Source organism: Cornus florida, unplaced genomic scaffold (genome assembly GCF_030987335.1).
Source record: "Cornus florida cultivar Cherokee Brave unplaced genomic scaffold, ASM3098733v1 CherokeeBrave_3.0.0_Hap2_Chr08, whole genome shotgun sequence".
Classification (NCBI taxonomy): domain Eukaryota; kingdom Viridiplantae; phylum Streptophyta; class Magnoliopsida; order Cornales; family Cornaceae; genus Cornus; species Cornus florida.
In genome coordinates this window covers 13594342-13666430 of record NW_026775578.1, presented here as the reverse complement: position 1 = coordinate 13666430, position 72089 = coordinate 13594342, and the positions used below count along the sequence as shown (strand labels likewise).

The following is a 72089-nucleotide window of genomic DNA, read 5'->3' as shown; positions in this document are numbered from 1 at the left end:
TAAATGGACAGCTGTCATGGAGTCTTTTTCGGATTTCATTGATGGGGCGGGGTTATTTGATTTACCTTTAGTGGGTGGTCCATTTACTTGGTCTAATGAGCGTACTCCTCTTACCTTCTCTCGTCTTGACAGGTTCCTTGTGTCAAGTAATTGGGAGGAGAAGTTTTCCGATGTTGTTCAGGATACGTTGGCTCGTCCTATTTCTGATCATGTCCCTTTCGTTTTGGATTGTGGTGGGTTGCGTAGCAGAAGATCCCCTTTCGGATTTGAGAATATGTGGCTTCAGGCTGTAGGCTTTCTGGAGCGTGTTCAATCCTGGTGGGTGGGGTATGGTGTGGTTGGCACCCCAAGTCATTCTCTTGCGTGTAAGTTTTGCCTTTTGAATAATGATTTAAAAGTATGGAACAACGAGGATTTCGATTATTTGGTGTGGAGGAAAAATCATGTTTTTTCTGAGATTGCTGAGATTGATCGGATGGAGGGCCAGGGTAGTTTAGCGGAATCCCTGAAACTTAGGAGGGTAGAGTGTCAGGCGAAGTTTGCTGAAATTGCTGTCATGGAGAAGATTTCGTGGAGACAAAAGTCTCGAGCCTTGTGGCTTAAGGAGGGCAACAATAACACTAAGTTTTTTCATCATCTTGTTAATGCTCATAGAAGGGGCAATCACATTGGGAGGATCCAGGTGGATAGGGTAACATTTTATAAGGAGGAGGAGATTTGTAAGGGTATTGTTGATTTTTACTCGAGGTTGTTTACAGAATCTGTTGGTTGGAGACCTTTGCTTGCAGGACTTCATTTTGACTCTATTTCGAGTGAGGAGAGCTCTATTTTGGAGGAGCCTTTTCTGAAGATGAAGTTTTGTTTGCGCTAAAGAGCTGTAACGGGGACAAAGCCCTAGGTCCAGATGGTTTTTCCATGCGATTCCTTTTAGAGTGTTAGGAGGTGGTTCGTGAGGAGGTGATGGGTTCTTTTCATGTTTTCCATGCTCAGGGCTCTTTTGAGAAAAACCTAAATGCCACTTTTATTGCCCTCATCCCAAAAAAGGGAGGGGTGCTGGATGTTAGGGATTTTCGACCTATCAGCTTGGTAGGGTGCTTATATAAGTTAGTTGCTAAAGTCTTGGCTTCTAGGTTAAGGAAAGTTCTAGATGGTATCATTTCTGACTCTCAAAATGCCTTTGCAGGGGGTCGTCAAATTTTGGATTCAGTTCTCATTGCTAGTGAATGTGTGGATTCCAGGTTGAGTTGTGGTGATCCGGGTGTTTTGTGCAAGCTGGACATTGAGAAGGCGTATGATCATGTGAGCTGGAGTTTCCTTCTTTACTTGATGGAAAGGATAGGTTTCGGTGAGCGGTGGAGGAGATGGATCCTTTTCTACATTTCTAGTGCTCGCTTCTCTGTCCTTGTGAACGGGGCTCCGACGGGTTTCTTCTCTTGTTCGAGGGGATTGAGACAAGGGGATCCTCTTTCTCCTTTCTTGTTCCTTTTTGTTATGGAGGCTCTTAGCAGATTGATTAAAAAGGCGGTCGAGTTGGGCTTTTTGAGAGGCTTTTGGGTGGGTAGGGATGCTGCTAGTCAGTTGGAGATCTCCCACTTGATGTTCGCTGATGATACTTAGGTGCTTTGTGATGCGAATGCGTCCCAGTTGAGATATTTGCAATGCGTTTTGATTTGGTTCCAAGTGGTTTCTGGGCTTAAGATTAATGTTGAAAAGAGCATTCTTGTGCCGGTTGGGGGGGTCCCTGATATCAAGACGTTTGCTCAGATTCTTGGATGTCGCACTGGCTCTTTTCCCATTTCTTACTTGGGGCTGCCTTTGGGAGTTCCTTCGAGGTGTGTGGGAAGGTGGGATCCGGTTGTGGATAGATTTGAGAAGAGATTGGCAGGTTGGAAGAAGCAGTACCTCTCCAAGGGGGGCAGGGTCACTCTGATTAAAAGTACTCTTTCTTGCCTCCCCACGTATTTCATATCTCTCTTTCAGATTCCCTCTTCTGTAGCTGAGAGAATTGAAAGATTGCAGCTCAATTTTCTTTAAGGGGGGAGAGGCGAAGAGTTCAAGTATCATTTGGTTTGTTGGGATCAAGTTTGTTGTCTGATTCGAAGTGGAGGTTTGGGTATTAGGAGATTGCAGCCTTTCAACAAGGCTCTCCTTGGGAAATGGCTTTGGAGGTTTGGGGTTGAGAGGAGTTGGCTTTAGAGGAAGGTTATTGCGCTCAAATTTGAAGAGAGTTTTGGAGGATGGTGTTCTCTTAAGGTGCGTGGTCCTAGAGGGGTGGGGGTGTGGTCTTTCATCCCGAAGGGGTGGGATGAGTTCAGCAAACATGTTCGTTTTCGAATTCGAGATGGGAGGAGGATCAGATTTTGGGAGCATCTTTGGTGTGGAGAGCGTCCTCTTGCTATTGCTTTCCCTCGGCTCTTCAGGATTGCTTCTTATAGACAGGCCATGGTGGTTGACTGTTATCATCTTGATAACGGGAGACTGACTTGGGATGTTCAGTTTAGGGGCATTTTCAGGATTGGAAGATTGAGAAGGTCACTCGTTTTTTGGATTTGTTATACCGTCAGGTGATTACAGTTGGGAATTCGGATTGTTGGCTTTGGGATCCTAACTCTAAAGTCCTTTTTGAGGTTCGGTCCTTTTTCGGGTGTCTTTCGCTTGGCTTTGGAGGCCCTTTCCATTGGAAGTCTATTTGGCGGTCTAAGGCTCTTCTCAAGGTGGCCTTATTTGCTTGGACCACTGTTAATCAAAATAATTTGAGGAGAAGGAATCAGGTGGTGGTTAATCGATGTTACTTGTGTCGGAGCGATGAAGAGACTATGGATCATCTTCTGTTACATTGCAGCTTGGCTAGGGAGTGTTGGGATTTATTGCTTGGTTTGTTTGGGATCCTTTGGGTCATGCCTCACTCCTCTAGGGGGTTGATTGAGGCTTGGAGAGGTTTCTCAGTGAGGGCTCTCATTCAGGATGCTTGGAGGGCTACTCCTCTTTGTATTTGGTGGTGTATTTGGCTCGAGAGAAATCAGCGCTATTTCGATGGAAATGAGAAGCCTTCTTCTATGCTTAAGTTTTTTATTATTTCCACCCTTTTTTGTTGGGTTTCCGGGAGAGATTATAGATCTATTGAGGAGATTGTTGTTTTTCTGGCCTCTTTGAAGGCTTGAGTCGTTTTTTGGCCTTTTGTTTGTAGTTGGGTTTCGCTCCCCTTCGGAGCGCTTTCTTTATAAAATTTTTACTTATAAAAAAAAAAGCTTAATTGAATAATGGAATACATACTCTACATTTTTACGTAGTCTTTAGTGGCCCTGGTTGAATACTTGTTTGAACAAAATATTTGGTGTGGTTTTTGAAAATCTAATATATTAATCTTACTTTGTATTAAATAGTGCAACACTGCATCCTACTTCTTTCTATTATTGCTGCATTTTTTGCCTTTTATGGCTTCTGAAATCTGGATATTCGACTTGCCAATGCTCAACCAATTGTAAGCTTCCAATGTTCATTTCTCAAAGGTTCAGTTTTTTAAATGCATGGTCCTTGCTTTAAATTTTTTCCTGGAATCATGTTTACTCACTTCCATTACCAGAAAAAGTTTCTACTTCCGATTGTTGGTACACTCGTTCATCTCTCTTGTGCAGAATTGTGCACCACTTTTTTCATATATGCAAACTTATCTTAGCCGTATTTTTACTCTTGTTTTGCCATTGATTCGTCTCAATATTCACTTTTTTCCATTTCTATAATGTTTCTGCTTCTTGATTGGTAGTTGGTCTATGATTACACTGCATAATTTCGCGGAAGAAATCTATGTTGATGCTTAGTCTGAGAGCTCATATTTTTTGAATGATAGGCCAGAAAAAAGGTAGTGTATTATACGCCATTCATGACTTTAACTTTTGTAATATTGTTTATGGAAATTAATATTCTCACTTCATAACCAAATTCCTACATGAAAATTGGGAGTCAATTTTTTGGAATAATATTTTAGAATCTGTACAAGCATATCAACTTGACTTATCGGTTCTTTTGGAGTCAATTTTTTTTTTTTTTTTCTTTTGTAATTTTGTATTGATAGTTTGGATCTGATATCTCAAGTCTGGTTCCCTCTAGAGGAACTTGAGATTCCTGAAAATTGTTACAGACTACGAATCAGTAAATGAGTATATTATAATGTAGGTCTGTTGTTATTTCAGCACATGTAATTGCCTTGTTTGCAGGTTTTATCACGTCATGTCAGATGAGCAAGTCCTTTGGTGGGGAATTAGGTCTGCCGGTTTTGTTAGTCAATAAAATCCAATTTCAGAAACAATTTGGTTGACATTAGACGTGCTAAGTTAGTTAAACTATCTGCAACTAGGCCTAAAATAGGTCTCACCTATCAGCTGATATCTTGTTTGGGTTGCCGAGTTTGGCCCAGGTTAGGTTCAAAGCCAGACCTCCAGGACCCAACTCAACTCTTGTTCAAATCCAGATCTCCAGTACCCAACCCAGCTCTCACTTGACAGCATCTGGGCCTACTATATGCTGAGATATTTTGTTTTAAGGATGGCCGTAGGAATCATACTCTACACTTCTTCATTCTGTATTGTCTTATTCTTTTTCTTCTCGTAGTATAGTGTTGTCTGGTGTAAGTCTCCAAGTGGAAGGTGGGGAGCACAAGCACCAGCAAGCTGTTTCTTGGAGGTATGTTATGATGTTTGATATTATTAATAATGCTAATATATATATATATATACTAGTAAAAGGCACGTGCGATACACGTGATGAATGTTTTGTAACTTATTTTATTATTTGATAAATTATTTTATTAAATTATTAGCTATTTTATTTATTTTTAGTTGTTTTAATAAAGAGATCTTTTATTTTAATTCATTTTATTTATAGAAACTTTTTTATTTTAATTCATTTTATATCAATTAATAAATATTTTTTATATTAATAAATAAATACTGAAATACAAAATAAAATTGCTAATTTGTGGTAGAGTTTTATAGACTATTTTTTATATTAATAATTCTTGTCTAATTATATTTTCTTTTATTAAAAAAATCATAATAAAAGGTAATTTGTGGTAGAGTTTTGGAAAAATTATTTAATTTTTTATATCAATTAATAAATATTTTTAATATTAATAATTCTTATCTAATTAGATTTTCTTTTATTAAAAACTCATAATAAATAGATAAATAAGTAATCTGTTGTAAGTTTTATAGAAATGCTTTTAAAAACTAATTTTTATATCAATTAATAAATATTTTTTTATATTAATATTTCTTGTCTAATTAGATTTTTTTTCTTAAAAAACTCATAATAAATAGATACATATGTAATTTGTGTTAGAGTTTTATAAAAACTCTTTAAACATATCATTGTCTAATGTGATAGAGTTTTATTAAAAATAAAATATGTAATTTGTATTAGAGTTTTATAAAAATTATTTTATTTTCTTTAAATATATCATTATCTAATTAGATTTTTTATTATTATTAAAAAACTCAAAATAAAAGATAATTTGAGGTAGAGTTTTATAAGAGATTTCCATGTAATCTGTTTTACTTAAAACCAATGTGAGACAAGAAAAATGAATTTTATTACGTCATTTGTAATTTGAATTAAACTCTTTAAATTAATTTTTAGGTAATTTTTCTTTTTATAAAAACTCTTTTTTTTATATTAAAAATAAATACTGAAAGCAGAATCTTATGTAGCAGATGACAGCAGCTAAATTGTCCACAGGCTCAAGTTCCATGACTTGTTTGTGCAATCACCCTCAATTACGATCACCCCCAATGCATCAAAATCTTGAAGCTCTCCTTAAGAACAACAGCTTCTGGACCACATCAATTCTGAATCAAAATGGTGACCACCTTGATAGCTCTACCACCATGATCCCTTAGAACCAAGCCACCCCCACAAGATCTGGTATGCTCAGTAAAAGAGGCATCCACATTCATTTTCAAACTTCCCATGTTTGGAGCTGACCAGAAAAACCCATACTCAAAACATTTTATTTTCGAGTACGGGTTTTTGTCGGTAAAAAAAAATCAAATGGATTCAAGTGGAGTTTTATGGAACATATCAATAAGCTAGACCCATGCTGCGAGTTGTTTCATGCCATAAATAAACTCGAACACTCAAGAAATCCGTTGGACAAGCGGATTCACATCTCTTACAACCGACACAGTCTTCTATTCTTGGAGTAGAAGCAATTTGCTTCGCTTTACATCTGTCCCAAGGTACTAGCTATTAGCAGATCAAAGGATTTCCCTAACAATTGAGTAAGATACTAAGAAGCTTGAGGCATATGAGTCAAATACAACAAAGCTGGAAGCAGATTATTCAACATTCTATTCCTGTCTAGACATTCCTTGAATAGCTCTATTAGTCAATGAGTCAGAGACCCCGAGATTCCCTTTCTTTTGACTTGAATGGATCTTGTTGAATGAATTGATCCATTGTTGTATGCCCTACTTCTGAGTTCATTTTTTCCTACTTGGACCCGCCTCCTTTGACTACTCCTAAGATATAGCGGAAACATTTTGTTATGGTGGAGAGTGGGGAGTGAAAACAGCAATACAGCAGAGAACGCCTGCATGAAAAGGAATCCACTTCACTTTTTAAGACAGACGTCCTAGAAAGAAGGGCTCCGCGTTATCCAAATGGTTTATCTTAGCTTAGCGTCTTAGCTTAGCGTGTTAGCCAGCCGCTGCTTCATTTCGTATAGTGATAACGCTTTCTCTTTCTTAGCGCTCCGGGTTCCAAACTTTGGTTGCGCGGCTTTCTCTTATATGGGTCTATTTTCTCTGACTTGACTCAGCTTGACCTACTTGACTCAGCGGTTAGAGTCTCGCTTTCATACGGTGAGAGTCATTGGTTCAAATCCAATAGTAGGTAAAACCGACCGAGAAAGTAGTACTACACTTTATCTTAGCCAAAAGACCAAAAAAGGCTAGCTAAAAGGCTAACCAAAAACAAATTAATACTACACTTGATCTTAGCCAAAAGGCCGAGAAATGTTAGCCAAAAAGCCGAGAAACGTTTGATTATTATTTCTTTAGGTCTATAATTTTATAAGAGACTTCCATGTAATCATTTTTACTTAAAACCAATGTGGGACAAGAAAAATGAATTTTATCAGGTAATTTGTAATTTAAATTAAACTCTTTAAATTAATATAGGTAATTTGTAATTTGAATTAAATTCTTTAAATAATTTTTAAGTAATTTTTTGTTTATAAAAACTCTTTTTTTTATATTAATAAATAAATACTGAAAGCCAAAAGGCCGACAAAGTAGTACTACACTTGATCTTAGTCAAAAGACCAAGAAAGGTTAGCCAAAGGCCGACCCAAAAAAATTAGTACTACACGTGATCTTAGTCAAAAGGCCGAGAAAGGTAAACCAAAAGGCCGAGAAATGTGTGGTTGTAATTTGAATTAAACTCTTTAAATTAATTTTTATAAATTTTATTAGGTAATTTGTAATTTGAATTAAACTCTTTAAATAATTTTTAGGTAATTTTTTGTTTTTATAAACTCTTTTTATATTAATAAATAAATATTGAAAGCCAAAAGGCCGAAAAAGTAGTACTACACTTGATCTTAGTCAAAAGGTTAATATTATTTCTTTAGGTCTATAGTTTTACTTAAAATCAATGTGGGACAAGAAAAATGAGTTTTATTAGGTAATTTGTAATTTGAATTAAACTCATTAAATTAATTTTTATAAATTTTATTAAGTAATTTGTAATTTGAATTAAACTCTTTAAATAATTTTTAGGTAATTTTTTGTTTATAAAAACTCTTTTTTTATATTAATAAATAAATACTGAAAGCCAAAAGACCGAGAAAGTAGTATTACACTTGGTCTTAGCCAAAAGACCAAGAAAGATTAGCTAAAAGGCCGACCCAAAAAAATTTAGTACTACACTTGATCTTAGCCAAAAGGCCGAGAAAGGTTAGCCAAAAGGCCCAGAAATGTGTAATTATTATTTCTTTAGGTCTATAGTTTTATAAAAAGTTTGCATGTAATTTTTTTTTACTTAAAACCAATATGAGACAAGAAAAATGAATTTTATTAGGTAATTTGTAATTTGAATTAACTATTTAAGTAAATTTTAGGTAATTTTTTGTTTATAAAAATCTTTTTTAAATATTAATAAATAAATACTTTTTTATGAGAAAATAGGCTGGGGCTTCCATAAATTTATAGTGTTAAAAATCACCACAATACTAAATCACCACAATACTAAATCACCATCGAAGAGAATCCAAACACCTCCATAGATCAAAAATTCTCTTGGGTGCACTAAAGCATTTTTGTCTGGTACACTTGTTATTTCAACGATTTTGTCTGGGAAGTATAGATAAAGCACCTTATTTCAATATTTGTCTTCTTTCTTTCTTTCTTTTTTAATATTTGGAGGTACGAGCGTGGATCCCAATCTACATTTGGTGAGAGGATTGTTTCATCTCAACTGAAATTAATGGGAATTAAAATCAAAGGCACCCAACAACTATTGCTTGGAAATAGTCCAAAATAAATAAGAATTGTATTTAATGAAACCTCCAAATACACAATAGTTACTATACTTAATCTTAGTTAAAAGGTCGAAAAAGAATGTGATTATTATTTCTTTAGATCTATAATTTTATAAAAGATATCCATATAATTTTTTTTACTTAAAACTAATGTGGGATAAGAAAAATAAATTTTATTGGATAATTTGTAGTTTAAATTAAACTCTTTAAATTAATTTTTATAAATTTTATTAGGTAATTTGTAATTTAAATTAAACTCTTTAAATAATTTTTAGGTAAAAATTTAGTATTATTTCTTTAGAGGCTTCCATATGAATAAGTAATTTGTAATTTGAATTAAACTTTTTAAATAATTTTTAGGTAATTTTTTATTTATAAAAACTCTTTTTTATATTAATAAATAAATACTGAAAGTTAAAAGGCCAAGAAAGTAGTACTACACTTGCTCTTAACCAAAAGACCAAAAAAGGTTAGCTAAAAGGCCGACTCAAAAAAATTTAGTACTACACTTAATCTTAGCTAAAAAGTCGAGAAAGGTTAACCCAAAGGTCAAGAAAAGTGTAATTATTATTTCTTTAGGTCTATAGTTTTATAAGAGACTTCCATATAATCTTTTTTACTTAAAACCAATGTGGGACAAGAAAAATGAATTTTATTAGGTAATTTGTAATTTGAATTAAACTATTTAAATTAATTTTTATGAATTTTATTAGATCATTTGTAATTTGAATTAAATTCTTTAAATAATTTTTAAGTAATTTTTTATTTATAAAAACTCTTTTTTTATATTAAAAAATAAATACTGAAATACTGACACTTTGCACATTTAATAATAGTATTGATATTGATATATATATTTTTCAATATAAATTAATCTCAATATAACTCAACAAAATCATAAAGTCTGCCTTCTTGGGGTTGGCTGGATATACATTTACCTTGTTACATGTCAGCTTGATCTTTGTTTCTTTTTTTTCTTTTTTTTTTTCCCCTAGTCTTAACTATCGTTTAATTTCTAACATGTTTTCTCTCGTCTTTGCGTTGGGCTTGCATTGATTTACTTATTTGAGTCATGTTTATTTGTTTATTACCAGGAAAAAAATTACTTATACTGTTGCTGTACATTACTGTTGTGCTGGATGATACCTTCTTGGACGGAATTTTGCAATCTTGTTTGTAATTTGTGACACCTCTCATTTTTCACTTATGCTTTTGTTAGAATAGTTAATATTGGGATACATATGTAATTGGTTTACCCCACAGGGGTAATTTAGTCTCTCTCTTTATTCTTTTGTATATGTAGAATATGTTAGGGTGAGAGGGGAGTTAAGATTTTCAACTCTCACCAATTCCCCAATTGCGTCTCAACTTTTATTCTTTTTCTTCTTTTGTAACTTAATCTACAAACCCTACAAACTCTACATGGTGTTAGAGCATGAACCTGGGTAGGTCTACTTGCTGAGGTCATTGTTACCGATCGTCATCATCAGCCTCGTCGACCATATCAGTCTCGTCATCATCGATCATTGGTGTCTCCATGGTTTTGTAATCGCACGATGAGTTTTGTACCGTGTTAGTAGTTGTTCATGGCTGCAGCGATTTTGTTGGTTTTCGATTTGGGTTCTGTGTTTTATTCCAGAGTTTGGCGGCTGTGAGTTTCTCAGTAGGGATTCTGTTGAGAGGGATCGCTTCGAGGAAGAAGAAAATGGGTCGACCCAATTGTCCAGTTGTTTGATCCGAGTCCCACATAGTTACCGGATTCAACCCGACCCGAATATCAAGGTTATTTTTCCTGCATTTTTTTTTCTTTCCCTGTTCTCTGTTTCTCTTCCTCTGGTCGATCTCCCTGCAACTTCAGTCTTCTTCTCAGTCTGTTTTACGACTCATGGCAACCAACTCTGATCTTTTTTCTTCCACCTCCTCATTTAATCTTCCAATGACATCTGTTAAGCTCAATGGCAAAAAATACATCTTGTGGACTAAATCAGTAGAGATTCATCTTAAAGGTAAAGGCCTAGGGAGCCATCTCAGTGAGGATAAACCAAAGACAGATGATCCAAAATTCAGTACATGGGAACAACATGAAGCTCAGATAATTTCTCTTCTGTTTACCAGTATTGAATCTGATATTAGTTCCACCTTACTTTATCTGGATGCAGCTAATGACATTTGGGACCGTTTCAAGCAGTTGTATTCTGGGACAGACAATATTACTCGCATCTATTAAGTGTGTAAACAGTTTTTCAGCCTTGAGCAAGGTAATCTGAGTTTAGAGGAATATTATTCTAAAGTAATGGGAATTTGTGAGGAACTGAACTTGTATCAACCCCTTACCTCATGCAGGGTCGGTCCTGAGATTGAAAAAATCTCTTGGAAGGCGTTAGGCGAACTTTAAATGTGAAGTCCTCTGTACATAAGCTTCACATACGCCAAAAAAAAAAAAAAAAAAAAATTATGAAAGTGCAAATTTTCATTAAAAGTGCAAAATTTTTTTCTTTTTTCATACCCATATTCAAATTTTCTTATAGGCATAATTGTCAAAAATCTTGAAATCTTATAAATCTAAATAACAGGAAACACAATCAATATAAAATTAAACTTTATCAAAACTAAACTTAAAAAAAAAAAAAAAAAAAGTTATTTATTTATTTATAATTAAGTGTTTTTCTCTAATTTAAGAGCTGAGTCTATTGAGAACGAGAATGGGGATTGGATTTGCAGGCGAGGTCAAATGATTTGTTGCATTTGCTTTAATTTTTTTTTTTCTTTCTTCAGGCCCCTTAAATGTTTTGCTACATTTGGTTTCAATTTTTTATTTATTTTTTGGTGGCCCATCATTCATGGGCCTATTAATTTTGAGGCCTCTTAATTGATTTGCTGCATTTGGTTACAAATTTTTTTTTTTTTTTTTTTGTAGCCCATCATTCATGGGCCTATAAATTGTGAGCCCCCTTAAACTCTGAGGCCCTAGGCAACCGCCTTCGTCGCCTTGGGTCAGGGCCGGCCCTGCTCTGATGTTCTGCGTATGCAACAACAGCGTGCATATTTTAACATATTTTAACGTTGTTCGCTTCCTCACTGGCTTATCATAGGAATATGAGCCGGTCCGTGCACAGATTTTGGGTAGCCCTAGCCTTCCATCTCTTCCCGTCGTATTTTCTTGACTCCAATGAGCTACTCTTTCTTGTGGCACTTCTGGTGTAAATGTTGAGACTGGTGGTGAACGTTCAGCTTTAATTGTCTTGTCTCCCAGAGTGGAAATTAGAATTCTTGTGGAGGTCGTTCTACCCGTGGCGACTGTGACTTAAGGGGTGACCGTGGTCGAGGAAGAGAATCCAGAAATGTACTCACTGCGGTCTCACAAATCACACTGTGAATTACTGTTGGGATCTCCACGGTAAACCGAAAACATCTGCCTATGCAAATCAGGTGTCCTATAAAAAAGATAATTCTCATTCACCAGCTCCACCCACTGATTCCTATGAGGTTGCCGAGTCTGATATGATCATTATCGCACGTGATGAGTATGCTCAGCTTATGTCTCAGCAACGGGCACCTACCTCATCTTCCATGGCTTCGTTCGCTCAATCAGGCAGTACATCAGCATGTCTCTTGTCTTTCACTCACAGTCCTTGGATTATTGACTCTGGCGCATCCGATCACATGACTGGTAGCTCTCACCTTTAATCTGATTTTCGTTATGCCACTCCTTCTCAAAGTGGTACCCTTGCTAATGGTTCATCAACTAAGGTTTCTGGTTTAAGAACAACTCATCTTTGTTCTTCCATGTATCTCTCTTCTGTCTTATATGTTCCTCAATTCTGTTATAGTTTGATGTCTATTAATAAGATTACTAAAACTCTTCATTGCTCAGTCACATTTTACCCCACATTCTGTTTTTTTCAGGATCTCAAGAGGAAGAAGAAGATTGGTACGGGGCATGAAGTAGATGGCTTGTATTACTTCGATTTTGAGCACTTCAAGTCCCCAGTCTTAGTCATGTTAGGTCTATATCATGTGAAGCATGTGAGCTTAGTAAGCATCATCATGTATCTGTCAAACCTAGAGTTAATCCAGTCTTTTTCAGTTAGTTCATTCAGATTATGGGATCCAATAAAGCATATTTCTATTAATGGATTTCGTTATTTTGTTACCTTTGTGGATGATTACTCACGCATGATTTGGTTGTTTTAATGAAAGATAGCTCTGAGTTATTTTCCATCTTTCAAAATTTTCGTAAAGAAATAAAAAATCAGTTTGGATGTTCCATTAAAGTTTTGCGTTCTTATAATGCTAAAAAATATTCTTCTGATCATTTTCATACTTATTTTCATGCTAAAGGCATTATTCATCAAACCTCTTGTACTTATACCCCTCAGCAAAATGGTATGGCTGAGCGTAAAAATTGTCATCTCTTGGAAGTAACTCGTGCTCTCTTATTCCATATGCATGTTCCCAAAAGATTTTGGAGTGATGTTGTTCTTACTACATGCCATCTGATTAACCGTATTCCATCTGTGTTACATGGGAAGTCTCCCCATTCTGTTCTATTTCCTGATTCAACTTTGTTTACTCTTACTCCTCGAGCCTTTGGATGTGTTTGTTATGTCTATAATCTTGGACCTAGTTTTGACAAACTTGACCCTCGTGCCACTAAATGTGTGTTTCTTGGGTATTCCCGCACTCAAAAAGCTTACCGTTGTTATAGTCTTATACTTCGACGATATTTCATTAGTGTTGATGTGTCTTTTTTTGAGTCTGTCCCATTCTTTTATGATCGTAGTTTTCCTATTGGTATTACTCCGGAGTCATCTTTGCCGCCTCTTCCCTTTTTGTCTCCTAATCTGGATCCTCCCCAATTTGCTGCTCCATTAAAGGTTTACAATCGGAGATTCAAGCTGCCTACTATGCTTACACCGTCTTATTCGGAGTCTTTGGATCCACCACCGCCTGCTGTATCCGACTCTTTACCTATTGCTATACGTAAAGGTACTAGGTCTTGTGTACTCATCATCCCATTACAAACTATGTCTCATATAATACTTTATTGCCTTCTTTCTCATGTTTTTCGTCCCAGTTGTGTGCGACTTTTGTTCCTAAGACTGTTCAAGATGCCCTTTCTCATCTAGGATGGAGGAAAGCAATGGAAGATGCAATGGATGCCCTACATCGCAATGAGTAATGAGATCTCGTTCCTTTGCCTCCTGATATTAAACCTGTTGGTAGTAAGTGGGTTTATACTATCAAATATCTTCCTGATGTTTCTATTGAGCATTTAAAGGCTCGCCTTGTTGATAAGGGGTACACTCAAACTTATGGTATTGATTATGAAGAGAAATTTTCTCCTGTTGCCAAGATTTTATCTATTCGTGTTCTTATATCACTTGGTGCTATAATCTTCATTGGCCCTTGTTTTAGTTAGATGTTAATAATGCCTTTTTACACGGCGACTTAGCTGAACACCCAGGTTTGTTGCTCATGGGGAGTATCGACACTGTGTTTGTTGCTTAAAGAAGGCTCTTTATGGTCTGAAACAATCATCAAGAGCTTGGTTTGGAAAATTTTCAGAGGCAGCATTAGAATTTGGTTTCCACAGATGTCAGACAAATCATTCAGTGTTTCATCAACATACTGGAGCTGGTTTCATTTTTCTTATAGTTTATGTTGATGACATCGTTATAACAAGTGATGACTATGTGGGCATTACTAAGTTGAAAGAGTTTCTATAGCATCGATTCATACTAAAGAGTTGGGAAAACTTAGATATTTCTTGGGAATTGAAGGTGCTAGATCAAAGAAAGGTATCAATTTGTCCCAAAGAAAATATGTGTTGGATTTATTAGAAGAAACAGGGTTTGTTAGGGTGGTCGTCCAGTTAATGTTCCTATGGATCCGAACACAAAACTCTTAGTTGATGAGGGTGATGTGTTTGACGATCCCGGCAGATATCGACGACTGGTTGGGAAGCTGATTTATCTTACTATTACTCGGCCATATATCTTATATGTAGTTAGTGTAGTGAGTCAATTCATAGGAGCTCCTCGGGTGCCACATTTGAATGCTGATGTTCGGATTATCCGATATCTCAAGCGAGCTTCGGGCCTTGGATTGTTGTATATATCCAATGGGCATCTTAAGGTGGAAGGTTTTACAGACGGTGATTGGGCTGGTTCTCCTTCAGATAGAAAATCCACTACAGGATACTGCACCTTCTTAGGAGGTAATCTAGTTACATGGAAGAATAAAAAGCAAACAGTGGTCGCACAATCTAGTGCTAAAGCTGAGTACAGGGCGATGGCTCATACATCTAGTAAGTTGACATGGTTATAACATTTTCGTGAAGAACTTGGTCTATGAGTTTTTTTTTTCTAATTGGTACTCACACACACTGCCTTCACTGAGGTTCGAACCTCTGACCTCCCTTTGGGAAGTAGGAATCTTGTACCGCTAGGCCATAGGACTGTTGGTCTTGGTCTAGGAGTTTAGACCCCTATTTCATTGTTTTGTGATAATATAGCAGCCATCTATATTGCCTCTAATCATGTGTTTCATGAGAGGACTAAGCATATTGAAGTTGACTGTCACTTTACTCGTGACAAAATATTAAGTGGCAACATCTCTACTCCATTTGTGAAGTTTGAAGATCAATTGGCCGATATGTTCACCAAGGCTTAATCGTTTGAAGGCTATTTGTTCCAAACTGGGATTATATGATGTATATTTTCCCGCTTGAGGGGGAGTGTTAGAATAGTTACTATTGGGATACATATGTAATTGGTTTACCCCACATGGGTAATTTAGTCTTTCTTTCTTTATTCTTATATATATATATATATATATATAATATGTTATGGTGAGAGGGGAGTTAAAATTTTCAACTCTCACCAATTTCCCAGTTGCGTCTCAACTTTTATTCTTTTTCTTCTTTTGTAACTTAATCTACAAACCCTACAAACTAAACGACTTTCAATTTCCAACCAAGATTTTCTCTCATTTTCAATTGATTGGTGTTCATCCTCATTTTGGTTTATTCAATTTTTTTTTTTACAGTGTGGCTTCTTGATTGCTCAACTTCCAGGATAATATAGAGTGGCAGACATTTCTAATGATCTGAAATAATTTTCTTTTGCTTAGCTAGTATATTATTACACCACATAATTTCACTAAGGATGTCCATGGTGATGCTTAATACATCCGAGAACCCATCTCTCTTGAATCAATAGCCACCTAGGTAGTACATTATGTCTTTATATCTTAAACTTTCGGATCTTGTTTACGTAAATTAGTTTTCCCACTTTATAACCGAACTTTCTATGTCATAAAAGCAATCACTTTTTTAAGAATAATATTTGTAATACCAATTGCACTTATTAATTATTTTGAATTGTATTCTCTTTGTTTTCTTTGTATTGATAGTTAATTGTTGCATCTGATATGACAATATTAGTCTAGTCGCCTTTGCAGGATCTTGAGCTCTCTGAAGTTGTTACAGTCCACAAACTGGAATTTATAAATCTTGTCATGTAGGTTTGACATTACTGTACTTGTTTTCACACGTTTTTCATATGTATTCGATGAGTGAATTTCTTTTTGGTGAATTTGATATGCTTGTTATTGTACTTGTATTTCATCATGGCATGATAAAGAGAGCTTTTTCTATTCAATGTCTCTCCTGCTGTTAATTTCCATAATCTTGCAAGGCTCTCAAATAGTATAGTTTCTGCCATTTTTGGTTTAACCAAATATTTCCGTACTCTTAGTAGCTACTTGAACGTTTATTTTTATATTTATTTATTTATTTTCCTAAATAATATCTTCTATAATGACTTGGAATTTGAGCAAAACGAGTTTTCCAGGTTTCCTAAAGGTAATTTCAGTCATGGTTTACGTCTCCCTTGATATTGATTATGAGGAAGGACAATGTCATTTAGGGCAAGTTGCATTCTCCTCATTTTGCAAAGCTGTGTTTTTTTTTTTTTTCCCTAGTTGGGACTCACATACACTGTTTCCACTGAGGTTCGAACCCTCGACCTTCCTTTAAGAAATAGGAGCCTTGTACCGCTAGGCCACAGACCCGTTGATCATTTTGCAAAGCTTAATTGAGTAATGGCATACATGGTCTACATTTCTATGCAGTGGTTTAGTGGCCCCGGTTGAATACTTGTCTGAACAAAATCTTTGCCGTATCTAATATGTTAATCTTACTGCGTATTAGATACTGCAACTCTGCATCCTACTTCTTTCCATTGTTTCATTTTTGCTTTTTGTGGCTTTTGGAATCTAGATATGCCACTTGCCAATGCTCAACCAATTGTAAGTTGACAATGTTCATTTCTCAAAGAGTCAAAGGTTTACTTTTGCAAATGCATTGTGTCCTTGTATTAAATTTTTTTACTCGAAACATGTTTTGACCCCTTTATTAGCAGAAAAAAGTTGCTCTCTCTTGTGCAGAATTGTACACCCCTTGAATTTTCATATATGCAAACATTTTTTAACCATATTTTTACTCTCGTTTTGACATTGATTTGTCTCCATTATCTCTTTTTTCCATTTCTATAATGTGTCGCTTCTTGATTGCTGGGCCATATGGAATAGCTGGTCTTTATAGCAATTTTAAAAAATTTCTTTGGCCTGGTAGTTGATCTATGATTACACCGTAAGTAATTTCGCAGAAGAAGTGTATGCTGGAGAGCTCATATCTTTTGAATCATAAGCCAGAAAAAGGTATTATATAATGCCGTATATGACTTTAACTGTTATAATATTGTTTATAGAAATTAGTATTCTCACCAGGGATGGAGGCAAGAATTTCAATTTGGGGGGCTGGATTAGAAGGAAAAAAAAAGAGAGAAAGCCCAATGCACAAGACTTCCGTTATTGCAGAGTTTGGGGTTGAATTAGTGTTGTGTGATTAAAAATTGAAAAATTTATAAATCAATCACAATATAATTTTCTTTATAATATTAGTATATATGTTGAATAAAATACAATCCAAAAAATGAACCTACATAAGTAGTTATGAAAACTGATATGGAAAAGAAAGAAAATAGAGAAGATGTGTAGGTAAAAAAAAAAGTAGTTGTAAAGAAAACACATTGTTCAAGAATTAAAAAAAAAAATTTCCTAGTTGGTACTCACACATACTTGTCTGTTCTGAGATTTGAACCTCTGACCTCCCTTTGGAGGGTAAGAGGTTGATACCGCTAAGCTAGTGGTCCGTTGGTAATTTTTTCAATTTTTGAAAAACAAAATTTTGATTACTTTGATTCCACTTTGAAGAATATGTCATTATTTCATTGATGAAATATTAAGGTAAGCTAGTGGTCCGTTGGTAATTTTTTCAATTTTTGAAAAACAAAATTTTGATTACTTTGATTCCACTTTGAAGAATATGTCATTATTTCATTGATGAAATATTAAGGTAGAAAATGTAAATTTAACTTGAACAAAACATAACACAATTAGCTGGAACAAAATAGAGAAGTGCCATGAAATATTAGCATATATGATAATATTATTGTTGTTGGCATTCTTGTCATCTTAGCCTCACGATATTTTAGTTTTTACTAATTCTCACGAAATTGACTAATAAAGAAGCTCATGTATTTCTATTAAATATATGATTTATTCGCTCTTTTGAATTCATGTAGTAGATCTTATACTTTATAATTTGTAAATGTAAATAAAACAATGATATATTGCAGTAAAATCTGCTAACAATGAACTTATATTTTTATTTTACAAGATTTGAGCTTTATTTTTATTTTACAAGATTTGAGCTTTCAAAAGTAGGCTAAATATATACTTATAAAAAATAAAAAAAATAAAAAGTAGGCTAAATATGTCCAAATTTAAATTTTATATGAGTTTTGAGATGACACAAGTTTATATTTATTTCTAAATTCATAATTATTGGGGCAATAAATTTTATTATTAATTTTTTTGGGGGGATCACAAGTAGGGGTACGTATATTAGATAACAATTTTTGTGGGGGCATAAGAAGAAATTTTGAAAAAAATTGGGGGAACTGCCGCCCTCTAGCTCCGCCCTTGATATGAACCTCATAACCAAATGCTTTATTTGTGGGAGCTTTTTTTTTTTTTTTCTTTCTCTGTATTGATAATTCGTTGTTGCTTCTGATATCTCAAGTCTGGTTCCCTCCGGAGGATCTTGAGCTTCCTGAAACCTGTTACAGACTCCGAATCCGTTAATTGGTTTTATAATGTAGGTCTGTTGTTATTTCAGCACTTTGGTTATATAATTACAATGGCATTTTGGTTATGCAGAAGTATAATTTTCTTTGTACTACCTAATTCAAAAATCAAGCCTTCAATGCATTCTTGTGTTCTGCTTGTGTAATCCACATTTACGATGTTCAGTGGCAATTATTGTATAAAACATTTCAAAAGTTAATTCTTGTACTCTGTTAATGTATGTACACGTCTTTGTTACTGTTTGTGTGTGTCTGCTCGCGTGCACATTCATCGTTGTTGTGGTTGTGTTAAGGCATCATGATATCTCTAGTTGTTGATGCAAGAATCTGTAAGCTCTGGAGTCAGTGGCGATTCCTGCAAGACAAAAAGAGAAGTGATGACCGGCGTGGTATCAGCCGGGAGCACTCCAACGGTCAAGTTAGTCCTTCATGATTCAATATCCGATAAGGATTAAATATCAAATTTATGGCGTACTTTTTTAGGTTGACCGATCACTTTTTTTATAGAAGCATTAGTTGTTGAAGCGAGATTCTCCCCGAATCAAAATGATATCGTTTCCTTCTTATAGGAGATGGTAACTGTCGTTACATATGGAAATCAGAGATTTTTTATAATTCCATAGAGATTTTGGGAAGGATAAATCCCTTACCCTTATCTCATTTCTCATTTGAATTTGAATTGTTCCTTAGCTATACCCTTTGAGTTTCCATGTCACTTGAAATTCTTATCTAGTAGAATATTTCATATCAATAGCCCCCATTCCCGAAATCTTGCTTGTCAAGTGTCAGGAATGCCAAGTCCTTCCAAGCTAAGCATGCTTGATGATTACTTTCTTACCCCTTTTAATAAGGGAGTAGATTTGCTCGAGCTTTATGAGCTCACCCTTTAATAAGGGAGTAGTTAACCCCGCATCTCTTTACTGAGGGAAGAAGATAAAGTTGACCCTTCGTTCCTTTATGCAGGAAAGAGGTATAGTCTTAATGAGGGTGACCCTTTTAATGCGAGAGATAGTTGTCTCGTCTCTCTAGTAAATGAACTTCTCTGTAGAGGGTGTAGTCGGATTCTTGTCCCTTTAATAAGGGAAGAATGTGTTGTTGCCCTTAGTCTCTTTAATGAGGAAACCTTTAATAAGGTAAGTAAATTAAAACGAACTTCACTCAGCTCACCCTCTAATAAGGGAAGTAGATTACTATGAACTTATCTCAACTCATCCATTTAACATGAAGGACTAAGAGAGTTATTCCATATAGAAGTCGTTGATATCATCATCTACGAGTAATCTATCTAAATTTCCTAGACTTTCGTGTCGGCTAGTCTTCCACTTGAGCTAGTCTTCCACTTGAGCTAGTATTCCTTATCAGTTTCTTTCTTTGAGAGTTTTTGGTCTGGCTCTATTGTCTCCATCCTTTAGTAAGGGGAGTAATTGTCTTGAGTCTCACATTTTTTTTTTTTTTTTACTACTGTAGAGGCCCTCTTCATATATACGCAATTTTGCAAAAGATGTCATGCATTCCCTTCTCCTTATTGCTTGTAGCTTCATCAAAGAAAAAACTAGAACTCGTAGTGAAGCTGACCAAACACTACTTTTTTCTTCAATATTGTCAGAAGGAATATGAACAAAATTGTTAAATTTGTTAGCATCACAAGAGATAGAAACAAACTGGCAGTGCTGTTGAGTTGAAATTAAGCTTGTATCTACAAAGATTTGTTTCTTTCTCCTAACCACTTTGTAGGAGTTTTGATTTCAGTAGTTGTTCTCCTGGATACTTTGTTCCATGTTTTTTCTGCATATGAAATAGTATTGGTCCTGGTGTTCCTGAAGATCCTCTATCCTTCTTTCCTTCAGTAATCTTGTTATGATGATGTATAGAAACATCATGACAATTCAAATAGTAAATAATCTAAAAGATCCAAGGCAGTACATAGGACATAGCGCATGAAAATTGAAAAACGTAGAAAAACATTACGGTCAATAGACCTAAATTGGGTTTATGAATTGTGACTGGTAAACTTCTAGTAGAATTCTATTCCATAATCTCTATTAATGATTTAATCATTAAAATAAATAATGGTAACCATTCCTTTATCATCAAAATACTCATTCAAACAACATAGACTTTGATATCAATGGTAGGCAATCCAATAAAATTTATACTCTACTACTAAAAATTTAAGAGTAAACATACCTATTTTATTGACAATAGATACTTCTTTTGAAATTAATTTCTAAAGAGGTGCGAAATTCTTCACTAGAAAATGATAACAAAAAAAAAAGTGCTCCTTTAATTTGTAATAAAGGACTTGAAATGTCACAGCTAGGTGTGTGAAATACAATCACATCACTCACTTGAAACTCATAGAGAATCTTATTTTACAAGAAATTATTGTGAACAAAGGTGGATACCACAACAAAAGTGTTGGAAAGGGCTAACTCAATTTGAGAAATAAATGAATAGTCTAACCAACAAGAAAACAAAGTCCACCCACTAGCGGAAAGAAGTCTTTTTGAAAAGTAATGGTTTTCTATCTCAATTTTTGAAACTTCATTTTGTGAGTGCTAGCCCAAGTACCACTGTGAAATGTTTAAGAAATTTTCATACTATTTTCTATTAATCAACTATGCCTGCTTGATTTAGTAAGTGAATCAACCTAACTCAAATCTTGATTATCCCACAAAGGGGATAATTAGGAGTAATATAAGGCTCATGCCAAAATGTAAAGTTATGAAGGTTTGGATGCTATGCGCATACAACTATTTCATTGTTGCACTATTTATTTTTTCAAACCAAGCAGCTTAGCACTTTAAATATGAATGTCTTTAACATTCAGGTGTAAGAAATAGTAATGGTCCATGTGTATCTCCAAGGCTTTCAATTTAATAAAGTGTAGATATAACACTATTATTTTTTATTTTTAACGATGTAGATAATTGGATCAATAAGCAAACATATAAGCGAATGTTGATATATGTGCATGCACAAGAATTATATATGTGCAATGATACAGAATAAGTAGCAAATGTGCTTGTATATGAATCTGTAGGGATGAAATATATTATAGAAATGGAAATAAAACATATAATAATTGTTGAAACCTGTCACAAACTTAATATCTCTGTTGGTTTGGTCACCCCACCATTTAACAGATTTGTTGGGAGCGTGTCTGCAAGTCTCTTGGCCGTAATTTTAACAAAAAAAAAAAAAATGTCTCCTGGCCGTAAGGCCTATTTTTCTTTTTCAAGTAGGATAGTGACACACAAATAGAATTATTAATTTTGCAGTGTCGATGGAAGGAATGATGAGTATTTCACAATCTAATCCAAATTCATATCTCATTCTCATAAATGAAATATAGTTGTTAAATGATAAGAGCAACTATGAACCAGAATTAAAATTAACTAAATGCACATACTTTACTAAAATTTTAGTGTATTTAGTTCTCATGTACATGCAAATTTTATGTTTTATTCTTGCTGATAAGCAAAATTATTTTCGATAAAATTCCAATTTCAAAAATTGCAAAGAACTCTTTCCATGACTTGTTTTCCAAAATGAGTCTTCTCTGAAAAGAAGAGACTAGTTTGCATCGTTACGTTATAAAAGTATACAATTATAATGATTGGACTTCTACAAGTTTCAACTTCTACATTCAGAATTATGATCATGAGTATTTGAAATATATTAGCAAAGTGCAAAGAATCTGGAAGATAGAAAAACTAATTCTTCACGGAAGGAATCCATATATATATAAATATATATATATATATATTTCAGTATAAAGGAGTCCAATTTTTGCTTTTATGCTAAAGCAATAATTTAAACGAGTTTTATACTAGTATAGTAGTACGATGTTCTTAATGTAAAATTAATTTGGACACTCTTGGAATAATCTAAATATTTTTTATGAATCCAAAATTGGCATGGATTTACAGTAGCATCAATGCCGACTGATAAAAGAAGTCTTGATATATACATCAAGAAGGAAAAGAGTGTCGGTCTCGATTGTTCTACAAGTCCCCTAAAAGGATTGAAATTGTCAGATTCATCGGGAAAGTTTACATCATCGATTCATTAATTTTCTATTTTTGGAGAATCAGAATTGTGGAATCATATATGTTGCTTTCCTAGTGACCATGTGACACATGGAATATTAAATGGGTAATCCGTACTTGGCAGTTTATCATAACTGCTGATACAAAATTGTTTTTGTTTATATATAAAAAGATAAATATTAAGGGGAAGGGGTGGTTTCAAGTGTGCCGTCATTGCTATGCACGTCGACTACTCCATTGTCCTCCATTCTCTAGGTAGACGTATTGTTTAGTACGACTCGATCAAATACGGTTCCATGTTCATATAGTACAACTTTTCTCATGTCATACACAAGCATAAGAATGCCCAGAATTTCAATATACGTGTTTGCGTGAACTATTCAGTTCAGAACTAAGCACTCAGGAAGCAACTTAAAAATGCATACGCAGTTAATCAAAGGTCAAGCCAAAACCTAATAATTCAATATCATGGGTCAGCTAAATTGTTCACAATGCAGTCTAATTTTTTATTATTTTTATTTTTTTAAAGAGGTAAACAGGATTCACAATAAACAAAGCCAGGGAATATTATATACTAAATAATTTACCCAAGAAAAAAATATATGTTCTAAATACTCACAATTTTTAGCTTCCCCACTTCTTTAGTTATCTTGTTGAACTCTGTCCGCAGATTGATCAGCTCAAATTGAGTTTTCGCCATTGTCGGTCGAGAAGAATGACCTCGTTGACTAGATCGACGTTTGCAAATCGGCGGCGTTAGATTCGCGACTAATTTCCGGATTGTGACCCTTCTCTACCCTAAAAAGATTTATGTCCAACATTCTCTCAGGAAGGTCAAGGTGGCTGTTCAAAGCCATTTAGAACAGTCCATTTGGAATTGGATTTGGATATGATCATAGACTTGGACCGGCGTGTAGACAAGGATTTTCATCAAGGTCGTGGTTGCTAATGATTTGGAATAACATAATTTATCTAAGAAACTATTAGGTTACGTTTTCCACAGACGGCGCCAATTGTTGATGCAAGAATCTGTACGTTCCGGAGCCAATGTCGATTCCTACAAGACAAAAGAGAAGTGATGACCAGCGTGGTGCCAACCGGAAGCATTCCGACTGTCAAGTTAGTCCTTCACGATTCAATATCCGATAAGGATTAAATATCAAATTTATGGCGTACCTTTTTAGGATGACCGATCACTTCTTTTATAGAAGCATTAATGGTAGTAGTTGTTGAAACGAAATTTTTCACGATCCAAAATGATATCGTTTCCTTATTATAGGAGATGGTAACTGTGGTAACCACATATTTTTTTATGATTCCATAGAGATTTTGGGAAAGATAAATCCCTTACCCTTATCTCATTTCTCATTTGAAATTCTTATCTAGTAGAATATTTCATATCACTAGTTATGTGTATGTTTTGTCTTTGAGCTGCACTGTCTTCTTCAGTCATGGTAGCTGGCACATATACGACTCACTCTGTATCTATGCCCATGTTTACAAACACCGCATTTGAGGTACAACATCTGGAGTTTCTCGTATTCATTAATTTCCTCACTCCTAGGAGGTTTGCTAGGCCAAATCTTTTTACAACAGCTAATCAAGATGGTCTCTCTCCATGAATGGAAACTTGTATGAATGAAACAGTTTTATGGTGATGAGCCGGAGTTGAAGGTGAGTGGATCAGGTGAGTATTGTAATGTATCCAGCGGTCCACAAATCTTAGGTTAGTGTAATGACGGAATTCAAAACACATCAATTTCATTAATAATTCTTAAAACAACGTACTATAACTTATAACTTAAAACACATGGTTAAGTAAATTACAAACTCCTTCACTTGGACTTTGTACCTGAAAAATGATAGGGTTGAGACAAACTCCCAATAGAAAAAACATACTATGACAAATTTTTTGAGGTTTCATGAATAATAAGTTTCACAAACTATATCTGTCAATATATTAGCAAAATACATCTCTATAGTATGTACTTACAACTCCACAAGGCACAATTGAGTTGAGAGGGTTCGGACAAAAATCGAAATGGGACAGTCGAGGGTTAGAGTTCGGTGTGCCATTTGTTCCAAATTCAAATCAAATATCTCATTATTATTATTATTATTATTATTATTATTTTGTTTTATTTTATTAATTTTAAAAAGAAGTCTCATCATTTTCATTTTTCACTGAAAATAAAACGGAGTGTAATTTTCGTGCCATATCTCACTTGATAGGTGTATCAACAGTCTTGAGTTATTTTTCAAGAATATTTTAAACCCTAAAGCGAAAACATGGTGAATGATCAATTGGTGTCATATCTGTGTGCTCGTCTCACTCATTTGAAAACTAGTTTTGGGCATTGTATGGGCAATACTAATGATTCTGCAAAGGTACTATTTACTTGAATCAAACCCTAGCTTCATTAATTTTTTTAGATATTTTTTTGCTTCATTAAGATGGACAATTTTCCGCCTTCCCAAATTGCAAATCTATCACAATGTAAACATGCAATAAAAGGTGACTGATATTTATTGGGTTCACTTTTTTTCTATTATTTACTAATGAGACAAGGGACAATGATCGATGACAAGCGACACTACAGTCGCTACACTGCTTCGGATTAGGAAAACACACAAAAATGGTCACTTGTTCAAAAGACATCTCTCTGCCCCTGTTAGAAGGAATGGGTGGAAAAAGTGTCACCAGCCAGATAAGGACAATTTAACAATTGAAATATTTAAAACACACTTCATAAAATAAATAAATAAAATGTTTTTGCCCTCACGGGCTGAGTAGGGATGGTCATGGGCAATGCGGGGTGGGGCGGGGATCTCAATTCCCATCCCCATCCCCAGTTAAATTTTTTACCCCTATCACCGCCCCCATACCCGTTTAATTTTCGAGCCCCTCCTTGCCCCGCCCCACCACATTAGCCCCCGTCCGTCCCCGCCCCACCCCGCATAACATTTTTTAAATTTATTCACCTTCGACAAAATCAATACAGCCATAATATTTTTTAACCTAATAATTCAATAAAGCTTCAGCACAATTATAACAATTTAAAACATGATCATTTCAACTTGATCAAACTTCTAGCAAAACCAGATATAACATTTTTTTGGAATAGTCTGAAAATTTTTAACCTGATCAATCAAACCAAATAACATTCTTCTAACCGAAAAAAAATAAATAAATGAAAATAAAATAAAATAAACACAAGTTTCCCACAAACAAAAATACAAGTTCCAAACAAACAACAGTCTTTGATTAATTTAACAAAAGTAGCTAAAGTTGAAAACGTTCCAAAGACATCAAGCCATTCTTTGAAGTCCCTTCAAAGCTTCCATGGCGAAAGTTGTACAGCTGAAAATAACATAAATTGGATGGGTGTAGGTATGCACAATCAGCAACATAACCTGAAATAGAATATTAAAATATATATATATATATATTATATCAACAATTCAAATTAAGACAAAAACTTGCAACTTCAATTAAGAAGTGAATATATTATATGCAAAAGAGCAAAAAACACTCCTAAACCATACCAGTGCTGCATAATGCCCCCGAGTTATTTTTGGAAGCAAGTTTCCCCTTGAATTATACCATTGTTGCAAAATACCCCCCTTAAAGATCACCGGAGACCAAATTCCGGCCAACAGAGGGACACAATTACTAATATACCCTTCCATATTAATTTATTATAAAAAATATAAAATATCTACATAGAAAATTTCAATAATGCCCTTTTAAGATTTTTTACTTCATCTTCCCAACCGAGGCTGAATTTTGGGTCAAACCACCGGTCAATAATGGCCCACTGATTGAAGCAGAAAAATTCTCCGTTAACAAATAACCATCACGGCCGAGCCCTCCATCAGCCGATAAGATGCCTATAACCAAACTTCTACTTTTAGGAATGGCTTACCAGTTACCACCCATCAAACTTTCCTCCAAAGGTGTCAACTCAGTTATGTCATTTGAGCAAGTTAATTCTTGACTATGGTAAAACAGAGCTTGAAGTAAACAATTTATGTTTATTCAGGACTCTCGAGTGGATTCAAACAGATAGAAAATTGTTAGTTGGTGCTTAATCAGAAATTTAGATACCAAAAGTGGACCTTAAATGCTTCTTCCAACAGAGAATGAGGAGCAGAATTGGAAATTATGAATGATATGCACCCATGAAAAATACACTATATCACTTGCCAGCAAATATGAATACATCCAGATTCTACAACTCTTGTCTCAACATCTATTTGATCCAAATATAAAATTCTAATAAGTACCAACAGAGAAGGAGATTACAGTTAATCCTTTAAGAAATCAAGATCATACCATATGTTTAGAATATACAATGTGGTTTTTAGAAATCTCTTGTATGTTTCCGTGCAGTAGGCAAAACAAGTACACAAAATATATGATTTTTGGACATTTCTTGCTATGCAAAGAATTGAAGCAATCTTTGAGGGAGACGAAGAAATTGCACAGGTGCCAGCCACACCAAAAAGTCATTGGCAGCATGGAAGATGAAGAAAAATATATAAAAAATATGAAGGCATTATTGATGTTTTGTACGCATGATATTTTATATTTTTTATAATAAATTTTTAAGGAAAGGGTATATTAATAATTGTGTCCTCTGTTGGCCGGAATTTAGTCTCCGGTGGCCTTTAAAGGGGCATTTTGCAACAATGTTATAGTTCAAGGGAGCAACTTACTTTCAAAAATAGTTCAAGGAGGTATCATGCAACAATGGTATAGCTTAGGGGGCTTTTTTTGCTCTTTTGCCCGTATTATATATATAGTTATGTAATTTAGTAATATTTTATAACATGTAAGGGCAGTTTTGTAAAAATGTACTATAAATGGGCAGGGGGCGGGGTTTCGAATACAATCCCCATCCCTTCGCCATTTATATAAATGGATCCCCAAACCCGCCAAAAATAGGGCGGGGCGGGGACCCGTCGGGTAGGGAAATTTTGTCATCCTACGGCTGAAGGTTTGAAGATCAATGAACCGGAGATTGTAGCTTCTATTGGTTCTTGTTTGTATGAAGCGCCGCCGGAGTTGGTTTGGTTTATATATTGACATTTTATAATTTTCCTTATAAATGTAGAGAAAATAGCGAAATTAATCACTGCACTAAAGCATTACAAGGAAAAAAACATATTTTTTTAAAAAAACATGTTTTGAAATTTAACCGCAAAAAGCAAAAGCAGGGAAGGTTTGATGTGGTTATTAATGAAATTTAAAGAGAAACTATTTTCCTTGATTAATTTTTACTGATACAATTAAAGAAAACTTTCAACTGAGTCTGATCAAAGGAAAGAAGATATTTAAAGAGAAACTAATTTCCATAAACTGTGTTTCCATAAAATTCTATCAAGGTAATAAACCATATCCTTTTTAAAATATAAAAGGAAAAGATAGGAAGAGTGCTGGTAACTCAACAGCTCTGCAAGCTTTATATATATATATATATATATATATATATATATATATATATATATATATATATATATACTGAATCTAATTTATGAAAGGAATCTCAAACCAGAATCACTCGAACTCCAGAATAAATTCCTCATTCCCCTCCATGAGTCCTTCGTCAAATGTGGCACCTTCATCGAAGTACAGCACTGCGCGGGCGAAATGAACACGATCAACCCTCGGGGTTGACTGCAACAATTTGAAATGCAGAGAGCGTGAACTAAGTAAAAAATGCAATCAAACAAAAATCAGAATTAAAAATTATCAGTAACCAACCTTGGACAAAAATGCCAACACAGCCACGGCGAAAGACCAATAGGGCCTAATATTGCTCTCATACTTGATATAGGTCTGAATACCTTTGGAACCAAAAAAAAAAAAAATTAAAGAAGAACATAGTAGCAAACTTTGCAAGAAAAAGAAATAGTGAAAATGGATTTGTACAAACCAAGTATGATGAATGGCATGATTACTGCATTTGTAACGCCAAGAGACTCATCTGGATCCAGATGACTCGGAGGAACATCTTGACAATGATGATCATCTGAGCAGTTGTGACAATAGCAAATAAGAACCAATATGGGTGGGTGGAGAATGTTACAAATAAACTGCAGATCAGCGACGCCATAAATCCGAGTAGGAATCTTGGTAGAGGATCGAAACGATAGCACCGTAGGAATATCTTTCTCAAATATCTGTGCCACGTAAAGAACGGAATGTGGAGAAACAACAACACACACAGAGCTCCTACTTGAAGTCCCTCATTCGGCTTCTCTGCGGGAGGTGGATAGACACATGGTTTGGCCGGTACGAGTTTCAGACTTTCAGAACCATATGCAGAATGCAGAAGTAATATAAAACACGAGAAGAAAGATGCTACCTACATAAACCAAACCCCAAGAGGTCCAAAGAAATTTCTCCATCCTAGAAAGTATTGCCTTTGACGCCATGGTGGTGGTGGGATAGGAGAGGAGAGAGATGGGTTACAGATTAAATGGGAGGAGAGAGATGGGTTACAGATGAAAATAGATGGGAAATAGTGACTGTAGAGTGTGTAGGGTTACTGTAGGTGCGAAAATTCTCTCAACTAATAATAATTAAAAGAAAAAAGACAACCCACCCAAATAATAATAATAAACAAGAACTGAATATAGAGAAGCTCAAATTGCTTGATCCCTCTAGAATCTCTCAAACGGCAGAACGCCTTCTACATATAGAGGAAAGCTGGGTGCCCCAGCGTGAGATTATAGAGATAGTCTTTCTTTCCATATATAAGATATAGAATAGAATGGGTGCCTCTATTTATATACAAAAAAGTGGTCGAATTATGGTGTGACTCGCCTTGCTCATCCTTTAATTCTTTCCATATATAACATAGTTCTTTTGTTTCCCTAATTCTTTCCACATGCGACTTTCCTTGCTCAGACTTGCCTTCTTTGTTGTATACTTTGCTTAACAGGATTGGCCTGGCTTTGAATGTACTTGGGCTGGATGCAACTTATTTTAGATGACTTTATTAATGGGCCGGAGTCTTGACATTGGTGATGTTGGGCTAACTAATGTCTTTATCCGGACTGGACTGAGGTTGGAAGTCCAATATCAATGATACTGGGCTAAAGAGTAATGTAATTTGGGCCTGATCCGAATGGGCCTCTAAAATCTATTAGAGATAGATTTATATTATGATGACGTATACAATTCTTATTAGAGGGGGATTTTTCCCTCCACATTTACAGATCAAAATAGATGGGATAAAGTGCACTAAACCCCTGAACTATGACCCGCGAAAAAACCCCTAAAGTAAAATCATTTTCTACGTGGATCGTAAAGGGTTTAAATTCAATAAAAATCATGTTTTGCACGTAAAAACATTTTCTAATACTCGTTCATGTGTTTAAAGTACGTTAGGGTCAACCTAATTCATTTTATTCCATTTCAGTCCTAGTGCCCACTTAGTGAAGTTAGCTCCTAAGTATGTTGATCAGACTGTCTATTCAAATTGTCTGCTCAAACCTCATTCAGTTTTCAATCTTTAGTCTTCAATGATGTCTTCTAGGAAATCAAGTAAAACAATGAAATACCAATGAAATTTGATTTGGTTATTAATGAAATTTAAAGAGAAACTAATTTCCATCATATCTTGATGAATTTTTTACTGATACAATTAAAGAAAATTTTCACCCACTAGTCAAAAGGTCCACTGTTGACTGAATGATTGTTGGTGTACGTGTAGAGGACCCCTGTTTTGTATATGTGTCTTGTGACATTTCTGTGTGAAAAAAAGAGGATTGAAATGGTAAAAGACAATAAATATAAGCCGTCTGATGTGAAGTTTGTTGAGATGGTCTCTTTATTTTTATTTTTATTTCGATGACATGTGAACCCTCGCAACCATCTGCCCTTTGGACTTGTAGTTACAAGAACTCGTGGCTATCCATCCCGACCCCACAATGCGAATAACAAATAAATTAAAAACTTGCAGTGCCGAAAGAGCATCGAACCCACACCCAAGTACTTAGATTTGTTGGTCTAGCACTTAGAAGTTCCCCTCCCACCAACTCTGCTAGCGCCCATGGGGGCATGGCTTCGCATCTTTGATTGTGGTTTACAGCTGCTTTGCAGAGACTGTACTGTCACAACTCACAGCTGTACGCTTTTTGTTGCCATTGAGAGTGACTCAGTCAAATGTCTTTAATGCTCAAAATTTTCATAAAACGTAGTGTTTGATTGAGCCTAACCTAAGGCATGACTAAGCGAGTTGTTTGAGCGGCGCTAGGGTTTTGTAGCTTTTGCCAAACAAAGCAAAATTGAATATGCAGTGGCTTGGGGCAAAAAATATTAAATGGGTGAAGCTCTTATTTTTAAAACGAGTTATTCATGAACATGTTTACAAATAAACAAATTCACTGTAGAGATGTTTGAGTATGAACATAAGAATCGGCTCATTCAAGCTATGTTGGGAGCAGATTCATTTTATTTTATGATGCCAAATTGCCAATTTCACAATTACGAGCAAATGCTCATTTTCATTGCTTCCCAACAGAATAACTGTCGATTGCAGTTAGGTCTTTGTTCTATATTAGGCTAAAAATAATGATGATTTAGTATGATTCTCTGTAGAAACTTTGTAGTTTTTTTTTTTTTTTTTTTTTTTTTTTGCTTAGTTGAATCTTACAACTTTCATCTTGGATTGATGTTTTTGGGATGATTTTTGTTTTTGTATTAAAAAATACACTCACTGTATTTACAAAATATTTATGATTAAACCCTCATAATTCTTCATTAAAATTTCTATTTAATTAATTTCTCAATGTCCTTCATGCCCCTTTTTGATTAGTCCCATTACTAAGGAAATTAAAGAGTTCTAGTTCTTGGGTATATTTCCAACCATTTTCTGTTTCCCTCTCGACTCAATTGTGCCTTGTGAAGTTTTAAGTGAATATCATAGATATGTATTTTGCTGATATATTGACATATGTATAGTTTGTGAAACTTATTATTCCTGAAACTCCGTCATTTTTAAGGTACAAAACTCCATCATTTTTAAGGTACAAAGGCCCACGTGAAGGAGTTTGTATTTCATTTTTTAGGTACAAAGGTCCAAGTGAAAGAGTCTGTAACTTAACCATGTGTTTCAAGTTGTTTTGTGAGTTAACGTATCAGCGTAATTTAACAATCACACTTGTATCTTTTATCATGATCATTTGGTGTAATTAAGAATTATTAATGATATTGATGTATTTTGAATTCCGTCATTACACTAACCTAAGATTTGTGCCGCTAGATACATTACAACACTCGCCTGATCCACTCACCTTTGACTCCGACTCATCATCATAGAACTGTTTCATTCATACAGGTTTTCCATTCACGGAGAGAGACCCATCTTGATTAGCTGTTGTAAAAAAGATTTGGCCTAGCAAACCTCCTAGGAGTGAGGAAATGAATACGAGAAACTCCAGTTGTACTTCAAATGCTGTGTTTGTAAACATGGGCATAGATACAGAGTGTAGACGGAGTCATACATGTACCAGCTACCATGAATGAAGAAGACAGTGCAGCTCAATAAGCAGTGCATTCTCTGATACAAAGACAAAACATGCATACTCATAACTAGAGATATCATGATGCCTTGACACAACCACAATGATGAATGTGCACGCGAGCACACACACACACAAACAGTAACAAAGACGTGTACATACATTAACAGAGTTCAAGAATCAAGTTTTGAAATGTTTTATACAATAATTGCCACTGAACATTGTAAATGTGGATTACACAAGTATAACACAGGAATGCACTGAAGGCTTGATTTTTGAATTAGGTAGTACAAAGAAAATTATACTTCTGCATAACCATGTATGTATAACCAAAATGCCACTGTAAATATATATATATATATATATATATATATATATTTGGAAATTCACCGTAATTATATTTCTCCCAACTGAAAGGAGACAAGTTCCCACGGAAGAAAGTCAAAGCCGTAAAATGTCTTGCAAAACCACCTAAATGCAAATGGCAGCCAATCTTGAACAAGCAGCAGTCCTGGACTTCCATTAAATATCCTTCACAGCTTCTACCATTAGCTTATAGAGTGCAAATCCTCCTTGGTGGCAGCCAGGCATTTTAGATGTCATGTTCTCCAAATCATTCTGACGCATTGAAAAGAACTGGTAAGCAGTATTATAAAATAACAAACAAATCATCCAAATTATATAAACATCCATATTTTATACAGAGCAAGAGTTGTAAAAATAGCTCCACGGTGACAAACCCTAGCACTCAAATGTGTTCCCAAGTTCCTTAATAATATGAATGAGCATAATAGTAACTTTAATATAAACCTCTATCATTCATTACTGCCTGTCGCTACCACGATAAATAAATAAATATTTTTTTCAAAAAAAATTAATACTAACAATAATTAAATAAATAAATTAGAACGAATGCCACAACAACCAATCCACGACGACCAATGGAACCACACAACTTAATACCTTTGACTCCACTCTAACAATGAATCCACACACACCACATTAACCCTCACCCACCACAAATGGATACACTGCTGTCACCCCATACCACCAACACCACAAACTCATTGCACTATCAGCCAATACCAACCAGTCTTCGGCCATTGCCGTATTGCAATGCACATGTAGAAGTTCTGAGAACTAGTGGGAAAACAGAACAATTAATTTATAGTTCACAACAATTAACTGCATGATGACACCTCAAGGGAAAAAAAGAATAATTAACCAACCATTGAAACAGTAAAAAGCTGTGTTGATTCATATCCATCTTGTGCACTAGAATACAGTTGTTGAATTTCCTTTGACTGAAGACTGCACTTGATGAAGAAAAAAACAGCTGGTCTAACATTCAATACCCTCCGCGATATACCAATAAAGACTGGCTTGCACTACATGAAAATCAAATGATCAACATTACGCATATCATAGAATACATAACAAACAAATGGTCCCAGTATTGAAATTATTATCTTTGTAAAGTAATAAAAAAATAAAAATAAAAATAAGAAACGAGAAAAAACCAAAAAAATAAAAGGTGAATAGGAAGCCATGAAAAACTGACGACTAAAAGAATAAATCATTTCAAGAGGAATTCAGAAAATATTGCCGTAGACTGAACATCATAAATAAAATTCCCCACTGCACCAGCATACTATGGTGGGGGAATTGGAAGTGTCAACAGTCAAGGATCCCTTCAGTCTCCTTATGCACTTATCCAAAATAAAAACAACAAATTTTGGCACCATCAATCTTTACTACTTTGACTTCATCATAATTTTACTAAAATTACATATTCAGGTACTCTACTTTTGTATATCATGATATTCTTGCATTCATTTGTACTTGTTTGCAGGGACGGATCTAGGAATTCATATGAGGGGGACAAATTTATATAGAGGGGTTTTTTCATAATTTCAGTGGGGGCAATTTTAAAATTTTATTGGTATAAATGCAAAAAAAAAATATAAATTTAAGGGTATAAAAAGCAATAATAAAAAATTTCAGTGGGGGCGGATGCCCCCACTGAGCCCTTCACAGATCCATTAGTGCTTGCTTGCTGAGAGGATGATGTGAACAGAAAACCAACCAAGTCAACCGCATAATATCTAAAAGATTCTAACTTTTTCTATGGAAAAAATTGCTGTGAAATATATATTATCGAAAATATTTCAAAGGGAAGGAAAAAAATGATTTTGCAAGTATAATCCATAATATGTTAGAAGCAGCAGAAATAAAGAAAGTTACCAGTCAGAAAATAAGGGAGTAGACAACTTGAGAGGATGATTCCATACATAATTTAGTGATCATAACTTACAAGCGATACTGCAGGTACTCCAATTTCTTCAACTACTTCACGAACAATGCTGTGAAACATCTCTTGCGAAACCTTTCTGTTCACAAGCTCAGAGTTTTGCAAATCTTTGTCATACAAATGGGTCACTATTCCAACTTCTTCGGGCTGACAACCATCAGAGATGTATTATTGAACAACGAAATCCAAATAAACCAGGTCCTTTTATCAGAAATGATAAAACGAGAAACAAACCGTGTTTATAACCGCTAGACAATAAAGAACAGAAAAAAATATTTCTATCAGACTAGAAAAATACAAAAGCATCCAAAACCAACCCCCCAAAAGCAAACTAGTATTGCAGAGTAGACTGCCTAAGCCCAACCAGATATACCAGCAATGACAACCAAACCCTCTTGCACGATTTCTGAAGGGAGAGAATGTGCAAATATTCTAAATTTCTATAAACAAGTAGAAACTTGAAAGACTAACATAATAAAAAGGGACACTACCAACTTTCCTGATAATGCAGGGTACTGGGATAGCCAACTGGGTAGGCTCAATATCCTGGATTTTTTTTGCATACAAAAGCTGCTCTTAAAGCTGAATCCACATTCCCATGCTTCCTTACTCGAGCTTTTAACAATCCGCCAAGCAATGGTTCCTTTTTGAAAGCCTATGCATATCTATCGAATAATATCTTTGTGAGTTATAGATTAGATACCTCTGGATGGCCTCCAGGGAAAACAAAGTGTCCAGGAAATTCCCCAACGTTATTGCTTCTTTGCAGCACGACTATCTTCTTGTCAGATGTCTCTACAACTGCAGCATTACCCAGTGGGCTCGAGGTGTGCTCACACCGTATGCAATCATCTACAAACAAGTACAGGTATGGCATTAAGAATGTATTTTTCATAAATCATATTCAAGGATGCTAGAAAGGTCAAGGCAATCACAATCATCTGTCTTACTTGATTCAAGCTGTCCAACCAAAAAAAAAAAAAGAGTCCAAATTTTTTGAATAAAAAATTGAATTTAACACTTGGTAGTTTATATGCTGATCCAATGTTCTTTGTTAACATGACATTCTTATCCTGCATTTTGTTTTAAAAATCAAGAATTTAGGAATTCAACTAACTGATTTAAGCCTCATTTGCGAAAAGAGCTACCAACCGACAATCCAAGGGTCCTTCGCAAGTGGTATTTTGGATGGTTAGCAGATCATGTAAATATATTGACAATTGACAATGCAATAATTTGGGGGAGATTTATTCCCAATTGGTGCTGTATGGGAAAGAAAAATTAGGGGGAGATTTATTCCAAATTGGTGCTGTATGGGAATGAAAATGGGGGGTCAGTTGACCCAATTTTTTTATTCACTATGACGTGGCCAGGGAGCTGCGGATTCTTACTTTGGCTATGTTTAGGGTCAAGTGGGTAATCCCAGTTTTGGTGATTCAGCTTTTCCAGAATTGGACAGGGAGCTATAATGTTCAAAGGTGAAATAGGATTGGGAATGTGGCTGCTTCATCCATTATGTAGTGTTTCTGGGGAGAATATGCTGACAGAATCAGCATTGCTTCGAGAGGGTCAAAGAGCTAAGTTGAAGAGTCACTTTCTGAGTCCCTTTATAGTAGGCTGACACTAGGATAGAGATGGTCGATCCCTCATAGGACTAATTTTTGGATCTTGTAAATAATATAATTTTTTTTATTAATATACTAAATATAACTAATGTTGTACATGGCATGTCTACTGTCTACATGGGTTGTGTCCGCCTTTTGTACCAGATTATTTTACTTGACAAAAATTATCATACAACATATAATAAATGTATAGCTTTATACACGTAACATATCACTTGCATTTAGTATTATTACATATCTAATAGCAATAAATTCATATTCAACGTTTCAAACTCTATATTGTAAAATCTGTCATGTTACTAATCAGCCAATTTCATATAATTAGTAATCAGCTTAGATCAGATACTGACAGTTACAGGAGGTCCCTAACCAGTAATAATCTAAAGCTAAAGTTTGACAACGACATACAGAATATAACAGACAATTCCTCAACCTGGTTGGGTAAATTGGAAGACAGTCCCTAGTTCCAAAGACCGTGTGACTAATTAGAAACTATGGGAGTCATCGCTTGAAAGTTCGCGTGCAGTACCGATCCAGTAGTAACATCAAGGATGATATGGATCACTTAGAAAGGAGTATTAAATGCTAGAGCAAAAGCGCACCATTGATTGATTAAATGTCCATAACTTTAAAGAGGCAGTAAACACGGCAGATTCATCAGTGATCTAAAAAAATATGGACTATGAAAATTAATACTTTTAAGGACACAATAACCGGTTCTCTTGAGGGTGGGCCGTGGCGCAATGGTAAGGTTGCTCCATTATGACCTGAAGGTCACAGGTTCAAGTTAGGAAACAGCCTCTCTGCATGGGAAGTTATGGCTGCATACATCAAACCCTCCCCAAACCCCGCAGTGGCGGGAGCCTCGCGCACTAGGCTAGCCCCTTTTTAAGGACTGATTCTCTTGAACTTCCTAACAATTTTTTTTAAAAAAAAGTTACTTCCTAACATTTCCTACAGCAATGTGATCTGCAACACACATACAGAAGGCAGTTTATAGAGATCATTCCAAGGCAAAAGCGGGTCCATTGTCCTAAAATTTAGAGATACTTGGAACACCTAAAGTAGGTGTAATGCCCAGGGCTAGCACAAATCTAATTGAGAAGGATATTCCATGCATGTAGTCTTTCTTTTTCTTTTTTTCCTAGTTGGGACTCACACACACTGCCTCCACTGAGGTTTGAACCACTAACCTCCCTTTGGGAAGTAAGAGTCTTGTACCGCTAGGCCACAAGACAGTTGGTTCCATGCATGTAGTCTAGATATACTTCTCAAAGGAAAATGAAAAGGCCCCTAGTTCCAACTATGATAGCTTATATAACTTTACCTGCTGATGAAACAAGAAATTCTTCCCACAAAGGATTTAAGTTTGTCCCCATGAAAGTCCTGATAAAAAAACAAAAAAAAAAAAAAAAAAGGAAAGAGAGAAAAAATTATTGTGGGAGAATAGTGTTGATGGGAAATTAAATAAGTAACAAAGTTGCAAGTAAAAAATGCCATAATGAAATTCATAAATTTAGCCATTATTCAACAAAATAAAAAACCAAGCAGTATTCAGTTATGGGCACAGTCAAACAACAGCAGAATAAAACTATTGCAGGTGCATGTCTTTGTTATATCAAAACTAAAGTTAGAAACAAGAATTGTAGTTTAATCTCATAAATACCAAGTCAAGTCAGGTATTCATGAAACTATGCGGGTGATTTATCAGCGAACTCAAAGATTTTGACTTTAACTGACAAAAATTATGTATCCAAGGGGGATGGCTCTCCCTAGTCCCTACTTGCTCACATTAACCTTGCTCAAAGTTTAGATAGGCGTTTTCCAGGTGTTTGTAAAGGTCCTTTAACAAACTATGTCCAAAATTGGAAAAAAGAAACCGAACAACATAGGAAGATGAAAACTAGGTTAATCTTTATCCAAAAAAAAAAAAAAAAACACTTGGTTAATCTAGAAAATAAACTTAGAATGCTGTTAATAAGCTTAAGAGCATAGGGGAGAAGTGACACAAGTTTGGAAAAAGATGATTGTGGCAAGGTAAGCAGAGTATGAATGTGCCAGGTCCCTAGAGGTTACAGGTCCCAGGTCATATTCTAAATTATTAACGGAATTGAAGTAGTGGTATGCAATTTGGATGATGATTGAGATTTTCCAACACCATTTGACGTGGCTAGGCTTCTTTCCTGACGACATTACTAACTTGCACTGAATAATGCAGATACCAACATTATTTATTAAGATTGGAGAGTGCAGCTACTTGAGTTCCTATGCACTCATTTCACAAAATGTCATGGATCCATCCCATAAACATAAAGCAAAGTGGTTTATTTCCATAAACAGTTCAGGATCTTTATCAATTAAACAATTTTTTTCATATTTGTAGTGGGCAGAGCTGGGAAACCCATAACTTACAATTTTATCTTCGATGTCGCAATTCCATTGCAGCACAAGGAAACCACATTGATAAAAAAAAATGTTGCCAATAATAAGAAATTGACAATAGACCACTGATAAACCCGATGCAGTTTTTGCTTTGTGAATCAGATTTGGAACAGTTATATGTGCCCCCTTTTTTAGCTAGTCCAATTAGGTATTTCATATCTACTAAATTTCATGTCAATCAGCTGGTGCTCCATTTGAGGTTTGCTTAAGCATTGACAAAGAACACTACTTGTTTCGAAGTAAAGCAATTAAATTTTACATTGTCCTACAATTCATTTTGCTTATAAGCTATGTTACCTGGACTCGGGTGGGTGTTTCGGATATTAGTATCATATATCCAAGCGTCGAATGTGTCAAATTCCCAAATAGAAGGACACACGACTCAGCTAAACGTTCATTACTATTTTTTATATATTAGGGTAAAATGATGTCTTTGTATAACATAGTGTTTAATATAGGCATTTCACTTGTTTTTGAAGAGCAATATTATAATATAATATAATTGAATTGTTGAATGTGTTTTTCAGGTGCATATCCAACCAAAAGTGTTGGACACATATCCCATACCCATGTCTGAGTATGTGTCGAACATTGATACTCCAATAACTTTTGAAGAGTCCATGTAACATAGTGTAATGGATGGGCACCTGCCCATTTACCCAAAACTCAAGTCGTTGGATAGTGCTGCATACCCACCCATTTATACACACTTCAACCCCCATTCAAATCCAATGTAGGACAAGTCCCACTTGTAACATTCTCCATTACCCGAACCTGCGCAACGCCCTCGTTGCGGTCGGGCCACCTTGCCTTCTTGAGGTCAGACCTGGATGCCCTCCGGACCAAGCGCTTGGCGTGACACCGGATTAAGGACTGGATCTGACTCTGATACCAACTGTAACGGGTGAGCGCTTACTCATTTACCCAAAAGCTCAAGCTGTTAGGTAGTGCTGCATATCTACCCATTTATACATACTGCAACCCCAATTCAAATCTAATGTGGGACAAGTCCCACTTGTACCACATACCTTATAGGGTAAAGTGCAAAACACCCCTCCTAAACTATTGCCCTTTTACAAACGACCCCCTGAAATAATGATTTGTTGCAATTAAGGACAAACCAAACACAAAAGACTATTTTACCCTTTCTCATTAAATTTTTAATTTCTTATTAAATTATTTTTATTATATTTCTCTTATCTAAATATTAATTATGCCATTTACCTTAATTTTATTATTAGTATCAATTTATCATAAAAATTAAAAATAAATAAATGGAGTTGTAACTACCATTTTCTAACATGATAAACTTATTATTAAAACTTTACTATTAATTTCAAGAATTAAAGATAAGTTTATGCAAATTTAATGGAGAATATGTCATCAAATTAGTATGAATTTTTTTCATAATTTATTTTAATAAAAAAAATGGATTAAGTGTAATTCAATAAGAAAGGACGTTATGGTCATTTAATGAAAATAGCCCAGGCATGGGGGCATTTTGCAACAAAATGTGATAGTTTAGGGGATATTGTGCACAAAATATACTTCAAGGGGTTATTTGAAAATTCAGACCTAGTTCAGGGTTTTTTTTGCACTTTACCCTAGCTTATAATCCAACTTCTCATTATTTTACATTATTCAAGAGTTGAAGACTCTCTTCAATTTTTTATTTTATTTTTTTTTTACTTATCAAAATATATATATATATATATATATATATATATATATATATATATTCAAGAGTTGAAGTTGAATTCTCCTTTTCTTTAGCAGCTAGGCACATTTTAATATTCAAAGTAACAGAAGAACACAAATAAGCATTGTCCAAGAAACTTGCAGAATATAATTCCTTCATTTAATTAGACTATAAACCCAAATTGGTTACTTTATGATCAGAATAACAAATATCCAAATTTAGAAAACAACTGATTAACAAAGATTCTCATCACCCCTTCATTCACCATAACTTCGCTTCAAATACTGATAAATATAATCAGAAATATGCAATTTGAAACTTTTCCGAAACAAAATTTTATAAATGGAAGCAATAAATTATATTTGTAACTTTTCTATTACATGTGAACAGGGAAGGGAGAGAGAGAGAGAACCTATAATCTGTCAAACCAAGGTGGAGGCATACATGGGGCTCTTCATTGGAATCACCCCCACCACGCATGATGTGTCCTCCATACTGTAAAATTATTAATTAACTAATCAATTAATAGAGAAACGATGTCAAAATAATATAAACATAAACTTCCTTTCATTACATATGATGACTTGTAAATGCATCAAAAATTATATGCATTAGGCCTAAATGTTTCAAATCACCAGCCCAATTATGTTAATTTTATTGCATCATTATGCAACACAAACACTTCAAGATGGGATCCTTGCTCGTATCAGAAACATGTTGGACACTGCATGAACACAAACACCTGACATCTCTGAGTTATTAGGCATGCTCTAAAAGTAAAAATTGTCTTGAACCTTATAATAGATACTGTGGTTTTAGATATGTAATATGTTAGATATATCCACTCAAACAGTACACCCTGTGCATCAATATAGGAAAAATATACCCCTTCCTCCCTGAATTAGTGTACATTTACTTTTTCTTGGATTGTTGTCCATTTTGAGAAGTAAATTAGCATTACTAAATTTCCAAACATACTCCTTGTAGTAACTTTTTCACCCTTCATACACATTGACAGGTGAGGGTAAATGTGGAAAACAGAAGTATAGTCAATCATTGTGACACCATTAATTCTTTAAACATGTTTGGACAAAGAAGAAAATTATTTAGCAGAGAAGGGAGTATAGTTCTTCATTATAGTAAAGAAGCAGAATCTAGCTTGTTCTAGGTGGCATGTTTATGCTCTATTTTAGATTTAGTAACTTTCAATGAATTAGAATAATTGATTGCATTTCAGTTTTTGTCTGATAGTCAACATTTCTCATGCTCTATATCTTGATAAATAAAATATGAATCCAAGAAAACAACTATTAGTAAGGAGACAAAGCTTATAGATAAATTAATAAAAAATTATTATTATTATGGTTAACTCGTATTTAATAATTTTATGTATGAGAGATATTTTGTTGATGCATCAATTTTTTTTTTTTTAAACATTTTTCCACATCAATGTTCCTTCATGAATGAACCTTTGTCCACGTTAAATAACTTCATAGGTTCATTAGTCAAATCTCTCATATATATTATTCTAATTCAACTAAAATCAGGATCTCAATTTTCTACTCTGATTACCCAAACAATTATATATCATCAATGTTGATTTTAGTCACCTCTTGTTCCAAAATTCTTTTAACAAGCTTTAGTCACCTCATTATTCATAACCTATTATGCTAATGAATTCTTCACGTGAAAAAGTTAAAAATAAAAATAGCAGCTTAATCAAAATCATTCCGTCAACAAAGATCATCACTTAGATGAAGAAGGAAGCCAAAAGATTAAATAAGACAACCTTGAAGCCATTCCTCCTGTCATCCATAATTTATAGTTTACTTCGTATGAATCCTTTAACTTCACGAACACACTCCATGTTATTCATAGTCAAGCAATGTACCAAAGGTTCATCAGACAAGGGGACATGTACAGAATGTATTATGTCACTCAAGAAAATGATGATTCTAATGATCGGTGAGATGAGATGATGATGGTTAAAGGAGAGACGTTCCTGACAATGGTAGTGTCTCCATGTGCCTTATCAACCAAATCAAACAATAGATGTCGGCTTAAATTGTAAATATTTTATAAATTAGAGATGATCCATATAATATAGCAAATCTTGAATGCAGAAATTCTTAAATACCAAGTAGTAGTCCATACTTCAAAAACTGAGAAAATTCAAACATCATGAATTCTTTGGCATGGTTCAGGAATCCTACAACTGCAACAAAATATCAAACAAAAAATCTTGAACCGCATGACATAATTTACCATTCTTTTTGTACACCAAATACATATAATGAGTAAAATTAACAATTGTATAGTTTGGTAGCCATATCAAAAGAGTATATATGTATTATTTTGATACAAGACAACAAACAATAATTTTCTCCACATGATACAAATCTTCTTTTGCATTTATACAAATAAAACAGTTTCACAGAAAAATAGAAAGGTAGAATGCAAAAGGACTGCCGCTGATTGTAAATATTCTATAAACTAGAAAATAAAAACTTAAATGATATAATGATGCATAACATATATTATAGCCTATACTATGAATAAATTGCAGTTGTATACATTGAGAGTAGTGCAAGGCATGAAATTCTGCGGGTATGGATGATAGTTACTCATGTATTTTATTTTGTCAGTAGCTTGTCTAATGTTTTAATCTTCACTAATTTTCCTTTTTCTCATTTTCTTTGCATTGTTGCAACCAGTGGAAATTCTAGACAGTATGAAGCTGCAAGATAGTAGAAAACAGTGAAGATATATAAAAGGTGCAATGAGGTGTAACATACTCTTTAATCCTATCTGCTCTCAACTTATGAGTGAAAGTCTTGACTTCTAACTTTGATTCCTAGCCTTAATATAAGTAGAATTCAGCCAGAAACCAATATTTAGCCATGTATTCTTTTAATTTAAAGGAGCATAATTTAGGACAATTTCCAGCAGATTCAAATAAGTGGATTGTTAGAAAATGTTTCTTGTTCCTCTCTACCATCACTCCTGATCCTAATCTCACTATTTTCCTTTACTACAAACTCCTAAACCATAATTAGTTACCGTGCGGAAGTTCCAGCAAAGTATTCTCTACAATTGTAGTAACTTACCACATCCAAGCCTATTTTTCAACCCTTTCCCATTTATAACACTCACAACCTTTTCTTTTTCCAACCCTTTAAACCGTAATCCTACAAGGTTTCTGTAAGCATAGATCATTCTAAGTAAAACCAAAAGACACATTATTATGAACTTATTTTTTATGCAATAGAGCCACAAGGCGTCATTCCAATAGCAACAAATTTGAAAAAAAAAAAAAAAAGGTCATGTGGTTTTGAATTATGTACAATAGCAGTAAGTGAAATGAAATTTTATACTTCACTAAGTCAATTAATGTGAATTTCAAACATTGAATGTTAACCATGGTAGACGGTAGAATTTCATTGACTGCTTTAGAGAAAATGATCATATTCATAGATTATTATATTTTAATTCTTTTTAATATTAGACAGATTCTATAGATATTTTTTAAAAAATTAAAAATATAGAAATTTAGGCATATGTAAGAATTCATGACCTATTGCATAAAATGATATAAACATAAGTCAATATATGAGTTTCAAGACATGCATATGCATATAACGGAGGGATAACCACAGAATGAAAACCCAACAGACCGGATCAGCAAAAGCTATGTTTTGTGGGTTGTGGCAGTGTCTAATTTTTCATTGATTATAACAGGGAGATCAGACATATAATGCTCATGATGGTTGTTTGTATGACAAGACTTATTCTGTTGTCTAAAGGAAGCACCAGAATCAGATGAACCTGTGAAAGGTAACATAAAAAATCCACCAAAAGTGAATCAGTGAAAGAAGCTTGAATACCAAATGGAGATTCACATACTCTGAATTTTGTCCCATTGAACAGTGATGAGTTTTGTTTAATCCTCCGCTCCCAAATCTAACAGCACAAAACAAATTAAAACTTTCAGATACATGATTCAGGATGTGTATAGAAGTCCAACAAATAACAATACAATCTATTTTGTTTTGAAAGCATAGATGCCCAAAAGCTGCTTGTGTAATTAGATGCGTAATCCCGATCATGAAATGAAATAGCATTGCTTGTATCAATTAAACCAATGTTAATGTGTTTTACCTACAGGAAAAAAAAAAAAAAAAAAAAAAAAAAAAACAAAAAACAAAAAAAAAGGAAGAAGAATAAGATAGATCAGTGCTATTTTTTAACCACCCCAAAAGAATACCCAAAAAATTGATAAAGAAAGTGGGCCATACTTCACTTTTTAAATCCAGATGATGTGCAACTATTTTCAAGAATGCTGTGGCCACACCAGCTTCATAATTTCCAAATAGACAGATCTTCACATACCATACAACATAGTATCATTTCAATACTGTGCAAAACACAACAGACTCCATCCACCGACTCAATTTCCAATGATTTGCTAAAATTAACATAATGCAAATTGGATAATATGAAGTAAATATATGCATCTAGATTCAGACACACACACAAACACATATGCTAATACATGTCTCACATTCATAAATAGATTCAGTGATCGACTAACACACGTATATGCTAACATTATATTCATATAAACTGACAATATGTAAGAAAATAATTGTAGGCAAAGATAGATAATCCAAGACTCACCTCAGAAACGGAGTTCTCCAAATTAACGTCCGGATGGAGTTTTCTATCGTAAGCTTCATCAAAAACCACCGACACCTTTGTGTATCCAACATTAATAAATTGTTTTAGACAATAGCATAAAGAATAAGAAATAAATAAATAGAACGATATGAAAAGATTTATAAATTTGTGAATTTGCCGATACATAAATGTTTATATATATATATATATATATATATATATATATGATGGCACTAGAAGTGGAACCTGAGATGGAGAGAGACCAGAGGGACACGATAGAAGAAGCTTGAATGGAAGACGATCGAGATCGGCGACCTCAGTACTCGGACCTCCCCCTTTCTTCTCCATTACACCCAGTTCTCGCGCGCGCCTAAAACTGGCTTTAGATCGAAACTTTTACAAGATTTCAGGGAATGGGGAGAAAACGTTTTTCATTTTTTTTCCTTCCTTTTCTTTTCTTAAATAAATGTTGAATTCTCTGTTGACGTAAAATATTTTTATCTAATTTTTTTTTTTTTTTTTAGGTAAAATATATATGTATATATATATATATATTTTTTTTAGTATTTAACAAATGTTTATATGGATATTGAAATCGAGTCCATTACATAATATATGTAAAATAATTTGTCAAAAATTAATAAATAAGTTATTTTTGTTAAATTTTATTTTTTTATTATTTATAAATATGATAATAAAACACCAAAAAACGCATAAATATTTTACACTCAAGCAATAACAACTCATTTAAATTGGGTGCTATTTCACAATAATATGGCACAATTAGCCGTGAGGTGACATCGTTTTGGTATATGTCACATATATTCAACTTAGGAGGCTTGAAAAATAAATTAATGAAAAAGAAAGGCCATGCTTAGAATGGGAGTTTCACAAAACAGAAAACAGGTGTTTCAATCTTCCTCGGGCCTATTTTTTGGAAACAGTTTCTGTAAAACTGAGTTTTGATAGTTTTGGTTTTTAGAAAACAACTTGAGGCTGTTTTCAGAGTTTTTAGTAAAACTGAGTTTTGATAGTTTTGGTTTTTAGAAAACAACTTGAGGCTGTTTTCAGAGTTTTTAGTACTGTTGAGGGACTATAAGGCTTCGTTTAGATACACATGAAAAAAAAAAAAAAAAAAAAAAAAAAAAAAAAAAGGAAAAGAAAAGAAAAAGAAAAAAAGAAAGAAAAAGAAAAGGATTATGAGAGAAAAAAAATGATAGTTATATTCATGTTTGGATAGATAAAAAAAAAAAATGGTAATATTGTTGTTTAGATAACATAAGGGAGTGAAAGAAAGGAAAGGATAATAATGAAATTACTATCTTACCCTTTTTGGTAGAGTTAGTAGGTCAAAATCATTTCAGTCTCCCTAATCGCCTTCATCTCTTTATTCTTGTTCTTACAGATCTCTCTCTCTCTCCAACTGCAAACTACAAAATCTACAAGAATCAAAAGATTGTTCTTTCAAGCTTGACCCCCTCTTTCTCTGTAACTGCTAACTTGTATGTATGTGTTTTATTTTAATTTTTTTTCTAAAATCAACTAATCAAGGTCTGTAATTCTTGTTTTGCAACTCTCTCTCTCTCTCTGTGCAACTGCAAACTATATATATATATATTTCAGCCTCCCTAATAGCCTCCCTCTCTCTGTGTGTGCAACTGTAAAAATCAAAACCCATATCCGCATATCATTTCAGATTGTTAAAAAAATCAAAACCCATATCTATCAGTTTCCATCACCCGCTGTTCCAGTTAGGTCCCCATTCGCAAAGCTTCAGCCGGCTGTCTCTCAACTCTCTTGCTCCTTTTGTAATTTGTTCCATTTCTCCTTAAATCCCTCCAAATCTTGTCAATTTTGGAAGGATTCCAAATGAGTTATCATTCCCAATCCATTCTTTTCTCTCTTATTCTTCCCATCCAAACACCCTAATCACTATCCTTCCCTTTATTTTCTCTCCAAATCCCTCTAAATCCCTCAATCCAAATGAAGCCTAAAAGAAAACACGGAGAACACTTCCGCCATTTTTTTATTTATTTATTTTTACTGTTGTAAACAGATTCCAACGAAGACAAACATTAAACATTGTCATTGGCTGCTAAATGAAGAATATCAGCAGGAATAAAACCAAAAGTAGTATCCATACAGATGTGAGAACGAGATAACTTTGCCAGGGTATTTGCAACCTCATTGCCATTCCTATGAACATGGCTAAGATGTGTGAAAGAGAATCGCCCAAACGTCACCTGGATATCAAAGCAAATTGGATGAAAATCAGTCAGCCCAGGAGTATCTCCATTTACAGAATTAACCACTATCAAAGAATCACATTCAAACCAAACATTAAGATATGAAAATGAGGGAGCCCAAATAACCGCTTTTCTAAGACTGATAGCTTCTGCAACCGTGGCACTAGCAGCAGGGAAAGGAGAAAAAATCACCGCTTGTAAAATATGGCCCATAGTATTACAGAAAACAGCACCACCACCCCTCGTCTGGAAAGAATTGAGAAAAAACGCATCAACATTACATTTAACCAAATCTACCCTCGGAGGCAGCCAAAGAGAATGATAGGGGGAGAATTGGGAAAATTTAGAAATAGAGGATCCGGAACAAAGAATGGAAGAAATGGCAGATGAGACCTCGTTGTACTCCTAAAACTGAGAACACGCCACATCAACAACTTTAGAGGAATCCCACCACTCATCATCATACATACACTTATTCCAAGCTTTCCAAATAACCCAGCGACAATAGGCCGCCAAACCCAAAAAATCCATACCCCCCCTGCCTTAAACTTCCAATGATCAACTAAAGCCAACCACCATTCGGCAAAAGAGGATGGCGTATCAGACATAAAATCAAGTCGAAATGGTGAAAGTTTCCAAATAGAAATGGAAATAGGGCAGAAAAAAAAAAAATGTTCAATAGATTCCATAGCCCGGACCACAACGAGGACACACCACATCGGTCTCAATACCATGATCATGCAAAAGCGCACAGATTGGAACAGCTCGTTTACAACACTTCCGTAAAAAATGTTGAATTTTAGGTGGAACTTTACATTTCCAAATAGACTACCAAAACAACTTATTATACAAAGGTAAACGAGAGACCTCCATAGATCGACTATTCACTTGTTGAGCTAATCGATAGGGCGACTGAACTAAAAAAACACCATTGGGCTCCAAATCCCAAACCAACTTGTCTTCCCTGGGGAAGAAGCTAAAACTACACCTGAGTATAGCTACTACAGTGGAAGATAGGAAAAGAGAATAAAGCAGAGGCTCATTCCCTCCAACACCAGAAGGGTCCAGTAAATTAGAGACCATATTAGGACTACTCAAAAGATTAGGGCGTAAAAGTGTACCAGGGATACCAGGGACCCAGCGATCCTTACAAATATGAATAGACTGTCCATTCCCCACAATCCACCTAGATCCCATAGCAATGAGAGGTTGAGTGGACCAAATACTACGTCACGCCCAAGAAAAATTAAAGCCCAACTGTGCTTCCAGGAAGGAAGAATTGCGAAAATATTTAGCTTTAAAAAACTGAAAAGCCAGTCACTGCTGTTTAACTAAAAAATGCCATCCCTGCTTAGCCAACAATGTTTTGAAATCCTAATCCCCTGTCCTCCTTTGGTTCACATAATAAATCCCATTTAATCCAGTTAATACTATGAGCCATCCCCGCTTTAGCCCACCAAAAGTGACGAACATGCTTTAAAATAGATTGACAAAGCTTATGGGGCAACCTAAAGCATGACAAAGCTTATGGGGCAACCTAAAGCATGACAAAGCTTTCGCCACTTAAATGACGCCAACCCTCGTATCGTTTATAACACAAAGCCGCGCAACATCCATCTTCTCTCTCTTCAACCTCTCTACAATGCATCGTCTCTCTCTTCAACCTCTCTGATCTCGTCTATAACGTTAAATTAGCTGTACAAGGGTTTTGACCTTTTATCTCCGGATTCTCCTCTTATTTGAAGAGCCCTCTCTCAGATTTCTTCAAGCCATATCTGCACTTCTTTCCTCACAATTGTCTCTCTGTTCAGGTAGAACTCTCTAACCCTCAAATTTCTTTAATCCATACAAGATCTACGATTTTTCTCTCACAATCGTCTATGATCTTATCAATTGTTAGAATTTTTTTTTTTTTTTTCATTTCGGGTAGAGCAATATTTATATGGAATATATATATATGTGTGTGTGTGTCTGTGTGTGCATACATATATTTAGAGGCTAATTGAATTGATGTTTCGTGGTAGATCACTGAAGACTTCATTCAGACTTTCGACCTTTTTAATCTCTCTCAAGATTGAAGCAGAGAGAAAATTGAAGAAGCTACGCTGTGTCTCTCTCTTGCTCTTGAGGGTATTGTTGATTAATCCTCTGTTCTATATTATTAATTCATATCTATTGCTTGAAGCTGAGAATTTTGCATCCAATCCAGTTGTTTAATTTTTATCATCTGATCTGGGTATAGTCTCTTTTTATTTTTTGATGATGATTTTGAGTGCTTGTTAGATTTTCTTGGGATTTTTCTGAAGAATAATTTTGGGTATTGCTCTAATTTTATTTTCGTTAGTTTATTTATTTTTACTTTATTTCTCTCTTCTTTTGGGGTTAAATTTCTCTTTCAGTTTTTAACTCTGAAGTTGTCTTCTATTCATAGTTCTTTTTCTTTTTGATAGATTAGTGCTCTCTATACTCCCATTTTGATCTTGTAACAATATGGACATAAACTATGCAGCACAACAATACAGTGGTGGTAATTGACTTGTATCAATTGGGATTTAATTCAGGCAAAGATAATGGAAAGGTCCATCTTACTTTAATCATTTTCACATAATGTTGTTGGCATCATCTAATTATTTTTTCACAACAAAATGCTTAAATAATTTGATGGTGTTAATTGCCTTGGAATAATCTGATTGATTAAATTGGAATTTTCTAAGCATATAGCCAGAATAAGGGATTGTCTCTGGCATTGCTTTTTAGTTCATGGCAATTCTAAAAACATAACCATTGATGTTATAACTAGGGATTTGATGTAGGTTCTTGGAAAATCTGATACTAGAAATCTGAGATTCATTTTGCCAGATTTCTTTCATTTTTAGGGCTTTTCTCCGGATGTAATTTTATATATGCATTAGATAAATGACATACATATATCAAAAAAATTGTGATCATAACTTTTTGTTTTCTATTTGGTAAAAAAATGAAAAATGTGGCATGTAAAAAATTGTTTTTTGAAATATTGAAATTATTTTAATTAGTTAATGAAGAGCAGTTCCATTTCCTCTATTCCATCTTCAACACGTTTGATTAAATGCTACTAATTGATCTTCAATTTTAGAAGTCTCAAGTTGATAGAATAGAAAAAATCAAATTAATAGACCTAAATATTGCCTTAACCTAATGAATATTTGCTGAACACAGATAATTATGAACTTGTGAACTAAGAACTGTTTTGCATGAACAAAGAGAATAATGAATTTCTTTTAATTGTGAACTAAGAATTTGTAACTAGAAAACAATGATATGTGAGACTCGGGTCATATGCACCATCCGCATCTTAATATATTAGTGCTTTTGGAATGAATACAAGACCATTGATGAGTGGATCACATGTTTTATTAATTTATTTAAGAGTATAGATGTTACAAGAGTTTCATGCTAATTAATTATTTGTTCATTTGTCAAAATGCACAAGGTGACCATTTTTATAGAGTATGAAACAGATTTTGATGTTATCCATGAGGAAATACTAGCACCATGGTGTCCTAAATTATTATTATTTTTTTTATTGAAGTAAGCAAAAAAAGTCATGGCCTTGTGGGATGGAAGCACATATTTTTACAAGTGATTCTTATCCAAGTTCTAAAACTGATGAAGAAGGTTATCCATTCAGATAAACTGTCCTTTTATATGTGTCTTAGACTGTGACAAAAGGAACAACTCCTGAGGTGGGTGGTCAGCAGGGAATAATAATGCTCAGATACCATTGACAATAATAATTAGAGTGGTCCTCTTGCATTGCTCTGGTTTATGTTATGAAAAGATTTGCATATGGTTTTCTAAAGGATACTTCCTACTTATTGAGGGAATGGTGAAGGGTGTTGCCACCTAGTTTTGGAGGAGGAGTTCGTCATTTGCTTGTTGATCTCTTGGTGTGTCGATTTCTTTCTTGTATGCAGGAATGGAATTGCTGTAGATGTGAGTTGTTATTGTAATAGTAGTCAGGTTGTGCAACTTTATGTTATTTTTGTAGTTTCTCTACAGTCTAATTGGATGACATTATTGAATTTTTCGAGTCTGCGATTATTGGACTGTATAGTTTTTCTATAAGAAATGAATAGTTATAATCACACATTAGCTAAGTTGATTATATTTAGCTTTGTTTGTTGAATAAAATCATTCCTTGATGAATTTTTTTTTTTAATAGTAATGACATAGAATATATTTATGTATATAGTTAAGTTTGATTCAATGATGTTAAATGTGATATAACAATAAAAAAAAAAAAATTATTTATTTTTTCTTTTTTCTTTTTAAGTTCAGAAACTATTTTTAGACAACCAAACAGTTTTTTGAATTAATGGGTCTTTTGATAAACATATCTTATTAAAGGTCTTTATCCCAATCCATGCATGGTAATACTAAATATTGGTGTACTGAATGTACATAATGGTGCAGCACAAATGGGACCCCTTAGAACTCATCTAACGAATCAAATATGAGCATCAAATATGAGCATCATTCGGAGATAATGCTAGATGAAATTACTTTTATAATATTTTTATTTATTTTCTTAGTTTAGAAAATTATTTTCAAAAACTCGTATAACCAAGTAATTTTATAAGTTTTTGTTTTCCGGAAACTGTTTTGTAAATTCTCTTAACCAAAAAGATTTGAAATCTGAAAAAACTGAAAATGGTTTTATGTTTTGATTCTCTGAAAACTGTTCTTGAGAATTGTTTTCATAAATGCGATCCAAGCAAGGCCAAAAGTTTTGTGATATGAAATTATTATGGTAAGAATGATGGTTTTAAGTGGTGTTGATGGAAAAATAAGAAAGGTAGAAATTGTATCCCAATTAAAGAATCTCTTCTATTGATGCAATTTTAGTCATGCAAAATTAAATACCAAAAAACAAAATGTGCATTGCATCTCTGCATAAGAAAATTTCAAATATGTATATATTAAATACTCGAAGACAATTAATTATAAATTATGTTTGGCACGGCTTAAAAGAAACTACAACATAAAATAAAAGAAAGAAAAGGTTAACTCTCTTTGTGTAAGGTTGACTAATGAAACAAAAAAAATATATAATAGTCATAGTACTTTTATCAAGTTTGAAAAAAGAAAGAAAAAGAAAATATATTTTAATGAATTTATTCTTATATCTTATATCTTATATCTCCCCCTTTTGAAAATTGAAAAGTTATACCATTAATTTAGATATCATCGTGCTGCAAAGTCTACTATACCTACATCATAAAGTCCAAATGGCAAACAAAGTGACAATCTGAACACAAATGAAGAATTATAGAGAATAAAAACAATTTTGATTTTGTTTTTTATAAAAGTAAGAGCAAAATTAAAATAAAATAAAATTTTCATTAAACAATTTACATGTATATAATATAAGTTTCCTCGTTTTCTTCCCAAAATTACCATAATATGTAATAATAAGATCAATTTATTCAATTTCTTTTAAAATTATATTGTGTATATTTTGAATTAGTTTATTCTATCTCTTACTCTAGTTAAGGATGGCAATTTTTACCGCCCTGCCGGAGCTCCATCCCGCCCCGTTAATAATGGGATATGGAAATAAATTTTATACCGTCAGGGCGGGTATAGATACATTTTTTGTACCCGCCGCAGGTCACGGGGCGGGTACGAGTTCTGATTCATATCCGTCCCGCCCCGCTCCGTTATATACAATTCTTTAAATTTTAAAATATATATATATATTATAAGTTACTCTAAATAACTTATAACCCTAATGCATAGTAACAGTGTGCCTCCACATCCGCAAATTCACAACACAGGGGTTGGCGCATCTTACCCAAAAACCAAACTCTCGGTCCACTTAGGCAGTTGAAATCGATGATTCATTTGAATCTGTGGTAAAATCTCTTGATTCTCTTCAAGTTTTTCTCTGCGTACTTAAGGTTTGGGTGACCTGCGCAACACGAGTTAGAGAGAAGATCTGGGTTTTGTTAATGGAGAAAGGTGAGGAGAAAGAGGGTTGTGGTGGTGAATAATGGTGGGTTTGTCTTTTGACGAAGGAGTAGAGTAGGAGAGAGATTGGTAAGAAGAAAATTCATTATTTTTTAGTCGATCAATTGTTGTCTGGACTCAATTTATCATTTCACAATTCATGAGAGAGGGAGAGACACTAGCGACAGACTTTGTTAGTGCTCTTTGAGTCGATTTAGGTTTGTTCATATTTTTTTCAATTGCTGATTCTACATATAATATTTTGGTACTGATTTTTCTGGGAGTTTGGTTGAAATTTTTTTTCTCTTGCTAATTTGATGAATACGCCAAAGGTAAATTGTTTATTTGTTTGTTTGGTTTTTTCTTTTTCATAATTTTCAGTACTATGGAAGACATGGGTAACCACATGTTCCAATGGATTGATATATATGTTATTCCAGTAGTCAAAAAAGGAAGAAAAAAAAATGTTAACGGGGCAGGCGGGGCGGGCACAGGTATTGTCATCTCCCAACGGGGCGGGGATGGACTTGGGAATTCAACCCGTCCCAGGGCACAGGGCCAATATGGATTTGTCACTAAACAGACGGGGCGGGGACGGATTTAGTCAAACTCGCTTTGTTGCCATCCCTAACTCTAGTTTAATAAATAGTTATATACATCAAATGTTCAGTCGAAATTAAACAAAAAAAAAAAAAAAAAAAAACCGTAAGAATGTTAAATTAGTGTGAATATTCTAGGACATAACCTTAAAAATAACGGGGGGCAACCAACACGTCAATATTCATTCACATTGAAAATCCATCATTTGTGTAGTGGTGGAACCGTGGTAGTTTTCCTGTGGTAATGTATGACTGATATTGTTTCTCAACTATTTCACATGACTTAATTTTATTTTTGTTATTTTATCATCACGAATTAAAAATAATAATTTATTCAAAGAATAATCGAGTATAAAAAATACAAAGAATCGTGGAATATGTTTCTATTCTGCACTGTGCTTCAGTATGCATAGAATATCTACACTGTTGTTATTAGATTATATATATATATATAGCCGGCAATTAAAACTGATCTACGTCTGACGCCGTTCACTCGATTTCGATGGGTGGGACGACGACGACGTACCACCCGAACCTCCCGTTCCGTGAAACAAATCAGATAAGTAATTTCCCAAATCGTCGGGGGCAAATCTGACCAACGAATCAACGGCCACATCTCGCCGGAACATCATCTGGTACTTGTCGTAAAACGCTAGGTAGGAGGGCCCGAGTTTCTTGGCGAGCGAGACTTTGATTTCGTCTCTGAGTTTCGGGTCGGGCACGACCCAAGATGTCTGTTTCCGGTACGCCTCTTGGAAGGCCGAGTTGAATCTCTTGAAACACTCCTTGGCTGCTTCAGGTGAAATATCAGCCGTTGAATTCTCAGGCAACGATGAGATCACTTTGCTCCATCCCATCCGCTCGTAGTTCGCTGCGTACTGTCTCACCTTCGTGTTGTGCTTTATCAACCAGTCCTCGCCTAAGAGCAGCCTTAGGTTTGATGTGCCAACCTTCAAAACGACATAGTTTAGGTTGTTTGCCAAAAATAGATACGAGAGTGACACGTCTTTGTAGAGCTCGGCTTTGGCATCGAGTTTGCAGAGGAGGATTAGTATGAGCCAGGCCAATCGTACGGATATCGACGACGTTGGGCTGTCGTCGAAGCTGGGGCTCGAGAAGTAAGATTCCGGCATTGGAGAGTGGACGGATAACGGCCAGTCGGCGACAATGTCGGAGAGTATTCCGCTGTAGTCCGAGAGGAAAACGACGTAGTTCATGACGTAACGCGTCAGAGGATGAAGCCCGCCGCCGGTGACCGGCGATTTCGACGAGTCCTTTTGGATGGCCGTCTCAAAATCAGACAGCATTGCACGGACGTTTTCGCCCAGCTTGACGAGAGAATTGACGGCTTGTAAACGGACGGTGGTGGTTGATTCGAATGAGAAGATCGATTCGATTTCAGGCCAGAAGTCGGAGATGGACTCGTAGAGATCGAGTACACGAAAGATTTTCTCCGGTGATTTCTTGGATTTGGCGACCAGTTCGGGGAATGCGAAGAGAGTGAGTGCGCTTTCTTTCGCAATTTCCGCAAAAGAGGACTCTCTGATTCCGGCTGAGGCGGAGAAGACGTGATCGGAGAGGATTCTCTCACCGAGGAAGAGAGTTTTCATGGCGATCTTCACAGCGTCCAACCAGCTCTTAATCTTGATCTCGATCACCTCCCAATCCATCTTATGAATCTGAGACGAAGTTAATTTCTCAACTCCGAGATAGTACAAGCTTTCATCAACTATCGATTTTCGAATAAGTTTGTAAATCTTCATGCACTCCTTGCCATAACCACATGAAATCATGCAATCCGCGATCAGTTTTAGATCGGCCATCGCATTCTCCGAGACACTATCCACATCCGAGGTTGAACTACCATCAATATGCTGAATCTCATCTTCCGATGTATAATCTTCAAAATCTGAAGTGCTCGTTCTCGCCGTCGACGCTCCTGACGACTGACTAGTAACGGATTCTGGATCGAGGTAGTTCCGATTCGTTGATAATATCTGATAAAACTCTTTCTGAAGTCTCTTCATAGCGATTTCCATCAATTTATGAGGCCGAACAAGCTTATCAGAGCTCAAATTCTCGGACATGAAGAATTGCATCGCAGTGTGCAAGTGCTTCACGGATTTGAGAAACTCCTTGGCCTCTCTCCGATCTTCGCTAAAGAGAGATGCAACTTTACAGTAGGAGGAAGCTTCGACCTCCCATTTTGTAATGATTGATTCAGCAATTTCAATGTTCTGTGCCATGATCGACGCAGATATATCACTTCGTGAAGGCGAAGAAGTAGTACTACTCATGGTAGAGTGCGAAGGTGATGAAGGCTTGGATGAAAAGAAGATACTCCTCATACCTTCTCTTTAGAAACTCACTATATATATATAGATTTTCAGTTTATTGAATGGAAAGAACTTTTTGTTTTTATAGAGAGAGAGAGGATGTGTTCCAATGTATGGTGTTGGAGCTGAGAGTTCTAGAAAGGAGAGATGTGTGAGAGAGAGAGAGAGAGAGAGTTGGTAGGAGTGAGAGACGTGCGGATGGATATATATATAGAGAGAGAGAGGTGGGTGTAGGGTGTGTTTACTTTTTGGAGCCACACCCGAAATGGTTGACCAAGCGTAACGCGGTATCACGTACAATTGCTTTTTTTAAGGCTTTTTTCGGTTTCTTGTGTAAGTAATTACGTAAGAAGAAACTAATTAAAAAATTATTGATATTTATTGGAAGCTAAGCTTGAGTTTTTTGACAATCCTTATGTTAGAGGAAGCTCTAGCTGTCTCCTCCTCCTATTAAGACATGTTTTTTATGAAGAAAATATCTACCCCTCTTAATAATTATTTTTTATTAGAAAGCAATTTAATTTTGGAAATTTATCTAAACATAGATTTATAAAATATAGAATCACAATTCTCTTGGTGCAATATTGTTCCAGGTTAACAAGTGGTTCAGCGATATCATTATTTCCTACTCAAAAGAGAGGTAGGACGTTTCAACCTCGTGTAGGTAGAGTGTGTAAGTAATTGTTCTAATTTTCCAAAAAAAAAAATCATTGTTCCACGCTGCCAACTTGCCATCCTTTCTTCTAGAACTTGAAGCTTCCCTTTGAACCAAAGCAAACACTACTTTGATCAGCACATTGTTTCTGAGAGTGCGACACAGTAACACCCACATACATGATACATACATATATATATATGTAAGACTGTTTTTAATATGGTTATAAATGTTTTTATAGACAATATTGTTTATGGATCTTTTGCGGGTATTAGACCCTTTCCTGTAGTCCCGAGAGAACAAGTCTTTAGAATAGCAGTTGGTACGTGCATGTTCATGTATTAATTGGGTTTGTTTCACCTTTAAAAAAAAAAAATATCCTACAAAGTGGGTAGAGAGTAATGATTTTATCATGTTATGGATGTTAAAGAAATTACTATGCCAACACTAATTCATATAAATGGTCGATTATTCAAAATTAAAAAGTTTTGCGATCAAGTATTATCTCAGTTGATTAAAAATGTGTAAAATAATTGAAACAATACATTAATTATATGTATGGATACCTTTTCTCCATGTAACACTTCTACTTTGTCAAATGAAAAATGATAAAGTAATCGAATGATTTTTTTTCGAATAAGTCCCTAATCTATCGTCTTTTTGTTTACTTCATTTACTTAAATAGTTTTTAAAAAATAATTATTTAGCACGTGATAAGTATAACTAACCACGTCAAATTCGGTATTAATTCAAGAATTTCTTTTCGATTCCCCTATCATTACTCTTGTCAAATATATATATATATATATTACCTAAACTTAATTGCTTGACTTATAAGTTTTTGATTGGTCACGTATACAAAATATAAGGACGTGAAACTCACTTTCTTATTCAAATAAAGATGACCAATCAAAACTTATAGGTCATATAATTCACTTTGAAAGTTCAATCCAAGTATCGCAACTTAATTATATATAAGTCATATAATTCACTTTGAAAGTTCAATCCAAGTATCGCAACTTAATTATATATATGATAATTACTTGTGCTGTTACTAACTGGCAAATTTAAAGTACATTATACTATACTAAGTATATGGTGTGTCAATCAAATTTATTTTGGTCCTCAATTAAGACAAATGGAATAAAATCATAAACAGTGTTGAAGCTGTTCGTATTGTTAGAGATTATTTGGGAGTCAGTCAGCAGACAGAATCATAGAATTGAGGAGATTCGCTAAACACATGCGACATATAAATAATTAAATACAGAACACAAATTATATATATATATATATATATATATATACATTGGTGAACGTTTGGACAATTACGATGGGTACTCTTTGACTTCATATAATTGAAAAATCACAATTGGTCTAGATTTATACATAATCCCTTAATTAATGGGAGATAAGAGCTCATGTAATTGAAAATAGTACCCTATGGTACACATGCAAAATTATATATCAATATAAATTATATATATATATATATATATATCAGCTGATACAAAGGATGACTTATAGGATGACATATTGTGGCAGATGAGATTGGTAATTAATTTCCCAGAAGCTAGGGAGCTAAGAAATAAAAAAAAGAAAATTCTGATTTATTGTATTATACTTTTGTCTGCAACTTGATGTCTTTTTGTGTCTCTCTCTCTCCAAACACTCCCATAAGCCATGACGCAATTGAAATCCACTAACATCATAATCTGTTAATCCTAAACTAATTAATCATCCCTTTCTATATTTTTAACAATATGACCGTTGAATTTAATTGGGCCATTTCATTACTTTTCAAGTTTCATCTGCCAGTACGTCATGGCCATTTATGAAATAAGCTTGTCTGGATCAAGCATTGTAATGGCAATATTATATATATATATATATATACTGATTTTTAGAGTGCATCATTATATGTTATGGGTTAAAAGAGAGTTCGAATATTATCAATATGTTCCAACTTCCAAGGGTTTCATTTGATATGGAAGGTACGAGGCGATAGTTAAATGCCACCCCGGATTGCATTTTAGCTGTCTAGAGAGCCACAAGTTTATACATATATCATCGCAATAGATGATATAAAATTGTGAGTAGATGTATTGAAACGTAATAGATTATTGTGTGGTTGGATGGAGTAACTGTATTTGCATGAAAAGAGCCAGGTATGAGGAAGACTTATTCAACTGTAATTAGTTACTCAAGTCAACCATTACTTTATTATCTTCATAGTTTTGCCTTTCTTTTTTCCTTTTTTCAAATTGGCAATATACTCGTTAAAGTATTGCGGGCTTTAGAATCATTGAGATTAAGTCAAGAAAAATATGACCCATCCATCCATGGGTAAAATAAATAACTCACCCTTTAAAATTAGTTGGTTTTTTTTTTTTTTTTTTTTTTTTTTCTTGGAAAAAAATAAAAAATAAGGGAGAGTTGCAATTTTTAAGAAAAATAAAAGTACGCATTTTATAAGATTTTAAAATTGAACAATGAAGTAAAATGTAGAGAAATACAATATGAGAATAATGTTTATTGTGAATGTTTGAATTGCATAAAAAAAATAAAATAAAAATAATAATAATAATAATAATAAAATAGAGGAGAGAGAGAGTAACATATGTTTTCATAAAAGCTAGTAATATTGGCGCTCCAATAAGATACTAGTCTACTACAAATCAATGACCCAAACACATCCATATTATCAAATTATATAAAATAGTAAATTTACCAAGCAAGAAGTTTGATTGAGTCAGTAAACCAAATTCTCAAACTGTAGAAGCACTGTATTATGATCCTTGTGGAAGCCTTTCAAAAAATAAATTGTTGAAGCGTTATTTCTTGTATCACATACCAGAATAATTTATAAATAATACCAATTTGGTATTAAGTACGTGAATAATTTTTAAATAATACTTAATACGGTATCACCATGATTATTTGTATATTTAGGAAAAATAACATGAACGAGAGATGATGAAAAAACAGTAGAGAGAAAAGATAGATAAATTATAATTCATCAAGACTCTTAACTTAATAAAGAAGGATAATAATGATATTTAAAAAAGTAAGAATTAATAAGTTCAGTTTTTGAGAGTTTTTTATAATTTTATTTTAGAAGAAAATAAAAGTGGAACGCTGATATCAGAAGTCTTCTTAAAACGTTAGCGCGTACCCTATTCCTCCCTGTGCATTAATTTACATTGGCCAAATCTGAATAAAGTTGATTGAGTTGAGAGTACAAAATTCAAAGCAGACAAAAGAAATTTAATGGCATTGAAGGTACAATAGACCTATCAACTTGGTAATATTCAATTCGTTAAAAGAAAAAAAGTAGTAATATTTCTCAATAAAGAAATGTTGTTGGTATTATACAATTAAGTGGACCTTCTCATTGAAGTAAGAATTGACTAAATAAGAAAAAGTAAATAAAAATAAAGGTTGACACGAGATTAGTTACTTTTTGAATAAATATTACAAACCATAATGGAATTCTGTTTAAAGTTGGATTTCCAAATCTATGAGCTAGATATTTTAATTTGGCACTTGACCTCTTGGTTTTACTTTTATCCAGGTTAGGACTGTTGAGGGGATGCTGTCTGCTTCTTTGAGTCTTTTGACTGTTTTCTTAGTTGTTACTTGATCATAGGGGTCCACAAAAAAATTGTGAAATCAGAATCGAAATCGAAACCGAATCGAATCGGAACCGATTTTTCGGTTCTCATAGTTCCAGTTCCGATTTCGGTTCCTAAAATAAGGAACCGTTGATATTGGTTCCGGTTTCTAACTCACGGTTCGGTTCTAGAACCGAACCGAACCGATATATATATATACTTGATCAATGGGCAACTAGTACTGGGCTATGCCGACAGTGCTGCTATGGGTTGTGGAGTGTGGGCCGTTGTAAGACAGTAAGATACTAATATCTCTCAAATAATAATAAGATAATAAGATATCAAATAATCCAATTTTTGTTTTACCTAAATTTACCTAAACGGCTAAACAGCCTAAACCTCTCAATTTCTCAAACTCACTCCGCCTCTCCTCTCCAGTCTCCTCTCCTCTACTCTCTTTTCAGTCTCAACCTCTCGGCCCTCTCACTATCTCAAGTTTTAAAACTCAGAAGTCACTTCTCATATCACACTTGCGACTCTCGCGGCACCGACTCGCCTCTAATTCGGTGATTCTTGGTCTTTGCCTTCTCAGACCTGATAGATCTTCGGCTTCCGGTCTTGGAAAGTGAGGTAGAATGTGTGAGTAATTACTTTTCAAAAAACATTGTTCCACGTTGCCAACTTGCCATCCTTTTTTCTAGAACTTGAAGCTTCCTTTGAACCAAAGCAAACACTACTTTGACCAGCACATTGTTTCTGAGAGTGCGACACAGTAATACCCACATATATGTATATATGTAAGACTGTTTTTAATATGGTTATTAATGTTTTTATAGACAATATTGTTTATAGATCTTTTGCGGGTATTAGACCCTTTGCTGTAGTCCCGAGAGACCAAGTCTTTAGAATAGCAGTTGGTACGTGCATGTTCATGCATTAATTGGGTTTGTTTCACCTTTAAAAAAAAATATCCTACAAAGTGCGTAGAGAGTAATGATTTTATCATGTTATTATGTATGTTAATGATATTACTATGTCAACACTAATTCATATAAATGGTCGATTATTCAAAATTAAAAAGTTGTGCGATCAAGTATTATCTCAGTTGATTAAAAATGTGTAAAATAATTGATACAATACATTAAATATATGTACTGATACCTTTTCTCCAGGTAATACTTCTACTTTGTCAAATATATATATATATATATATATATATATATATATATATATGAAAAATGATTCTCAAATTGATTACTTAAACTGAATTGCCTTACCTACAAGTTTTGATTGGTCACGTAGGCAAAATATAAGAAAGTGAAACCCTCCGCTTTCTTATTTAAATAAAGATGACCAATCAAAACTTATAAGTCATACAATTCACTTTGAGAGTTTATCACAACTTATATATATATATATATATTACAATTACTTGTGCTGTTACTAATTGGTAAATTTAAATTACGTTATACTATGCTAAGTATATGGTGTGTCAATCAAATCAAATTTGTTCCTTAATTAAGACAAATGGAATAAAATCATAAACAGTGTTGAAGCTGTTCGTATTGTTAAGAGATTATGAGGGAGTCAGTCAGCAGATAGAATCATAGAATTGAGGAGATTCGCTAAACACATGCAACATATAAATAATTAAAGAAAAATGATAGTGTCACCGAATAATTTTTTCGAATAAGTTTTAAATCTGACGTGTTTTTGTTCATTTCATTTACTTAAATCGTTTCCAAAAAATAATTATTTAACATGTGATAAGTATAACCAGTCACGTCAAATTCGGTATTAATTTGGGGATATTTTTTTGTTCCTCTATCATTACTCATCATTAAATACAGAACACAAATTATATATATATATATATATATATATATATATATATATATATTGGTGAACGTTTGGACAATTAAAATGGGTACTCTTTGACTTTATATAATTGAAAAATCACAATTGGTCTAGATTTAAACATAATCCCTTAATTAATGGGAGATAAGAGCTCATGTTTTTCACAACCTTTAATCGGTTTAGACTGAGTTTAATAATAAAATAATCAGTGACAATGGTTTTTAACGAAATTCTACACACTCGTTCTATCAAATTTCCGCGGAATCAGTGCAAACGTAATAGATTATTATCGTTGATTTGGTACCAAGTCTCTTAGAAAGTTGTCAGTAGATGTATTGAAACGTAATAGATTATTGTGTGGTTGGATGCAGTAAACTGTATTTGCATGAAAGGCACCAGGTATGAGGAAGACTTGTTCAACTGTAATTAGTTACTCAAGCACCAGGTATGGGCAAAATAACTCACTCTTTAAAATAAGTTGGTTGGTTTGCGGCTTATTATTATTATTATATATATTTTTAAGGTAAAGTACAGTAACACTATTAAGGTTTGTAAAAAAGGCACACGTATGAAATTTAACTTATCAAATACACTGTAATGAATTGACATTGGCCAATTTAAATTGTTCTTTTAACTTTTATATTGGCCAATTTAAATATTAAAAATGACGTTTTTAACCTCATACACGTAACCATTTCTTTTCTTCTGTCCTCTGTTCTCTCTTCCTCCGCCCCCAAAACACCAACACACGCATATATGCACATACTTCGTCTGTCACAACACCTCCCCCCCCTCCCCCCCCCCCCCCCCCCACACACACACACACACACACACATACAGACACACACACATGTATATACAGATACACACACACACACACAAGGCGGCGACGGCGAGCCGCCTCTCCTCCACCGTCGACCGACTCGATCCTTTGAATCCGACGAGGCCGACTCTAAATCCGTGGCCCGCCTTCGATTCCATCGCTGTCGTCGCTGCATATTGCCGGGCACCATAACGTCATTGCCGCAAATCGCCGCCACCATGGCAGACCGTTCCCACCTGGTCGTCATATTGCTTTCACGGCGGCCTTTGTTGCTGGATTGGTGGTTGTGGATTTTGGTGTGGTGGCGGCGCCGGTATATTCACATCCCGCCTTCGATTCCATCGACCCATCAGGTTGTTTACAAAATCCACTCTGTTCTTCGTCTCTCTCCACATCCCCACCATTTTTCTCCCAAAAAGACACAGTATTGAGCTGCGAATCCGAATACCCATTGAGATTAAGGCCCCTTCTTGACGAATTGAACATGGGTTTTGCGAGAATGGAATTAGGGGATCTAGATTGAGACCCATCTTGAAGAACATTCTGAGAAAACCAAAGAGAAAGTGAAAGAAGAACCAGAATCTTGGGTTCTTCAAAAGCTTCGCCTTTGAGCTTTTTGAAGATTTTTTTGGAGAGAGAAGGAGAGATTGAAGCGAAGATGAGGAGAGAGAGTTGATTATCTGAGAGGGAACTGAAATGTAACATTGTTTCTTCGACTTTGCCATTTCGCCCATAGAGAGAGAGCTTAGGGAGAGAGTCTCTGTTGGTGATGAAATTGTGATGTTAGAAAGCTTTTAGAGAGAGAAAGTAACGGGTTGAGAGAGAGAGTAAAATGGTGCGGGCAGTGGGGCTGGTGGTGATTTTGGGGGCTTGTTTGTGTCGGTGGTTGTGGAGATTGGTGAGGCGGCGCGGCGCCCAAAATCTGGTGGTAGGATTGATTGGTTGTTGGAGGATAATTTGGTCATTTAATTATTTTGATATTTTATAATTAAAATTAATAAAATAGTGAAGGTTAATGTTGACTTTTTACATATTTTAAGGCTTTATTTGGCATGCAAATCTCATCAGGCAGTGTCGGTATTCCAAAATAACATCCGAGTGTCCTTTGGAGTTTTAATGTTCTTTGGAGTTTTGACAAACTTCAAGAATGTTGCTTTACTCTGTTTTTTATTTTTTATTTTTCTTAAAAAAAATAAAAATAAAAAATAAGGAAGAGTAGCAATTTTTAAGAAAAATAAAAGCACGTATTTTTCAAGATTTTAAAATTGAACAGTGAAGTAAAATGAAGAGAAATCCAATATGAGAATAATGTTTATTGTGAATGTTTGAATTGCCAAAAAAAAATAATAATAAGGAGAGAGAGAATAACATATGTTTTCATAAAAGCTAGTGATATATTTTTCTTTTATCTTTAAAATAAAATTACAAAAAAAATCCTAAATTAACAATACATAATTCTTACATCTTAAATGTCACTATTACCCTTCCTTATTAAGATTAGGAGTCTTTCTAAATTCTAATTCCTTAATTTCTCACTTTTACGTTTCCTTAACTTCTCACACTTATTACCTAATTGTCTACTACAAGTCAATGACCCAAACACATCCATATTATCATATTACCAAGTCTATCATTATATAAAATAGTAAATTTACCAAGCAAGAAGTTTGATTGAGTCAGTAAACCTACCAAGTCTATCATTATATAAAATAGTAAATTTACCAAGCAAGAAGTTTGATTGAGTCAGTAAACCAAATTCTCAAATTGTGGAAGTACTGTATTGTGATCCTTGTGGAAGCCTTTCAAAAAATAAATTGTTGAAGCGTTATTTCTTGTATCACGTACCGGAATAATTTATCAATAATACCAATTTGGAATTAAGTACGTGAATAATTTTTAAATAATACCTAATATAGTAACACCATGATTATTTTTATATTTAACATGAGCGAGAGATGACCGAAAAAACAGTAAAGAAAAAAGATAAATAAATTATAATTCATCAGGACTCTTAACTTAATAGAGAAGGATAATAATGATATTTAAAAAAGTAAGAATTAATAAGTTCAGTTTTTGAGAGTTTTTTTATAATTTTATTCTAGAAGAAAATAAAAGTGGAACGCTGATATCAGAAGTCTTGGTAAAAAGTTATCGCGTACCCTATTCCTCCCCATGCATTAATTTACTTGGCCAAATCTGAATAAAGTTGATTGAGTTGAGAGTAAAAAATTCAAGGCGGACAAAAGAAATTTAATGGCATTAATAGACCCTATCAACTTGGTAATATTCAATTCGTTAAAAGGAAAAAGTAGTAATACTTGCCAATAAAGAAATGTTGTTGGTATTATATAATTAAGTGGACCTTCTTATTAAAGTAAGAATTGACTAAACAAGAAAAGACACGATCAATTGTATTACTTACTTTTTGAATAAATATTACAAGACCATAATGGAATTCTGTTTATAGTTGGCCTCGGTCATTTCCAAATCTGTGGGCTAGAAATTTTAATTTGGCACTTGACCTCCTGGTTCTACTTTTATCCAGGTTATGACTGTTGAGGGGATGCTCTCTGCCTCTTTTATTCTTTTGACTGTTTCCTTAGCCGTTCACTTGTTTTGTTTTTTATTTTTTCACACACACACACACATATTATTCTTTTATTCTACATAACGAAGAGCTGGTTGTTTTTCTGTGGAATGACTGGTACCTACGCTCCTTCGCTCAATACAACACAACATATACAATTTTTTTAAAAAGTAAATTATGAATACAGTAAGAAAAAGTTACAAAATAAGAATATAATATATATATTATTATTGACATAAATAATATTTCTTTTCCCATTTTATTCCTGTTATCATAAATAAATTAATAATATGAAGTTTAGAGTTAGATATTTGTTATTTTTTGTTTTCTTAAATTTTATTTTATTAGCTCATAATATATTTTATATAGTATTGAATTATATATTTTTTTAAAAAATCAACCCGATGTATCGAAAAGTGTCGAAAAACGTAATCTTGCTGTGTCCATGCCGTTTCCTACTAGAAAATAAAATATTCACTGTCCAAGATACTTTCACACAAGGATGAAGGAAATTGTGTGAATGGAGGCAATATGAGGATTTTTTTTTGTAATTTCAGTGGTACAATATTAAAATTTCGGAGTTATATAATTCAAAAGAGAAAAAAATAACAACTATGTTGTGGATCAATATCCAGAAATAAACATAACAAATTCTGATCTTCCTCCATTTCAGTAGCTTCATATACTTCCCTCAAGCTTCTCATTTTTCTGGGTCTTTCACTTGAACTCTCATCTGATGATGATAATGAGGGATCATTTCTTGAAGGTAAGGGAGATTGGTATGGAAAAATCTGTGGCACTGTTGCAACTTCTCTTGCTGCATTTTCTTCATCTTCTTCAAGAATGAGCTCTATGTTTTTAACAGCTTCATCCTGATCCCAATTCAAGCTTCATCTTCTTAAAAAATTACGTCTCTCTTTGGTGATGGGATTAAACAGCTTATATCCCATTGTTCTGTCACCATAACCGGCTAAGATGTATTTTTGTCCTTTGTCGTCAAGCTTGGTTCTTCTGGCTTCTGGGATCTTGGTGTAGGTAATACACCCAAAAATTCTGAAATGATTAGCGCTTGGTGTATAGGATGGTGTTGTTTGTTGTTGGATGCCGTGCTCTTTGCATGCAGTAGTTCTGAAATGCATTCGACATATATTCTCCTCTTTGATCTGATCGCAGTGTCTTGATATAGTAGTTGCTTTGCTTTTCGACAAGAGTTGGAATATATTGAATACTTCTGATTTCTTCTTCAAGAAGTAGACCCAAGTCTTTCTGCTATAATCATCAATGAATGTAAGAAAATACCTGTCTTGTCCTTTTGACATTGGCTTCAATGGATCACACAAATCTGTGTGAACGAGCTCCAGTGGCTTTGTTGCTTGCCATTTGATTTCTTTAGCAAAGCTCAATCTGTGATGTTTTCCAAGTACGCAGCTTTCACAAACTTCATTTGGATGCCTTTTACCATATTGTTGTTTGCTATCAACTTCAGGCCTTCAAAATTAAGATGCCCAAATCTCAAATGCCATAACTAAGGTTTGTCTTTAACAACAGCACTTAGACATTTTGCTGAATCGGGCTGAATGTTAATAGCAAACATTCTGTTCTTGGACATCTTTATTCGAGCAATAAGATTTTTATTTGTATCTTTGATGATTCGATACAAATCTTTTATGCTGATGTCGTATTCTAGACTTAAAATATTGTTCTTTATATCTGGAACGTTGGATATGAAATCATGATCCCCATTCTTGAGCTTGATCAGAATATTACCTTTTCCTTTTACCGGGATTTTTGTGAAATCACCAAATGAGACTTGTCCATACCTACATATGTGATACTGAAAAAAAAGATGAAATTAGTGGGGGCATTTTATCCGAGAAGTATTCTATACACTAATTCTATACCTATTAGTGCTTCGTACCATTTTAAGCATTTTATATCACTTGATTTTATTTTTAATCATTTATTTCAAAATAAAGAAATATTTGGAAGCCTCCACACATCTCATGATCAAATATTCAAATAAGATTATATTCAAAGAATAATGCAGTATAAAAAATACAAAGAATCATCCAATATGTTTCTACTCTCTGTTGTCAATATTTGAGATTCCAATTTATTTATTTACCAAAAAAAAACACTGTCGTCATTTCTATCACGTGCAAAAAAAACCAAGGCCCGTAATTGAAACAGACGTAAGGTTCAAGCTAATTCGATGAGTGGGATGACGACGACGTACTACCCGAACCTCCCGTTCCGTGAAACAAATCAGACAAGTAATTTCCCAAATCGTCAGGGGCAAATCTGACCAACGAATCATCGCCCAAATCTCGCCGGAACATCATCTGGTACTTGTCGTAAAACGCTAGGTAGGAGGGCACGAGTTTCTTGGCGAGCGAGACTTTGATTTCGTCTCGAAGTTTCGGGTCGGGCACGACCCAAGATGTCTGTTTCCGGTACACCTCTTCGAAGGCCGAGTTGAATCTCTTGAAACACTCCTTGGCTGCTTCAGGTGAAATATCAGCCGTTGGATTCTCAGGCGACGATGAGATCACTTTGCTCCAGCCCATCCGCTCGTAGTTCGCTGCGTACTGTCTCACCTTTGTCTCGTGATTTATCAACCAGTCTTCACCTAAGAGAAGCCGTAGGTTTGATGTGCCGACCTTCGAAACGACGTAGTTTAGGTTGTTTGCCAAAAATAGATAGGAGAGTGACACGTCCTTGTATAGCTCAGCTTTGGCGTCGAGTTTGCAGAGGAGGACCAGTATGATCCAAGCCAATCGAACGGATATCGACGACGTTGGGCTATCGTCGAAGCTAGGACTCGAAAAGTAAGATTCCGGCAACGGAGACTGTACGGACAACGGCCAGTCGGCGACAATGTCGGAGAGTATTCCGCTGTAGTCGGTAAGGAAAACAACGTAGTTCATTACGTAACGCGTCAGAGGATGAATTCCACCGCCGGTGACCGGCGATTTGGACGTGTCCTTTTGAATGGCCGTCTCGAAATCTGACAGCATTGCACGGACGTTTTCGCCCAGCTTGACGAGAGAATTGATGGCTTGTAAACGGACGGCGGTGGTTGATTCAAATGAGAAGATGGATTCTATTTCAGGCCAGAGGTCGGAGATGGACTCGTACAGATCGAGTACACGGAAAATTTTCTCCGGTGATTTCTTAGATTTGGCGACGAGTTCGGGGAATGCGAAGAGAGTGAGTGCGCTTTCTTTTGCAATCTCCGCAAAAGAGGACTCTATGATTCCGGCGGAGGAGGAGAAGACGTGGTCGGAGAGGATTCTCTCACCTAGGAAGACGGTTTTCACGGCGATTTTCACCGCGTCCAACCAGCTCTTGATCTTGATATCAATAACCTCCCAATCCATCTTATGAATCTGAGTCGAAGTTAATTTCTCAACTCCGAGATAGTACAAGCTTTCATCAATCATCGATTTTCGAATAAGTTTGTAAATCTTCATGCACTCCTTGCCATAGCCAGATGAAATCATGCAATCGGCGATCAGTTTGAGATCTGACATCACATTTTCCGAGACACTCTCCGCATCGGAGATTGAACTACCAGCAGTATTCTGAATCTCATCTTCAGATGTGTAATCTTCAAAATCTGAAGTGCTCGTTCTCGCCGTCGACGGTCCTGAAGACCGACTGGTAACAGATTCCGGATCAAGGTAGTTCCGATTCGTAGACAAAATCTGATAGAACTCTTTTTGAAGTCTCTTCATAGCGATTCCCATCAGGTTATGAGCTCGAACAAGCTTGTCGGAGCTCAAATTCTTTGATATGAAGAATTGCATCGCAGCTTGCAAGTCCTTCACGGATTTGACAAACTCCTTGGCCTCTCTCCTATCTTCGCTGAAGAGAGATGCAACTTTACAGTAGTCGGAAGCTTCAACCTCCCATTTTGTAATGATTGATTCAGCAATTTCGATGTTCTGTTCCATGATGGATTCAGATATGATGTCGGAAGGTGTCAAAAGAGAAAGCGAAGAAGTGGTAGAGTGCGAAGGTGATGAAGGCATGGATGAAAAGAAGATACTCCTCATACCTTTTCTTGGCATATCTATCTATCTATCTATATAAATATATCAGTTTCTCTCACTATATGTATAGGTTTTAAGTTTATTGTATGAACTGAAGATGCTTTATTTTTTTTAGAGGGAGAGAGAGAGAGAGGATGTGTTGCAGTCTATGGTTTGAGAGCTGAAAGTTCTCTGGAAAGGAGGAGATGTTAGAGCGAGAGATGAAGTTGACAAGAGTGAGAGACGTGCGGATGGATATATATAGATGTGTGTGGGGTGTGGGTGTGTTTACTTTAGACTCGCACCCGAAATGGTTGACTGTGTAACGCGGTCTCTCTATTACCTTTTTGGATTTTTCGGTTTTGGGTGTAAGCAATTACGCAAGAAGAAACTGATGAAAATTAAGGAAGCTTCGCACTGATTTCCGTGGGGAGGAAATTTGCAAGCTAAGCATGAGATATATATATATATATATATATATTGACAATCCATATGTTAGAGGAAGCTCTAGCTGTTTCCTCTTAATATTTACATGTTTTGGGTTAGTTTTTGTAATTACAAGGCAAATGAAGAAAATCTACCCCTTTCCTCTCCCTCCCTTATTATTTAATTAAAAAAATAATAATTTTTGGAAATTTATCTTAACAAATATTTAGAAATTGTATACTATCAGCTATTATATATATTTAGAGCAAATGAAGAATCTCTCTCTTTGACAATTCTGTTCTATTGTTGCTTGAAAATGTTTAAGAGAGTGATATTTGATGTACCTATGACTTAGCAGTACAAGACTCCTACTTTTTTTTTAAAAAAAAGACTACATCATTATAATGTGAAAGTTCAAAGTCGGGAACAAATGTGTGTGTGAGTCTTTTTTTTTATTTTTTTATTTTTTTTTATTTTTCCAAGATAAGAAGGATTATAAGTTAAATTAGTAAATGTAGAGGATCGAAGTTAGATTACTATATGTATCATAAAAAAATTTCTATTTTAAATTCTAAAATAATTATCTAAACTTATATTTTATAATTTATTCTTTTGTAAAGTAGAGAATATTTATTAATTTGGTTTGATTGAAATTTATATTTTTCTAGTATTTATTGTTTAATTGAATATTATTAATAATTTAAATAATATAATATTTTATTTTAGTAAATAAGTTTTAATAAATAGGTCGAATTAGTGTTGAGGGTTACTCATATGATTATTAAACGGATTGTGTTTGAATTGAACTGTTTACTATAATACCTTCAAGTCGACACAACATGATTATGATCTACGAACATGAATTGCCATTGCCTACATTTGACCCTTTCTAATCCCGTAATAAGTGTTTTGCATATTGGGTTACTGTTTTTTTTTTTGGCTATAACTTTTGTAACTTAGTTCTTTTATAACATGAAATTTCATTTTACTGAGATAAATGAGTTAAATCCTGTTTATATTTCTTAAATATTAGTTGACCATTTGTAAATTTCTACTTATTTCTCTTAAAAATAAAAAAGAAAAAGGGAAAATAAATCATTCCAAAATTGTTTTCTTCCCCTGTTGCAATAATTTTCTATGTTATTATACTTGCCGACCTTTTTTTTTTTTTGGTTTCCTTAAACTTAAAGTTTCCATCTCACGAGTCACACAACCAAGCAAATACAAGCTCGCGAGAGTGCTTAGTCATTGCCATTAATGTCAACTTTGATTAATTAACCGCGTAAGCCTAGTCCAATCGTTTTCTTAATATACAGCTTTTTTCTTTTAATGCAATCTACACTGTAATTACTACTATTTTTCTTTCTATGTGCTCTATATATAATAATTATTAAGGTTTTAAAATTTACTTTAATTAACATATACATACGTATATATATATATGTGTGTGTGTATCAGCGTATATAAGTTCAAGAGCAAGACTATTAATTTCCAATATGCTTATTAATGTTCTTATATATTGTATAAATACAGTAGGTGTTTTGCGGGTGTAGGACCCTTTCCTGTAGTCCTGGGAGACCAAGTCCTTAAAACAGTAGCAGTTGGTACGTGGCATGTACATTAAAAAAACAGGCACACACACACACATATATATATATATATATATATATATATATATCATTGGTGAACTGTTTGACTATATATTTGGAAAATCACCATTGGACTACTGGTCCGAGTTCATGTTTTTCGCAGCCCTTAATTAATTTGTTTAGACATGCAAATGAAATGATACAAAGGATGACTCATGGCATGACATATAGCGGCAGATGAA

At 34.5% G+C, this 72089-nt stretch overlaps 4 protein-coding genes and 1 long non-coding RNA gene across 6 annotated transcripts; 2 read left to right on the top strand and 3 right to left on the bottom strand.

Annotated features, from left to right (window-relative positions):
• The first annotated feature begins 16 nt into the window (after window positions 1–16).
• Window positions 17–871, top strand: LOC132269744 (uncharacterized). The gene has a single exon (XM_059770997.1). It carries the CDS (start codon window positions 17–19, stop codon window positions 869–871), a length of 855 nt encoding a protein of 284 aa, XP_059626980.1.
• A 31607-nt stretch (window positions 872–32478) lies between these two features.
• Window positions 32479–45539, bottom strand: LOC132269495 (nudix hydrolase 9). Of its 2 annotated transcripts, none has more exons than XM_059770694.1 (9): window positions 45337–45539; window positions 45091–45165; window positions 44317–44373; window positions 40826–40908; window positions 37600–37658; window positions 35351–35499; window positions 34651–34794; window positions 33566–33724; window positions 32479–32954 (listed from the first exon to the last, which is right to left on the bottom strand). In XM_059770694.1, the coding sequence occupies exons 1-9, from the start codon at window positions 45436–45438 to the stop codon at window positions 32859–32861; spliced, it is 924 nt and encodes a 307-aa protein (XP_059626677.1). In that variant the 5' UTR covers window positions 45439–45539; the 3' UTR covers window positions 32479–32858. The 2 variants fall into 2 exon arrangements, with proteins under 2 accessions (XP_059626677.1, XP_059626678.1); XM_059770695.1 differs by having other exon boundaries at window positions 44298–44373; window positions 45337–45476.
• A 3153-nt stretch (window positions 45540–48692) lies between these two features.
• On the top strand, window positions 48693–51400 carry LOC132269494 (uncharacterized). The gene is made up of 3 exons (XR_009469519.1): window positions 48693–49147; window positions 49361–49466; window positions 50908–51400. It is a non-coding gene; the product is annotated as an uncharacterized LOC132269494 (long non-coding RNA).
• Window positions 51401–54278: 2878 nt separating this feature from the next.
• On the bottom strand, window positions 54279–56388 carry LOC132268423 (exocyst complex component EXO70H1-like). The gene has a single exon (XM_059769271.1). The coding sequence runs from the start codon at window positions 56272–56274 to the stop codon at window positions 54400–54402; it is 1875 nt and encodes a 624-aa protein (XP_059625254.1). The 5' UTR covers window positions 56275–56388; the 3' UTR covers window positions 54279–54399.
• Window positions 56389–67802: 11414 nt separating this feature from the next.
• On the bottom strand, window positions 67803–70071 carry LOC132269493 (exocyst complex component EXO70H1-like). The gene has a single exon (XM_059770693.1). The coding sequence runs from the start codon at window positions 69869–69871 to the stop codon at window positions 68003–68005; it is 1869 nt and encodes a 622-aa protein (XP_059626676.1). The 5' UTR covers window positions 69872–70071; the 3' UTR covers window positions 67803–68002.
• Window positions 70072–72089: the final 2018 nt, after the last annotated feature.

What these genes read in the sequence shown, in the direction of transcription:
- LOC132269744 (XM_059770997.1), top strand. Translation starts at nt 17, where the DNA reads ATGGAGTCTTTTTCGGATTTCATTGATGGGGCGGGGTTATTTGATTTA.
- LOC132269495 (XM_059770694.1), bottom strand. Translation starts at nt 45,438, where the DNA reads ATGGAGAAGAAAGGGGGAGGTCCGAGTACTGAGGTCGCCGATCTCGAT. An exon ending in TCAATGGGACAAAATTCAGA is followed by an intron (nt 40,909 to 44,316) that starts GTATGTGAATCT and finishes ATAATTTTACAG; the next exon opens with TATGGAGGACACATCATGCG. An exon ending in ATTTCTTGTTTCATCAGCAG is followed by an intron (nt 35,500 to 37,599) that starts GTAAAGTTATAT and finishes ACTTGTTTGTAG; the next exon opens with ATGATTGCATACGGTGTGAG.
- LOC132268423 (XM_059769271.1), bottom strand. Translation starts at nt 56,274, where the DNA reads ATGAGGAGTATCTTCTTTTCATCCAAGCCTTCATCACCTTCGCACTCT.
- LOC132269493 (XM_059770693.1), bottom strand. Translation starts at nt 69,871, where the DNA reads ATGCCAAGAAAAGGTATGAGGAGTATCTTCTTTTCATCCATGCCTTCA.